The sequence below is a fragment of the Crocuta crocuta genome, unplaced genomic scaffold (assembly GCF_008692635.1).
Source record: "Crocuta crocuta isolate KB4526 unplaced genomic scaffold, BGI_CrCroc_1.0 scaffold94, whole genome shotgun sequence".
In the NCBI taxonomy this organism is placed as follows: domain Eukaryota; kingdom Metazoa; phylum Chordata; class Mammalia; order Carnivora; family Hyaenidae; genus Crocuta; species Crocuta crocuta.
In genome coordinates, this window is record NW_027530180.1 from 365,256 (window position 1) to 428,449 (window position 63,194).

Here is a 63,194-nt window from a genome sequence, read left to right on the forward strand (position 1 = left end):
GTACCTTTTCATATAGGACCACCGGATTCTCTCTTTTGTGAAATACGTTTTCAACTGCTCTTGCCCATTTTAACGCTAGCTCATCTTCTCTATTTTCTCGATTTGTTTTTCTTTATTCGTTATAGACTGGAGTGCTTTGTCAAATGAAAATTTCACTTTAAAATCAACTTTCTTAGGGTGCCTGGATGGCCCATTCGGCTAGGTGTCTGACTCTTGATTTCCGCTCAGGTCATGATCTCACACTGGTGAGATCAAACCCACCCCGTATTGGCCTCTGCTCTGACAGTGGAAAGCCTGCTTGGGACTCTCTCTCTCCCTGTCTCTGCCCCTCTCCCCTCTCAAAGTAAATAAATGAACACTAAAAATAAAAATAAAATCAGCTTTCTTAAGAAGGCAATATGGTACAATTTTAATTGGAAGTTAAATTTTCTCAGTCCATGCATGCACCAACATAAACAACCAAATGGGTAAGAAATCAAAATGTAGAAAATGAACAATACAAATACTAGAAGAAAGTGATGTAGATTCCTTTATAGCCTGGATCTAGCGACGACCTTTAAGCCAGGACTCAAAATCCAAAACCAACAACAAGAAGGATTCATAAAGTTCATTTCATGAAAAAATTTTAAACTCTCCTGTCACCACAACGACAGCCACAAAACTCCATGAAGAAACTCAAAGGACAAATGACAACCTGGAATAGAATATCTGCAGCCTCCATCACAGATAAAGAGCTCCCGTACCTGATTTACAAAGCACTTTATATATTGAGTGGGAGAAATTTAACAAGAACTTCATTGAAACAAAGACATAAGTAGCGGTTTGCAGAAAAAACAATAAGCAAATGGTAGTTCAACATGGGAAAAGATGCTCAACTTAATTTATAAGTAAAATGTACCCTGAGGCACCATGTCTAACCAATCAGAAGGCTAAAAATTCAAAAATTTGACACTACAACTCTCCTGATGAGCTTAGGGGAAGACGGGTCTGCTATTTTAAATTGACAGCAGGATGGCAAAATGGAACAAACCTTATGAAAAGGAATGTTGCCTTATCTGCAAAACTGTATATTCTTCAGTCAGTAATGCCACTTCTATAAATTCACCCTGAGAGATAGCAGCCCAAATATAAAACAAAAAATGCCAGAGGCTCCCATCGTGATGTTATTTTTAGTGCACAATATTAGATAAAAAAGTAAATGACCAGGGTGCCTGGGTGGTTCAGTCGCTTAAGTGTCCAACTCTTGGTTTCTGCTCAGGTCATGATCTCATGGTTCGTGGGTTCAAGCCCCGTGTCAGGCTCTGCGCTGACAGTGCAGAGTCTGCTTGGGATTCTCTCTCTCTCTCTCTCTCTCTCTCTCCCTTTCTCTCAAAATAGATAAATAAACTTTAAAAAAAGCTAAATGACCATCCTTAGAAGACTGGATGAAAATTATAGTGCAATCACATGATGACATTACACAGGCTAAAAGGAAATGTGGAAGACCTTTATGAACAAATATGGAACAATTTTGGGACACAATTCCAAGTGAAAAGGGTGTGGTATAAAAAAATGCAGGTAGGGGCGCCTGGGTGGCTCAGTAGGTTAAGCATCTGACTTGGCTCAGGTCATGATCTCATGATTCATGGGTATGAGCCCCTGGGAGGGCTCTGTGCTGACAGCTCAGAGCCTGGAGCCCACTTCAGATTTTGTGTCTCCCTCTCTCTCTTTCTGTCCCTCCCCTGCTCATGCTCTGTCTTTCTCTGTCTTTCAAAACTAAATAAATGTTAAAAAAAAAAATTTAATAAAAAAAATTCAGGGGCGCCTGGATGGCTCAGTCAGTCAAGTGTCCGACTTTGGCTCAGGTCATGATCTCACATCACAGTCCGTGAGTTCCAGCCCCGCATTGGGCTCTGTGCTGACAGCTCAGAGCCTGGAGCCTTCTTTGGATTCTGTGTCTCCCTCTCTCTCTGCCTCTCCTCCACTCACTCTCTGTCTCCCAAAATAAAATAAAGACATTAAAAAAACTTTTTTAATGCAGGTAATAAGATACATTTTTTACGAGAAAGAAAGGGAAATAAGACTACATAGAAACATAGGCTTATTTTCTTAAAACAGTAAAGATAAAGCAGAAATAAATATGAATATTTTTCTGTACTAAGCAGATAAGAGAGGACACCTGGCAATAGGGACAGAAGTGAGACTCTTCTGAATACATATTTTATATTTTAAAAAAATTTAAATTGCAAAAAGAGATTAACACAAAACCCTAAAATTAAATACAAATAAACACATCAATCAAGATGTGTATCAAATTGATCACACAATCACAGATAAAAGAATTAATTTAAATAACTTTCTATCACAATATTCTGTTTTTAAATTTTTTAATGTTTTATTTATTTTTGAGAGAGAGAACATAAGCAGGGGAAGGACAGAGAGAGAAGGGAACAGAAGATCCAAAGCAGGCTCTGCACTGACAGCAGCAAGCCCCATGCGGGGCTTGAACTCACAAACTGAGATCATGACCTGAGCGATCATGTTGGTCGCTCAACAAACTGAGCCACCCAGGTACCCCTCATTACATACTCTTAATGGAATATGTATATTCAGGACCAAAAAATTGCAAAAATTATACTGAACTTAACCTAGTAGATTTGTTGTTGGCCAGGGAGTAAGTGCTGTAATTCTGAAAGTATTCTCTACATGTCAAAGGGCAGAGCAAATGAATAAATACATGGTGTTTTGGGGAACCTAGGTTTTTACTGTGGGAGAGGAGAGATACCAATATTTAAAGAAGACTCTGTGATATTGGAGAAAACCAATAAATGGTTTGGGTGTATGCATGTGCGTGTGCGTGTGTGTGTGTGTGTGTATAATATTATATTATTATAATAATATATAATATATAATACATTATATTATATATATATGATATATAATATATATATATAATATTTCCTTTCTCTGTCCCTTGAAACAGCCAAAAAACAAGGATGCCTCTTGAGCAAGAAGTACACCCAATAACAATATCTTTGTTTCTATATACACTTACCCTCTAAAAGAAACCAGGGCTCCTTGATGAAATGGCTGAGAAAGCATGTGAGCCAGGAATATTAGGCAGTGTCAGACAGGAAAGAAAGGCTCAAAGATGAAAAGAATATTTCAACGGGCAGAAGATCGAGCTTAAAGGGGTATCTGAACATCAGAAAATAGTGAGCGTGATGGATTACAACACAATGAATTTAAGCCAAAAATCCCTAGACTGTAGGAATCATAGTGATACTCCAAAAGAAAGGAAGGGGAAAGAGAGAAAGCTAGCTCTTCTGTACAGAGACTCCTATTAATAAACATAGAGTAATGACGATAAGGACACCCCTATCTGCAGCCCTCATCATAATCAGTCAGACAATAATCCTTAATGGACGCACTAGGTAAATGTCATGGGGACATAGATGGTTCACAAAGGCTACCGGTGGCACCAGAGAGATCATCTTTGTGACAGGGGACTGGAAGTGACAATTTGAAGGGAACAAACTTAGCTTCAGCAGGAGAACTTGACATTGGGCACCTCCTGGTGTGACACACCTTTAAATTAGTGTGAACTAATGAGGGTAGCCATGAAGATGAAATTTTTAAAAATCCAGAATATGAGATATTCTACAAGACCACTAGTCTAGACTCTTCAAAAACAAAAAAAAAAGTCAACGTAATGAGAAATCAGGGGAGGGTAAACTATTCTAATAAAAAGATACTTGTCATGTGTGCATGTCACATTACTTGGGAACATCAGACTCTGTTACAGAGATGAGAAAGCAAATAAGGCAGGGAGAGAAATTAAGCATAGGGCCAAATGGTTTGAGATGTGGGCAGAATTCATAAGATGTCTTAAGTGTAGCCCAGCTAGATAAAATGCAGCTTAAATGTGCCGAACACAGAAAGAAAAAAATGACAAAATCCAGAAGGTACTAGATATTCATACTCTATAAAATATACAGAAGGTATATATTGGGCATTCCGTTTTCATGAAGTCTTATTTTTTTAATTATTTTTTTAAGCATTTATTCAGTTTTGAGAGACAGAGAATAAGTGGGAAAGGGGCAGAGAGAGAGGGAGACACAGAATCTGAAACAGGCTCTGAGCCGTCAGCACAGAGCCCGATGTGGGGCTCGAACCCACAAACCGTGAGATCATGACCTGAGCTGAAGTCGGATGCTTAACCGACTGAGCCACCCAGGCGCCCCTCCGTGTTCATGAAGTCTTAAAATTAACCACACGTTGGTGATGTCCATCAGGCAAGTTGTCGGCCTTAGCCTGGCACCCTGTGTCTCTCCCATACAGCAAGGGTGCATCTGGGTCCCCAAAATCTCCCACTCCTGGGCTCGTTGGCTCAAACCCCATCGCTGGCCCACAGAACCATAGCATCAGCTAGGAGAACAAAGCCACAGAGAGACAGGACCTACGTGTGGTCTGTGTTCCCTTGCCACCCGCTGTATGTTTTAACTGATTAAACCACGTGACTCGGGTATCTCCATTGGGCGGTGAGCTTTCCTGTTGTGAGATCAGGGAGAGCTTGGCGGATGCTGTCAGTGGTAAATCCTTTCACACTGAGTAAATGTCCCACATGATGTGACTTGAGAGCAAGTAGCAGCCAACTGTAACATGGGAATTGGAAAAATAACAGCTTTAAAAGACATGCGGGGGCAAGTGGAGCATTTGAAGTACGGACCATATATCAGATTGTATTATCGCATTCATGTTTCTTCCATACAATAATGATGCTGGGATTTGTAGGGAAATGCCCTATCCCTGATGGATGAATGCTAATGTATTTAGGAGTGTTGGAGAAAGGGACAGAAAGGAAATGTGACAAAATCTTAACTGGCAAATATGGGCAAAGGGTATATCCGTGCTGGTCTTTTCATGAAATGTTTGTGTAATTTACAATTTTCAAAATTAATTTTTTTAAACGGTCATGAATTAAGCTCAAGGTTTATTTAGATGGGCAGCACCCATTTCTCTGGCTTCCTCTTCTCCTGTCCCGTATGAAAAGTGAAAGTAAAGCAATGTTGGGGCGCCTGGATGGCTCAGTCGGTCAAGCGTCCGACATCTGTTCAGGTCATGATTTCACAGCTCATGAGTTCGAGCACTGCATGGAGCTCTCTGCTGACAGCTCAGGGCCTGGAGCCTGCTTCAGATTCTGTGTCTCTCTCTCTGCCCCTCCCCTGTGCTCTCGCTCTCTTTCTCTTTCTGTCTGTCTCTCTTTCTCAAAAATAAGCATTAAAAATTTTTTAAAAAGAAAGTAAGGCAATGTTTACATAGTTGAGATTAACTTAAATGTAATCTTTATGTATAAATTCATAGCTTTGATTTCTGACTCTTCACCAGTAATATCCCATGGTTTGGGATAATAATTTATGTCTTTGCCCAAGGTCAGCCTTATTATTTTCCTGTTATTTGGTCATGCTTGCGTCTACTGAAGAGATTGGTTTCTTTGCAAACATGTAAAATCTTGAAATCCTTCACTGAGTATGGCTGGCTTACTTTCAGTTAATAAATGTAAAGTGAAAAATGTACCAAAAGACTACATGAAGTAGACACCCAAAGGCCTAGAAATGGAAGTACTGTCCAAATCCTTTACTTTATCAAAATATTGTGGCATTGACTACAGTATCCGTAAGTTAAAATTTTTAAAAATTGAGAATTTAGTATGTGGTAAAGTGGGTTGTTTTGAGACTCTGGTGGCCCCTCGGTGGTCATTACACTTAGGGAGCACCTGGTAAGTGTCCTACTGTAAGATTTACCAGGCATTTCCAGGCAAGCCAAGCCAAAGGTCATGAAGCCCCACCAGGAAGGCATTGTATGAAAATGCAGTGCTAAGAGCCCAGCGCCCATTCTTTGTCCCACCCCAGCTGTACCTAAGAAACCAGCAGAGGAATCAGATAGCCATGGAAATGAGATCAAGCGCACAATAGCAGTGAAGATAAGAAAAGTTCACAAGAGTCCGACCTCAGAGAGGAGAGATGATTCTTCTCTTGGCTTTTTCTAGCTCTGGAGAGAAATGAGAGATGGCGAGAGAGAAGGCTGCTGATAGGCTCAAACAGAAATTCACTCTATATGGCTAAAATGAACAACACAGGAGACTGTAGATGTTGGCGAGGATGTGGAGAAACAGGCACCCTCCTACACTGTTGGTGGGAATGCAAACTGGTGCAGCCCCTCTGGAAAACTGGAGGTTCCTCAAAAAATTAAAAATAGCGCTGCTCAGAATTTACCCAAGGGATACAGGAGAGCTGATGAATAGGGGCACATGTACCCCAATGTTCATAGCAGCACTCTCAACAATAGCCAAAACATGGAAAGAGCCTAAGTGTCCATCAACTGACGAATGGATCAAGATGTGGTTTATCTATACAAAGGAATACTTCATGGCAATGAGAAAGAGTGAAATCTGGCCATGTGTAGCAACGTGGATGGAACTCGAGGGTGTTATGCTGAGTGAAATAAGTCAGGCAGAGAAGGACAGATACCATATGTTTTCACTCATATGTGGAACAGGAGAAACTTAACAGAGGACCATGTGGGAGGGGAAGGGGAAAAATAGTTAAGGAGAGGGAGGGAGGCAAACCATAAGAGACGCTTAAATACTGAGAACAAACTGAGGGTTGATGGGGGGGTGGGAGAGAGGGGAAATTGGGTGTAGGGCATGGAGGACAGCACTTGGGATGAGCACTGGGTGTTGTATGAAAGCCAGTTTGACAACAAATTATATTAAATTTAAGAATAAAAATCAAATTAAAAATGTAGTAATGAAATTACTAAATTAGTAATTCAGGAGACGCTAATGGTGGGATAGTTTTTCCAGTTTTCGTCTGTTTGGAATTTAATGACTTCCAGGTAATTATTTTTTCCGAGGTGCTACGTGCACATAGAACACAAGTTGAAAGGAAGAGCAACTGAGAAGTCAGTTTCTTTTCTTCTGCCACCTGCCTGACTCCACAGTTCAATATCTGTGTCTAAGTCCTAGAAAGGTGGAAGTATATATATTTTTTTGTGAGTCCTTTTCAAAGTTGAGGACACTGTCCATCTAAATCCTGTCCTTCTCCTTCTCCCTGAGCCTCCCTCCCCCTCTCTAAGATGCTCTCCTGAAGGCCACTTCTCTGTCCCCTCCCCTCCCCATCCCCCAACACCTGCCCCGGACAGTGAGTCTTACCTGAAGAGAAGTGCTCCTGGCTCGCCAGCGTACTGGACTTAAAAACAATGTTGAGGCCCACTGAGTTAAATTCGCCAAGGCACCACTGTTTGTTGAAGTAAGAAAGGGGTTATGGGTAAGGTGCACAACACATAATGACATATGCAATGACTGATTTCTTCACCGGTCATAAGGTTTAAGGCCAAATTTGCTTGCTCGTGGAAAGAGAATAAGAATGAAAATTGCAAACCCTATAAAAAGGCCTGGAAGAGTTGGGAACAGTTACTCTCTTGTGAAGAGACTCTTAAACCCCTAAAGCCATCAAAAAGCAAGTATTTGTGACATTTTCCTTATTCTTTATGAGGTATGCGTTTTCTATCACCGTTCCCCAATGTCAGTTGGGTATGGCTAGTCTGCACCTACCACCTTCATCCGCAGGCTGGGACTAGGTTCCCCTAGTGGCCACCGTCTACCAGTGCAAAACCCTGCCCGATTATTGGTTGCTCCCACTCAGGGGACATTTGACGACTCTAAGTTCCTCATGTAAGTAGCATCATGCTGTATTTACCTTCTTACAACCAGCTTAGTTCGCTTAGCATAATGTCCTTAAGTTTTATCCATGTTGGAGCACGTGACGGGACTTCCATCTTTTTTAAGGCTGAATAATATTCCACTGTGAGTCTGTAGCACATTTTGTTTATCCATTCATCTGCCAAAGGACATTTGAGTTGTTTCTATCTCTCTCAGCTGTTGTGAATAGCGCTGCTATGAATCTGGTATGCAAACATCTCTTCGAGACAGTACTTTCTGTCCTTTTGGATATATATCCAGAAATAAGATTGCTGGATCAGATGGGAGTTCCATTTTTAATCTTTTGAGGAACTGCCACCCTGTTTTCCATAGTGGTGGCACCACTTTACAATCTCACCAACACTGCATAAAGGTTCCAATTTATCCACATCCTCTCCAATGCTTGTTATTTTCTGGGTGTTTTGTTTTTGTTTTATTTTTTTCACGTTTATTTATTTTTGAGAGAGCAAGACAGAGCATGAGTGGGGGAGGGGCAGGCAGAAGGGGTACACAGAATCCGAAGCAGGCTCTAGACTCCGAGCTGTCAACACAGAGCCTGACGTGGGGCTCGAACCCATGGACCACCGTGGGATCATGACCCAAGCTGAAGTTGGACACTTAACCAACTGAGTCACCCAGGTGCCCCTATGTTTTTGAGTTTTTTGATAGAAGTCATCCTAATTGGTTTCAGGTGATATCTCATCATAGTTTTTATTTGCATTTCTCTAATGATTAATCATGTTGAATATCTTTTCATATTTTAACGGCCATTTGTGTATTCTTCTGAGAAATATCTATTTTAGTCCTTTGCCCATTTTGATTAAGTTATCCGATTTTTTTGGTTGCTGAGTTGTAAGAATTTTTTTTAATATTTTATTTATTTCTAGGAGAGAGAGAGAGAGACAGCGTGAGCAGGGGAGGGTCAGAGAGAGAGGGAGTCACAGACTGAAACAGGCTCCAGGCTCTGAGCTGACAGTCAGCACAGAGCCCGACGCGGGGCTCGAACCCACGAACCGCAAGATCATGACCTAAGTGAAAGTCGGACGCTTAACCGACTAAGCCACCCAGGAGCCCCAGATTTTTTTATATATTCTGGATATTAACCCCTTAGCAGATATATGATTTGCAAATTGTACTGTCAATTTTTCAACTCTGTAACTTTCTTGCTGCCTCAACAACCCCACAAACAGGCTGCGAACACTCTGCCTAGGGCACCGGTAGCACGAATGTGATGACGCTGGTCCCTGTCCCTTACTTTCTTGCCCTCCCCAGACTGTGACCTAATGACCTTCAAATGCACCAATGAAATCCCTTCATGCTTTTGGTTAGTGTGCTCCATCTTGACCGCCAAAGCACTAGGGTCCCTTCCCCCTACCTGCTAGGTTGAGCTGGCCTCCCTGACCCTTGCCTCCATGTGGCCTTGCATGGCTTGGCCTGCCTCCGGTCCCTAAGACTTGTGAATATATACATTTCATTTATTTTTCTGCACCTTTTCTGTGTCCCTTTTTGTGGTTGTACCTGGCTGACCACATCAGGAAAGGATACAAAACACAAACACTTCCTTCCATTCCATAGGCAGCCTTTCACTCTATTGATAAAAGTAAGTTTGGCATAGTCTTATTGGTCTATTTTTGCTTTCGCTGCCCACACTTTCATTGTCATATCCAAGAAATCATTGCCAAATCCAATGTCATGAAGATTTTCCTCTATGTTTTTTTCCAAGGAGTTTTATAGTTGTGGGTCTTCTGTTTAGGTCTCTAATCTATTTTGAGTTAATTTTTTAATATAATGTAAGAAAAGACCCAATTGCATTTTTCCCCATGATATCCAATTTTTCCAACACTATGTGTTGAAGACACTGTCCTTTCCCCACTGAACGATCTTCACACCCTTGTCAAAGATCATTGGACCATATCTGTCTATTGTGTTCCCTCAGTCTAGGTGTCTTTATGCCAGTACCATACTGTACTTAGACTTTGTACTCCATATTGAAATCAGAACATTTTAGTCTCCCAACTCTGTTCTTCTCTTTCAAATTTGTTTTGGGTACTCAGGGTCCCCTGAGATTTCATATGAATTTTAGAAGGGTTTGTTTCTATTTCTGAAAAAAAAATTTTTTTTAATGTCATCGGGATTTCAATAGTACAACTCCTTTTGTGCACACTGTTTTTGTGGTTTCTAAGTGCAGTACCAAGTACAGCAAGCAATTGATTTAGGACTCGAGAGGCACTGAAGATAGAATCGGTCATCTTGTTGCCTCTTATGTTGCATCCCTGCCTTTCCACGAAGCTTCAAATGATTGCTGCCTTCCTAAACAGCAGAAGGAAAAATAAATCTGAAAAGCAAAGAAGCATCTATATTGTTGACATTTTTCATGCTTTTCATCCACAGATTCTATACTCAGCATTTTATTTTATCATTATTCCATTCTATTATATTATATGTTATTTTATTTTATTTTAGAGAGAGAGCATGAGCAGGGGACAGGGTCAGAGAGAGAATCTCAAGCAGACTCCATGCTCAGCATGGAGCTGGACACAGGGCTCAATCCAACAACACTGGATTCATGACCTGCGCTGAAATCAACCAATTTCAACCAATTGGAATCAATCAGTTGAGCCACCCAGATACCCTATTCTCAGCATTTTAAAAGCAAGTTCATTTGACCTGATTCTCTTCAAAGAGAAAAGATAAAATTTTCCCAAATTTGAGGGAAACCACATTCTATGAGAAAGGGAGGAGGCTGAAATTCATTCTCCTCTGACAGCAACCCCACCTCCTGCTGGCCCCCCATTCTCAGGCCGAGTAACAGAGACTCGGAGCTAACCCATAAAGCTCTCCACATGAGATACATTCAGCTGGTATGCAAATTCCCAGGGCACACATCCTAGACTTGTTCCCAACATCTTCCAGGAGGATATTTTTTTTATAGGACATATTTCCAAACATTTCTAGACCATATACCAAAGGCTACAAAGAAATCATTTTGCCAGAGCTCTTTTCTTTTCTTTTCAAGCTGTATGTCTCTCTAGAATCCTGGATGTTGGAGTAAAAAGAGTTCAGGAGCTTCTTTTTCAGGGTCGGTATATTCATAAAGCTTAATTGCATTGGTAATTAATTAATCCTTATTTTTACTCCATTTTCCTTTTTTTAATGTTTATTTGTTTTTGATAGAGTGCAAACGGGGAAGAGGCAGAGAGAGAAAGAGGGAGACACAGAATCCAAAGCAGCCTCCAGGCTCTGAGCTGTCAGCACAGAGCCCGACACGGGGCTCGAATCCATGGACCACCGTGGGATCATGACCTGAGCTGAAGTTGATCGCCCAACCGACTGAGCCACCCAGGTACCCCTACTCCATTTTCTATCAGCATCCAGAGGTGGTTAAGTATTGGCTCAGAAGTCTTCATCTCCTCAAACACCAGCATCAGAATCAGCAAGAGTGCTTAAATTCTTGGGGACTCCTTCGTACCCACGAGGTCCAGGATATGGCCCAGGAAGCTGCATTATAAACAAACTTCCCAGGAGATTTTTATCCCTTTGAAAATTTGAGAAACATTGAGGTAGAGCAAATAAAAGTTTTACCCAAAGGAATACAACTAAGAAAGTTATTATCATAATCATGGAATAATAATGGCTCTTTTTTAAAGTTTATTTTTAATGTTTGTCTATTTTTGAGAGAGAAAGTGTGTGACAAAGTGCAAGCACGGGAGGAGCAGAGAGAGAGACACAGAATTGGAAGCAGCCTCCAGGCTCTGAACTGTCAGCATAGAGCCTGACACGGGGCTCAAACTCACGACTGTGAGATCATGATCTGATCCGAAGTCGGACTCTCAACCGAGTGAGTCACCCAGGTGCCCTAGAATAATAATGACTCTTGTATGGTTTCTGACATACGATCAAATATTCATTCACACAAAAGGGCATTTTACAAATTTAGGGTGTGCCGATTCTCCATCAGACCCTCGTATCCTATTCCTGTTTAAACCTTTTTAAATGTGAAGCTTATATTTTAAGAATTACTGTCATAAAGTACGCCTTGAGCCGTGTCACTTACTTTCTCTTTAAGATTGGATAACATTCCCAACCCTATTTTATATCACGATTCTCACACTTGGGAAATCCTTTACACTAGCTGTTAAAATCATTAAGCCAATGTCCTCGATTTAATCTTTAAGGTTGACCAGCCAGCATTGAGTCACTGCAATCTTCTAAGTCAGACAGGAAAAGAATTGACGTCGTTACCAAATACCACTGCGTAAGTGTCTTTGAGAAAATGGCAGCCAAGTGTACACAGTTGGGTAATGAGATGTGATGGGCAACGGTCCCTGAGCAGGTGAGATGGAAGGCCGGGCACCAGGCATCCCATCCCTAACGATGCCCTTGTGTGAGCTCTCAAGGATCCATGACACATTTACTCTGACATAACACATCTCAGGGAGTTGTCAAGATGTTTCCTCCTCCAGAAAATCAAGCAGCCTATTAGGAATGATAATTTGGCACATGCTATGCTCAAGGGACAGATGCAGTAAGGGATGTGTCGTACAAAGGGGCTTCCACCATGAGCCAGCAACGTTGATCTGTGGCTAAAAACAGAGATGCATAAAAATAAACCTTCAACCTCTCACCCTGAACAATGAAGATGTTTTCCAGAAAACCCCACAGAAGCTAAACAGCCTTGGAGGTTACAAGTTCCTTTCTCCAGCTTTTACTTTTTAAAAAAGGAAAAATTAAAAGGAGGATCAGCTGACCCAGTCGGTTTATCTCACTAATCTGTAACACTGACTGCCCAAGAAAGAAGTGTAATACAAACGTGACCAAACTGTCTCATTGGCTTGTTTCTGGCTTTCAGAAACAAATACATTAGAATTAGTGATAATTGAATATCCTAAGTTAATATGAACATTTCCGTATTAGAAGTTAATGTTAGTATTCAATGCAAGTTTAAAGAGAGACGCCAAGATAACTCAGTTCCAATCACACATTCATTCCCCCACGCACACTCCTTTCTCTCATCCTCCCCACCCCCCCCCCACAACTTAAGTCAAAGGGAGGGAAAACTCGAGATGTTTACCTGGGAACGAAGAGGGAGATGACCACAGCAATATAAATAACCCAGTTCTTGTGCTCATGCACACAAGCAAATCCAGGAACGAGCTGCAGCCCAGAAGGGTCAAACATTGAAGATGAGGCAAGTCTCAAGTTAATTCATGTCAAAATTTATTTTCTTTTTAAATATTTCACTCTTGGGGCACCTGGGTGGCCCAGCTGGTTGAGCATCCGCCTCTTGATTTCGGCTCAGGTCATGAGCTCACGGTTCATGAGTTCTACCCCCACATCCATACTACCAGAGTGAAGCCTGCTTGAAATTCTCTCTCTCCTCTCTCTGCTCCCCTGCCCCAAAAGAAATAAATAAACTTAAAAAAGAAAAAAGAAACCTGTTCACTCTTATCCCAGAGTTTTGATCAGTAAGACAAGGAGATATGAGTCCATGCCTATGCAGTGAATTCTTGTCCAGGGAGGGCTGTGGTCAAATATAGATCGTACAGCCCCAGAGCCCGCAAGGCCCCAGGTAGGAGAGGAAAGGCCAGAGGTTGGGGCACAGATTATCTAGAGCAGTGGGTCCATTTTCTGATCCATGTTTATGTGTAATATCCCTGTCACTATGATTTTCCTATCACTGTCCCCAAACCAACTCATTTTAATAAATGTCCCTCATTCCTCCCACCTTCCAACATTTTTATTTCAATGTCTGTAACAGAAGCTACATTCTACTTGGGTCTTTTTTTTTTTTTTTAAGACAGTTAATCCAGGCACATATCGTCAACATTCTGGTCAAGGGGATGTAGATATGAGGCTTGGTGGGGCCCTGCCTCTATTGGGCGTAGGAGTGGCTACTTTGGCCCACGTCTGCATGCCCCTTAGTCTTCCCAGCCTCAGTCTCTCCATCTGCCCACTGGGAGTGCCATCTGGATGGTTTTGAAGGCCTCTTCCAGCCACTGGTTCCTTAGGGTGGAAATCGAGGGGGTCCCTATTTCCCCTCTCCCAACCATAAACCCACACCCCATAGGCCCCCACAGTGTGAAAACACACACCCAATTTTCCCTCCCCTACTGTGGGCCTCTGACCAGATTTGGGAGAAGCAAATGGGAGGGACAGAGCACCCAGTCGGCACCATCTGAAATCCCACCAGAGCGCAAATCCTGGCAACTGTCAGCACAGGAGACCACAGGAAGTCCCCCACATTTTTACTCAGGAGAGTACTCCATTGGCCTCCCCTGGGCAGCTCTAACGGCAATCTGAGCATGCCCAGGTCCAGGAAGCTGGGGTAGGAAGGAGACATGGATGGGGACTCGACTTGTGAAGGCTAGAAAAGCAGGACTTTGGGATCCCCCCTTGACAATGTCCAGTTCAAAACAACTGTTCTCATTAGCGTTGGGAGAATGATTAACACCACCACGGTCCCGAAAGAGAACCACAACACGGAAGCGTCAGATTCCCAAGAATGTGGCCAAAGAAAGCCAGTGAACATCTGGAGGACAATTTCTCCACCATTGCATTCAGAGCAGATCCGTCCTTTCTTTCCCTTAGTCTGTCCCCAGGAAGTATTCACAGAGTGCCTGCGAGGCTTTCAGGACCAAGCCGCATGCTGTAGGGATTTACTTTCAACTACTTCCATATTATCAGTGTGTAAGTGTGCACACTCCTGTGGGTTTGGGCTTGAACGCACCCGTGTGCTGTCAAGCATATATGCTCAGGGGGTGCCTGGCTGGCTGTGCATCGGAGACACTTCACAGACACAGCGGCCTCTGCCACACGGATTCCCCTTGACAGAAAGGATGTGCTCCTTAGCAGGCTCTCAAAAATGGATGGTCCCTACTGACACCGTGACTGGCTCTTTAACTATTAAGATGAACGTGAGAGATGGGCTCTGACCACCAAAAGCATCAAGACAGGAGAACCAGTGTGAAAGGTTTAGACATCCCGTTTGAGTGGACACCAAGTTCTGGAGATGGTGACAGCGCTGATTGCCCAGGAACGTGAATGGGTTTAATGCTACTGAACTGTACACTTAAAAATGGTGACAGTGGTACATATTATGTATATTTTGTAGCAGTATTTAAAAAGTTTGTTTAAGGTTATTTATTTTGAGAAAGAGCAAGAGAGAGAGCATGCATACCGGAGGGGCAGAGAGAGAGAATCCCAAGGAGCTCCAGGTTGTCAGTGCAGATCCACCTCGGGGCTCGAACTTCCAAACTGTGAGATCATGACTTGAGCCGAACAAGAGGGGGACACTCAACCGATTGAGCCACACAGACACCCCTAAAAAAAAATGTTTATGGTGGCGCACCTGGCTGGCTCCGTCAGTAGAGCACACAACTCTTGATCTCAGGGTTGTGAGTTCAAGCCCCATCTTGGGCATGGAGCCTACTTAATTTTTTTTATTTAATAAAAATAAAATAATAGGGGCGCCTGGGTGGCTTAGTCGGTTAAGCGTCCGACTTTCGCTTGGGTCATGATCTCGCGGTTCGAGGGTTCGAGCCCCGCGTCGGGCTCTGTGCTGACTGCCAGCTCAGAGCCTGGAGCCTGTTTCAGTCTGTGCCTCCCTCTCTCTCTGACCCTCCCCTGCTCACGCTGTCTCTCTCTCTCTCTCCTAGAAATAAATAAAAACATTAAAAAAAAATAAAAAATAAAAAAATAAAATAAAATAATAAAAATATTTTTAAAAAATTTTAAGATGTAGACACTGCCCATCCCTGCATGAGCAGGGACAGTGAGGCTTGTCACCGGGATCCTGCTGAATGGTCCCCACGGTGCGGTCCCTGCTGGGGCTGTGCCTCACCATTGCCGCAGGAGGGTTTCTGATTACTCGGTGCCAACTAGGGAGTTCCAAGTTAGGCCTCTAGAGTAGAAGTCTGCAAACTCTTGCTGTAAAGGGCCGGAGAGTAAATATTCTAGACCTTGTGGGCCACTCACCGGCTGCGGCGACTGCCCTCCTCTGCCATTCTCCCCAGGAAGCAACCCCAGGCTACACCGAACTACATGAGCGCGACTGCGTTCCAGTGAAGTTCCATTTACAGAAATGGGGTCCAGAGCTGAACTCATCGGAATATAGTGTGTCTATGTGAGTGGTCCGCTCCCGCGAGGTGAGAATACTCCTCCTTGCCTTCCCGAGCCGGGGGTGCTTACTGTCTGTGGGGACACCCGCGGGGTGCGGCCTGAATGTGGGGCAGAGCTGGGTTGTCAGCGCCCACACCCCACACCCCCCGGGCAGTGTCCTCAGCTGCCTCAGAGCAGCCTGGGGTTCACTGTACATGAACTGGGCTGCATGAACCAGCCACGTGGGCCAGAGCCCAGAGCATAGGCTCTGCCCGGAGGGTGGGGGATAGATAACAGGATACAAACATTAAGATTAAAAATTGCTCAAGGGGCACCTGGGTGGTTCCGTTGCTTAAACATCCAACTCTTGGTTTCGGCTTGGATCATGATACCACGGTTTGTGAGGTCGATCCCCACCTCGGGCTCTGAGATGATAGCAGGGGACCTGCTTGAGTTTCTCTCCCTAACATCTCTCTGCCTAACCCCCCCAAATAAACAAATAACAGTTAAAAAAATCTTTTTTTTTTAATTTTAAAGGCTTATTTTTGAGAGGGGGAGCGAGAAAGAGAGAGAGAGAGCTCAATCAGGGGAGGGGCAGAGAGAGAGGAAGACAGAGTCCAAAGGAGGCTCCAGGTGGGGGCTCAAACTTACACACTACAGGAGATCATGACCTGAGCTGAAGTCAGACTTTTAACCAACTGAGTCACCCAGGCGTCCTTCTAATTAATTCATTTTTAAAAAGTTTTTTTTCGGTGTTTATTTATTTTTGAGAGACAGAGCACAAGCTGGGGAGGAGCAGAGAGAGAGAAGGAGACCCAGAATCTGAAGCAGGCTCCAGGCTCTGAGCTGTCAGCATACAGGCCCGTGGGGGGGCTCCAACCCGCAAACGGTGAAATCATGACCTGAGCGGAAGTCAGACACTTAACGTACTGAGCTATCCAGCGGCCCCAAATTTATTTTTAATTGAACGATATATTAGTTTTAGGTATACAGCACAGTGACTCAATAATTCTATTCCTTACTCAATGCCTGCCATGATAATTGTGGTCACCATCTGTCACCACACAAAGTTATTACAATACTATTGACTGTATTCCCTAGGCTGTCACTTATTTATTTAATAGCTGGAAGTTTGTACCTCTTGTTTTCATGTATTTGCCCTTTCAAATCACAACTCTACATGATAGCCTTCTGATGTCCATATACAGACAAGAAAACTGAGGCTTAAGAGAGTTTCATGGAAATAAAATTGTAAGGCATTTGGCACATAGTAGGCATTTAATAGTTGTCAGCTACTGTTGCTTCCAGAAAAAGCCTAATTTCAAACGTGTTCTTTCATCATAAAGAGATGATATGTTGAAGGTGGTGGAAGGAATTGCTTCAGACCAGATCTGTGTCATGGGTGTTTCTCTCCATATATTTAAATCTTTTTCTTCTACCATGAAAGCTGTTTATTAATTTTTCACATAAGCTTAGGCACCTGCTAGCTTTATTCTTAGCTATTTGATGAATGTGCGGCTATTATCCATGGAACTTTGCAACGATGCTTTCTAATCGGTCATTGCTGCTCTGAAGATGCAAAATGGACCTGGGGCCCACCTGTCTTACGGAACTCTTATTAGTTCTATTAGTCTCCCGATGGAGATCTTTCAAAAAAGAAACTTGCTTTTTCTTTCTTTTCCTCATCTTATTATATTATCTGGAAGCTCCAGAACAAATACTGAATTAAAGCTGTGACAGTGGGCCTCTTTTTAGTCTTCCTGTCTCTACCTTAATAATTCTTCAGTAGATGTCCTTTGTCCGGGTGCCTCAGGTCTCCTGACTTTTCGCTGTTTGCTGACTTGTTTGCATCAGGACTGCATGTTGAATTTTATCAAACGCTCTTTTGGCCCCTGTTGACAAGATCGGGACTTTTGTTTCAACCCCATGACTACATTTCTTCGTGTTGTCTCAGCCGGGTGCACTGAGCTTAGCCACAGCTTATTATTTTATTAACCCATTACTTGGTTGGATTATCGGTATTTTTTTTTTTTTAGAAACTCCCTACTTATGTGTACAAATAAGATATTTCTGGGGTGCTGGGTGACTCAGTCAGTTAAGCGTCTGACTTCAGCTCAGGTCATGATCTCGTGGTTTGTGATTTCATCCCCATGTCGGGCTCTGTGCTGACAGCTCGGAGCCTGGAGCCTGCTTCGGATTCTGTGTCTCCCTCTCTCTCTGCCCCTCCCCCTATTTGCTCTGTCTCTCTCTGTGTCTCAAAAATAAATAAATGTTAAAAACAAACAAAACAAAGAATTATCTCATAGATGGATCTAGAAAATATAATTCTAAGTGAAATTAAGTCAGAGAAAGACAAATATCACATGATTTCACTCACATGTGGAATATAAAAAAAAACAAAACAAATAAATAAAGGAAAAAGAACAGAAACAAACCAAAAAACAAACTCTGAACTATAGAGAATAAACTGATGGTTACGGGGCAGGGAGGGGGCGGGGAGGGAGAGAAAGATGAGTGAAATAGGTGAAGGTGATTAAAAGTACACTTATGATGAGCACTGAGTAATGTATAGAAGTGTTGAATCACTATATTGCACACTTGAAACTAATATAACACTGTATGTTAACTACACTGGAATTAAAATAATAAACAAATAAGTAGCAGTTGAATACAGTAACAATAATCCCCCCAAATATAAAAGAACACAAGATTTCATTAAAAATAGCATCAAAACCTATAGATGTTAGGATTCTACTTAACAAAATATGGCTGAGGGGGCTCAAGTATATGAAGTTTCAATTCCCCCCCAAAATTCATCTATAAATTCAGTGTGATTACAGCCAAAACTGTAACACATTTTTAAAGGATTTGATGTAGTTATAAAATTTATTGGGAAAATTAAAGGACCAGGAAAAGCTAAGACAGTTCTGAAGATGAGCATCAAACAGAGACATCCTATTAGACAGAATTCTCTAAATAAATAAAAGAAGGAAAGAAAAGAAGGAAGGAAAGAAGGGAGAGAGGGAGGGAGGAAAAGAAATATGTTGGTCTCTCACAATAATTAGGGTTTTGTCCACTTTCTTCATATTCTTAGTTATTTTAGCTTTCTATTTCCAAATTTATGTGACTAGGCACATAAAGATCCATGACATTAAACATATTCATGACCTGGGGACCCAAATGGCTCAGTTCAGTTAAGCACTGGACTCTGTTTAGGCTCAGGTCATGATCTCAGGGTTGTGAGATTATGCCCTGCACTAAGCTCCATGCTGGATGGAGCCTGCTTGGGTTTTTCTCTCTCTCTCCCTCTGCCCCTCTCCTACCCACATGTGCTATCTCTCTCACACACACACAAAAGAAAAAAAAAAAGCATATTCATGCCTTTCATCAATATTATATGAGGCCTGAAAGACCACTGGACAAGAGCACTGTGTGTAGGTCATGTTCAGCTCTGTCACCAACGCTGTGCTGGGGTCAGTTCCTTCACCTCTCTGGGCATCGGCATCTCCTTTAAGAAATGGACATTGTGGGCATTATCACCACCTGGGATGATCTGGCAGCCAGGTTCCAGTTTCCTGGTCGGTTCTCAAAGAAACACTTTCTAATATGATGACAATGACAGTGATGAACCACAAGCTAAGAAAGACCCATACAATGGGCATAGAGGAGGACACTTATGGGGATGAGCACTGAGTGTTATGTGGAAATTAATTTGACAATACACTATTTGTAAAAAAAAAAAAAAAAAAGAAAGACCCATACATTTTCTAATGGTCGAAAACGATAAAGAGTCATATTTTGTGATACATGAAAATTATATGAAATCAAAATTTCGGTGTCTGTAAACAAAGTTGTATCAAACAGCCACTCACCCCCCCTACGCATTGCCCATGGCTGCTTTCACACTCCCATGCAGAATGGAGTAGACACAAGACAGACTACTTGACCCCAGAGCCTACAATATTCACTGTCTGGTCCTTCACGGAAGACCCCTGTGAACCTCTGCCTCAGGCCATTCATCCTACCCCACGAACTTTCCAGACTTTAAGATCATATTACTCTTCTGCTTACTAGTGAATAAGAATCCACTTCTTAGCCTGCTGATCTCATGCTACTAATTTGCCCTCTTTTTTCCCCTTCTTTTCAATTCTCTAAGTCATGTGATATGACAACACAAAAGTTCTCATCATGACTAGAAAAAAGCGTCCATCACATTTATCAGTCTTCGTTCAATAGTTCCTTCCACCTGGAATTCTCTTCCCCTCTTCTGAATATGAAAATCTCTACTCATGCTCAAAAACCCAATTTACTTTTATTTTACATGCAATAATATGAACAGATTTTAACCATACAGTTTGATGAGTTTTGCCAATATACACACTGTGTAACCCACACCCAAATCAGGATAAGGATCATTTTTCCCTCAATGCAGAAAGTTCCCTCTGCAGCCACTATTCTGATTTCAATCTCTTTTGATTAGTCTTTTATCTCTTCTTGAACTTTATATAAATGAAATCAGACAATATGTACTATTTTTGTATCTGTCTTTTTTTTATGTTTATTTATTTTTTTAGAGAGACATAGACAGAGCACAAGTTGGGGAGTGGTAGAGAGAGAGGGAGACATCGAATCTGAAGCAGGCCCCAGGCTTCCAAGCTGTCAGCACAGAGCCTGATACAAGGCTCAAACTCACACACCGTGAGATCATGACCTGAGTTGAAGTCAGACGCTTAACCGGGTGAGCCCCCCAGGCACCCCCAATGCTGTTTTAGTTCAAAGTATGCAGTCTAGAGTATAATTTAATTGTATTGTTTTACTTTTGTTGTTGTTAGTATATAGAAATGCATTTTTATATTGACCTGCATCCTACAACTTTAAATTGACTTCTTGGTTCTAACAGGTATTTTGTAGTCTTTTGAATTTTCTGCACAATCATGTCAAAGTTTTAATGTCACTTTTTTAAAAGCCTTCCTATGACTCTCCCAGACAGAATTTGCTACCTCCCGCATGAAATCCCACAGCACCATGGTGGTGCCATACCTCTATCATTGTGATTATTATCTATATTATAATCACCTGTTTACCTACTGTGCTCTCAATAAGAAAATGTGTCATTTTTTCATTTAATGTTTCCACAAAGCAGATTTGTGTGATGAATAGATGAATAAATGAATGAATGAATGAATATATATAGAGAAAGCGAGAGAGAGAGTTTTCTGGAATTACTTATTCCAAATAAATACTCCAAACATTCTGTTTATTCTGAATACTCTGTTTCTTGCCCTATAGGCATGCAGTCTATGTGTTTCATTTTAAAATCAACCAGTGGACCACAGACCTTGATGTTCTGCCCAGGAATAGCACAAAAGTAAAGATGGCTGACTCTGCCTGGAAGGTATATTGTTAAGTTGACTTAACACTGTTATAAGTATGTGCCTCTTACTCAAATTCCACACATCTCCTTTTCTTCCTTTCTCAAAACTAACTAGAACAATGTAACCATATCTTCTAAACAGAAGTTGGGAATTATCATTTGACAATGTTGTGCTCTTCAAAGGATAAAGTGCAGAATCAGGAGAGGTAGAAAATCCAGAAAGAATACACAACACTGGTTAAGGGAAAGAGTCCCCCATTTTCCCACTATGGGACCTTGGAGAGCTTACTCCCTGAACTTGGGCTTCTTCATATCTACCACAGCTTTGGGACCAGGTGATCTTAAGGACCTTCCAGCTCTGAAATTCTCCATATGCCTATGGCTTAGGCAGAAAAGTCTTACAGTTTGCTACCCAGTGTTGCTCATTTGGTACTATTTGCATTCTTATGTGCACGGTCAACAAATCAATCTGCTCTCTACTGACAAGGCAAATGAGGGACAACCTGTACCCTTGTGGGATGGAGAAGCACTAGTGGATATAATAAATGCTTCCCATTTCCATCCCAGGAAATAGAAAGGCCTCAGAGGAGTGAGTGTGCAGCTCGTATCACGTGTGGGCTCATGTTTTCACATGCTCTCCTGACTCCCCATGTCCCTGACCATAGCGTTTGCATCTTCCAACAGCAGAAAGATTCACGGGGATCCTGACACCCTGTAGTTAGCATCCTCAAAGACCAGCTGTTTTTCATCATGCATTTGCTGGAGAGAAAACAGAAAGGAAAAAAGGAAACCTCGGCCATGGTAGAAGCTTCTAAGCCAGCCACAGTTTTCAAACCTGATTGCAAACATGTAAGTTATGTGAAACATGGCCGAGTTGGGTCCACCTTGGCCAACTGGATTAATAGCCAGGAGACCGGAAAGTGTGGAGGACATTCTGGAGCTCATGCTCGACGGCACAGTTTCAAGATTCTCTGGGAGAGCCTGAGAGCTCCTGCCCAGAGTTTTCCAACCTACGGTCCTGCAGTCAATTTATAGAGTTGTAATTGAAATTCCTTCAATCAAACACATATCGGAGTGGGTAGGAATAAATTATGTTTCATGAAACTGCTTCAGGGGTGTGTGTGTGTGTGTGTGTGTGTGTGTGTGTTTTACATACTGGCTCACAAATCAAATGTATTCCAAATGTAGGTTCCAGGCCAAACACGTACCATCTCCACCACACACATCTTTGTTAACATACTCTTTAAACACTTTGTTTAAAAGTAAAACAAAGAATTAAAAGGCATAAGATCCTCATAAGGATAGAAATAAAGGAATTGGTTAAGAGGTGGGGGAGGGTTAACCTTGCATTTCTAGTAGTAGTTACTAGGAGAGCTGGGGGTAGGTAAACTTCAATCACCGGGAAAGCCACAATTAGCTTATCTCCCTGATAAGCCAGGCGCTTCCCTCAGAGAATCCGCCCTTTAACACCTTCTTTGGTGACCCAGAGCCAGAAGACAAGGAAGACTTTTTTTCTTTATGTTTCTTGATTATATCTTTCTCTTCTGATTTGCCTTAGATCCACAAATAGCAGAAAATGTATTTTGCAGGTATTTGTCTTAGTGCTTATGCTAGTCTAGAGCCAGACATTCAAATCTTGGCTTTACCACTTACAAGGTATGTCACCCGGCACAAGCTGCTAACTTCTCTCTGCCTCAGTTTCCACTGTAAATGAAGATACCTATGTTATGCAGATCAAATAAGAATATATGAAATATATTTAAGTATATGAAAAAAGCATAGATGAGAAGCACTTTTGATTATTACCCATTCTGGCACTACCCTACTGGCCACGGAACATGCTGGCAAAATATTCCTCTCTGGTCTAACGGAGTTGTGTTCCAATTGGGTAAGAGGAAGGTGTGCATTCAGCAAACATAATCTGGGCAGCACGATCATATAAGAAGAATACGGCCTCTGGAGCCTAGTCTTGAGCTCCAATTCTTAGCCTACTTATTTCCTCACCAAGCGACCTTGAGGAATTCAATTAACATCTGAAACTCTCTCTTAAATGAATATTGAATACTCACCAGGTGGGAGATAATGCTTGTAAGGCATTATCTGGAATGGACCGGCTCTTGTTAATTTTCTCCTTTCCCCTTTATAACAACTTCACAGGAAGAAGAAAAGCAATCCTAGTTCCGGGGCCCTTCACTGTGCTTTCCAGAAGTCCTTGGCGATGACTTTGAAGTCAGGGTGTGACCCATAGTTCTGGTCCTCGCTAAGAATATGCCATAGGCAAGTGTTAACTTGCAATAGCAAGGCAAAGGATGCCTGTCCGATGACTATATTCCAGATCCATAGAACAAATTGTCATTCCCACCGGAATCGTCTATTCTCACGGAATGATTTAAAATAATTAATGAAATAATAGTTAATAAAACTATTTACAAAGCTAAAAACAAAGATTTTAAAGAATCATAATTTTCTTTAAGAAACAAAACAGGGGCAGCGGGGTGACTCAGTCAGTTGAGCATCCAGCTTCAGTTCAGGTCATGATCTCACGATCGAGCCGTGCATCCGGCTCTGTGCTGACAGCTCAGAGCCTAGAACCTGCTTCGGAATCTGTCTCCCTCTCTCTGTGTTCCTCCCCCACGGGCACTCTGTCTCTCTCTCTCTCAAAATAAAGATTACAAATAATAATAATAATAATAATTTTAAAAGCAAAGTTGGGGAAAAGAAACAGACACTTAAAACTATAGACAGCAAACTGATGGTTACCAGAAGGGAAGGGGGGGGCAGGGGAATGGGTGAAACATGTGATGGGGATTAAGTAGGGCACTTGTCATGGTGAGCACTGGGTGATGTATGGAATTGCCGAAACACTATATCACACCTGAAACTATTATTGCGCTGTATTTTAACTAGCGGGAATTTAAATAAAAACTTAAGCGGCGTCATGATGGCTCAGTGGGTTAAGCATCCGACTTCAGCTCAGGTCATGATCTCTCAGTTTGTGAGTTTGAGCCCCGCGTTGATCTCTGAACTGACAGCTCAGAACCTGGAGCCTGCTTCAGATTCTATGTCTCCCTTTCTCTCTCTCCCAACCCCACTCTCTCTCACTCTCTCGCTTGCTTGCTCTCTCAAAAATAAATATTACAAATTTTTAAACTTAATTTTAAAAAGGGTCATAATTCTTCTTACTACAACTATTTTTTGGTTTTGGCGATTACCTTGCAGTCTTTGCCCACATACAGTTAGATATAGTTTCTCATAGTTTCCATCTTGGAATAAACTATTTGTACTGTACTTTTGCCCGTGGCGATTTCATTTACCAGCACAGTTCTCACAATCCCCCCATAGAGAAATGACCACCTTAGGAAAGTTTTATAATATTATATTCAGGTTTATGCTACAATAAGCCTCTTTATGAGCACAGTTTTATTCCTTTTCGTTTTTCTCTTTAGTAGATTATATTCTTTGGAAAATTTATGACGACTCTGGCGTTTAATATTTGTAACGCATTCCCACACAAAAGTGAGAATAACCCAGGGCGCCTGGGTGGCTCAGTCAGTTAAGCCTCCAACTTCAGCTCAGGTTATGATCTCACGGTTCATGGGTTCGAGCCCTGTGTCTGGCTCTGTGCTGACAGCTAGCTCAGAGCTTGAAGCCTGTTTCAGATTCTGTGTCTCCCTCTCTCTCTGACCCTCTCCTGCTCATGCTGTCTCTCTCTCTCTTAGAAATAAATAAAAATATTAAAAAACATTTTTTTTAAAAGTGAGAATAACCCTGTGTTAACAAATGGTAGATCTTCATCTAATGCAGCCACGAATCTGGGGGCTGAATTCATACTTGAAGAAATTGGGGTATAAACACATTCAGACAGACCAGCCCTTAGAATCCATTCATGCAAGGCCCNCCCCACATCCATCAGTCCTCAGTCTTTGTCAGCATTCAAGAGTCTCTCATAGTTTGCCTCTCCCCTTTTCCCCCACTATTTCCCCCCTTGTTCTCCCCCATTGTCCTCCGTTAAGTTCCTCCTAATCCTCCTATACGTGCAAACATATATTTGTNGGCCCCCATCTCATTTAAATGGCCAGGGAAAGCTGTGTGTTTCAGCACTGGAGTCTTGTGAAAAATCACCCAATGCTTCAAGAGATGAAAACCACCACGGACTGACTGGAAGTCCAGTAGAGAAGGAAAGATATGGGGGAGGGAGAACAGGAGGAGAGTTAGGACAAATAATCTGTTACACATACATTGTGTGCAGCAAAGCAAATTGAAAGGGAGCTCTGCGTGCCTGAGGAGGTAGGATGTAAACCTGTCCTAAATAGGTATTATGTCCTATCGAAGTCTATTGTTCCACGGAGCCCAGACCTAACAATGTCCCATTGTGGCAAATGCAAAGACAAGCTGCTTAAATCCCAGTTTTCCCTTCATTTTCTGTCTCCGGGACTGTCCTCCTGAGGATGGGTCTGCTCTCTGCCTAGCCTGTCACCCCACTGGCCGCGTAAGTAAGGGTGGCTTACAGCCTCCTTGATCTGGTTTGAGGACGAGAAAAATCTTTCGACCTGGCTCTGCTTGTTATTAAGTGTAAAGACTGTAGCACCTATTTCCAGAGAAATGACATGGGGAAAACTATGTCTGGCATTGCCAACCTGGGGCCCGCTGCTTATCTGCAAAGTCGCCTTTGGAATTATTGAGAATGTTCTCAATACAGGTGGGAGACGTTCTTAAGGGTTTTATGCAGGTCTGTGGATGATTTGGTATTTTTCATTTTAAAAGGAATTTAAAGACCAACTTCAATTGCAAGAAGCGGTTTTTGCTTTAAATGAGCCTGGAATGGCAGGAACAGTGGGTGGATTCTAAAATCCGGGGACTAAAACTACAGCTGAGCAGCTACCAAAGGTTCTAGCTGCGCACACATTTCCGGGTCACGTGACATCTTTGTAGTGCCACCGACCGCGCAAGGACTGGAGAGCCAGCCACCTGGAAATAGTTTATCAGACGCTGGGGTCACAGCAAGTTGCCTGGAAATCGTCTACGTCATATCTCACCACCTAGACGGACGCTGACTTCTTATGGGAGGTTTTACATCGCTTGTTGACGGTTTTCACGAGAAGCAAAGAAATGAAAACCCAAATATTTCAGAGAAGGGAAACGTTGTCACGGCCAATGTGCTCTCTGGTGGTGCCTTTTTGCTCTTTCCTCTCTATCTGAATCAGAGGATCTTGGTACAGACTGACCTTGATACAAGACCCGAGAGAAGAATGCCTGCTGGACTTTGACCTTCCCAGAAAGAAGAGGCTGGGTCTCCGGGGCTGATTCCTTGGAAAAGGGATGAGTTGCAGAAATGTATTTCTAGACCTGGTCAGGGAGCCGGTGGAGTATAATTGGAAGAAAGGCAACCCGGCCCTAACGCTTCCCTTTCTTGGGTGACCATGGGCTGACTGCTCAACCTCTCTGTTGTACCCCCTTCCTCCATTTATAAAATGAGGATATAGCTATGCTGTCTTTTCATTAGGGGATTGTTGAGCAGCAAAGAGACAGGTGCAAGTGCTATATAAAAGTGAGTCCTTTGTATTTTGTGTTGATAACAAACATTTGGGGAAGGACGGTACTTGGCATGCTTCTTTCAGGATCCGCTAGTAACAGGTGTACCTCTTCTTAGCAACCCCTCCTTGTATACACTGACTGGTTGAGAGTCGAGAACCATTTTCCCCGTTTGCTGAAGTTGTATTTCTTCCTTTCCCCCAGGGGGGGTTGGGGTGATGGGAGGCCAACCGATACCTACTCAGATCTTGTGGGGCCCTATTAGGACTCAGCTCTGTGGAAAAGGTGGAAATAGACAAAGGGAGAGGAGTACAAGCCCAAATATATATCTCTCCTGTTAGGACCATCTGATCAAATTTAATGTGTGTGTGTGTGTGTGTGTGTGTGAAAAATTTAGATTTAAATTTAGCTGGCTGGACTCAGTTTAGGTGATCCAAATATTTTGGCAATATCCAAAGTATCATAGTCAGAGGTCAGTCGAATACATGCCTCCTTCTCTCTATTGGGCCTGATCAGGGTGTTGATCTTGGCCACATCAATGTCATAGAGCTTCTTCACAGCCTGTTTGATTTGGTGCCTGTTGGCCTTGATATCCACAATGAACACAACATGTTATTGTCTTCTGTTTTATTCATGGCAGACTCGGAACCTGTTTTATTCATGACTGAGGGGGAACCTGATGATGTCATAGTGGTCAAGCTAGTTTCTCCTGGGGGCGCCCTTTCAGGGATATTCGGGCTGCCTTTGGAGAGGAGATGCGGTGTCTTGGGTCTTTTGGAAGGTAGGTGATGAGCAGATCTTTTTTTGTGATTGTGGATGCCTTTCAGCAACACTTTCTCGGCCTTCAAAGCCTTTGTTTTATTTTCAGCTTTGGGAAGGGCAGGGGTTTCCTTGTTCACCTTTGGCACCAAATTTGTGAAAAAGGTTTCTCTTAAATTATTTTTGTTTTTATTTTAGAGAGAGCATGATTTCTGATGGGTGCCCCCATCAGAAAAGGATTTCTGATCAAACTCAATTTGGATGAACAAGACTTGAGTGACATTTTCTAAATTGTATTATGATCCTCTTAACTTAAAATGCCTCTTTTTTGTGTCTAGCATATTATGTATTTTTAAGGTCCAGTTCTTTAGATCTAGCCCAAATCCCCTGATTCATTAAGACGCTATCCTTTTTCCTTTATGGCTATAAGCAAATAGAAATAAGTGTGCTCTCTAGGTAAGCACTGCATTCCCTTCACAGCCCCAGGGACTACTTAGGTGGCATGGGTGACTGAATGTCACATGGAACATTCGTCACGATATAGTAGAAAAATAGTAAGTTAAGCTATAATCCTTCTATATGACTCAGTGGAGCTGTTTCCCCATCTGTGAAATGAGGAGTTTGGATTCGAATATCCCATCCCATTAAAAAATGGAGTAAACAATATCCTTTCATTGTAAGGATTTGCTCTTCTGCTTCTGCCCCCACCCACCCTTTCCTCTTCCTCCCCCCAGAGCTTAGGAAATAGTCAGCCCATCCATAGGGGCAGTGGGTGGGGGGAGGGAGAAGTCCTCATGGATTCCTCTGGTCCGCCCAACCCTCACCCACCTCTCAAATATTCACCAACGGGAAAACCCAAGATTTCTCCAAGCACGTCTGATTCAGGCCTACGATCATGTGGGGGTTGACTCATTACACAAAATCTGTGCTGGGCTCTGGGAATCCAAAATAAGGCGGCGTGTGTCTTTTAAGGGTCTTTCTATCTCACAGCACTGGAACATAATGAAGTCAGGGCTCTGCAAGCATGTGCTCAGGTAGGGAGGGGCACAGAGGGGCACCCGCAAAACTAGAGCCAGTCTCCTGGATCTGATGTCCTCAGACAGACCTCGCAGCAATGTGGGTTCAGATTTGTGCGATTCCATGGCTAGCTGTACTACATGGAGTGACCTGTAAAGTGTCGGAACCCTCACGACTGCTGAGCTACTTTCTCAACCTTCTAATATAATCAGATTCTTTTCTGTTGGAGGTGAGAGACCACTAGGTCTCCATTAACCTTCGCACAATAGGGCTGATAAAGCCCCCTCTTCAAACAATGTCTTGGCAATCACTTTATCAGATGTAATTACATTTTCTAATCTTACAGTGACTTCCTTGCAGGTACTGAGGGACTCAGGTTAAGGATCTTCCCAAAGGTTATCTGTTTAGGTTCTGTCCAGTTTCGGGCTGCGGGTCTTAAGCTGGATGAAGCATTGTCCTGGCTCTACAGGTGGTGTCCCAGCAGGGCCATCCTGTAAACCCGGCCAGCACTGGGGGGCATCTAATCAAGGTCTATCTCTTGAACAATGTCATCTAGGCACCACCCATGCCCCTCCCTTGTGCTTGTGGGAGACTGTGACTAATTCACCTCAAAGGCATTTAGTAAAATTCAGACTGAGGTCCCTGGTTTTTCAGTGTGATCACCTAAGCTATTTTCGCCTCACAGGTGAGGTCTGGATTACACAGGAGGCTCATGGTTGCTAGACCCAGAGATTTCACATTCAAGGAAGCTGCCATTATGATGATGTGATTACAGACAAGTCGCATTAAGACCTGCCCTGGTGTGAAATTGTGTTAAATCACACACACACACACACACACGTAGATGAGTGGCCCTATTTGGTTATATGCTTGGTCAACATCCAGCACTTCCTAGTTGTGAGTTAATTAAAGAGAAGAAGAGCTGGGAGTGGGAGACAGAGGTGGAAATAACTTTAAACATCTTAACGTTACCCAATTCTTTATCTTGGTGAATTCTTTTCCTTTGGTGGAAATGCTTTCCTGACAGTTTTAGATGTTATCCAGCTCTCCCTGTACTGCTTGCTTAGGGCTGATTTCGTTACAAGCCCCTTGATCCTCTCTGTCAACAATAAAGAGAGGCATACCATATCCACCACACCTATACCTACAAGCTCACTCTTTTCTCTTTTTAGGTGAGAATCTGGGGTATCTGTTTGGTTAAGTCCTACAAACTTACAGGTCCAGACTTTGGAAATAACTGTGCACTACCTTCATCCCTAACACATTGATTCCTCTCCTGAGATTCTCAGACCTCATGCTTTACCTTTGCAAGTGACATCCAAGTTCAGAGGCAGCTATTAAGATGCAGAATAGCAGGGGAGCCTGGGTGGCTTGCATGCAACCTCAGCTCAGGTCATGATCTCACAGTTTGTGGGTTCAACCCCTGTGTCAGGCTCTGTGCTGACAGCTCAGTTTCTGTGTCTAGTTCTCTCTCCCCCTCCCGCACTCACACTCTGTCCCTCTCTTCCTCAAAAATAAATAAACATTAAAAAATTATTTTTTAAGGGGCGCCTGGGTGCNCAGAACAGAGAAAGTGTCCTGATGAAAAAGTTCTCCTATAATTTTGGCACAGATTTGTCCTTTCAGAGGTGATCCGTGCTTCTGACATCCAGTTAATATAAGTACTGTGAGACAGAAATGATGAGATAGAATAAATTACCACTGCTCTCATGTAATCAGGAAGGTCATGCCCAATGCAGTCTGGAAGCCTGGTGTCCCGTGAAAACCTGAAAAGCTCATCACAGCTCTGCCGCTAAGCCACCTCTGCGCCAGAGTCCCTGGAAGCTCTGTAACCTGAAATTAACTTTTAATGAGGAATGGGACTTGTGATGTCACTTCTAGGTCAAAAATGAATGTTCTGAAGGTTGTATCGGTCAAACACAGATAGTCTGTAGTGACATTGGGATGCCGTCTTTGATTACAGGAACTGTTTAGTCTAACTAACTAACTAACTAACTAACTTACTTACTTACTTATTTATTTAAATATTTATTTTTGATGGGGTGGAGGTAGCCAGGGACAGAGAGAGAGGGAGAGAGAGCAGGGGAGGGACAGAGAAAGGGGGACAGAGGATCTGAAGCAGGCTCTGCACTAACAGCAGAGAGCCCATCATGGGGCTTGAACCCACAAGTCCCAAGATCCTGACCCCAGCCAACGTTAGACACTCAACCGACTGAGCCACCCAGGCACCCCTAGTTTAACCTATTTAAAGAGAGTGGTACCATTAATGCCAAGAGGAAAACAATTGGAAAAAAGTTAAATCCTAACCACTCTTTTAAAGTTACATTTATTAAACTAACCTTTATTACCACGTACCGGGTAAGCTCTTCACAAAGCACCACTGTGTTAAACCTCACACCGACCTCTGGATATTTTCACATCCACATTTGCGATGAGGAAATTGGGAGTAAAGAGAGGTTGGGAATGTGGTCGGGGTTACACACTCATGAAGAGTGGAGCTGGGATTGGAATGAATCCAGGCTTCATTTTCTTTGTTAGTATTCATGGTATGTAAAATTCACAGCAATTTGGGGGTGCCTGGTGGTACAATTGGGTAAGCTTTGCACTGTTGATTTTCACTCGGGTCATGATCTCACAGCTGGTGAGTTCGAGCCCCATATCAGGCTCTGTGTTGGTGATGTGGAGCCTGCTTTGGATTCTGTCTCTCCTTCTCTCTGCCTCTCCCCCAGTTGTGTGTGTGTGTGTGTGTGTGTGTGTGTGTGTGTGCACGTGCGCACTCCCTCTCCCCCCACCTCAAAATAAATAAACTTTAACAATTTCCAAAAACATTCACAGCAACTTGAATGGTGTGTATCCTTTATGAACACCAAGGACTGCATATAGCAATCAGTTTGTTATAGGGATTGGGGCTAGGACTGACCTACAAGTTTCCTTTATTGACATGCACTCAGGTTTTTGTTTAAATGTCCTTTAGAGTCCTCTAAAGTAGGATCTGTAAGTTCTTGCACAAATCAGAAGAAGACAATGTCAAAGATGCTTGTGGGGGAAGGGAGAATATGAAATATAATTAGATGGTTGAGGGCAATGATTAGTTTCAAGCTCCTTCAATCCACTGACTGTTATTTGTTGCACAAGTAGAATGGGAAGATCAAAGCCGATCTGTGTTCCTGCCTTTGTGGGGTGATCCTCGTGATCGGTCAGTTCCTGAAAATGTGTTGACAACCTCTGGCTGTCTCCACACTTCCCACCCTGACTAGCACCTCAGATCTGGAGGCCTGAGCTCCCTGGCTCTCTGTACTCCGTGGAGCTGGGAGACCACTGAGTGTAAGCACGCAAGCAGTGCAAAGAATTCATAGAGAACGCAGAAGTTGAAGGAATGGAGCCTCCAGGCTCTCCAAAGTATCTCGTTTCCAACCTTACTTGGTATTAGAGAACATGGTCTGGAACCACAGTCAGCCAGAATTAAAAGACAAAGGCCATTTTCCACAAGGGAGGGCCCTTCTCCACTTAACGCCTTTCCTCTCATATTCTTACAAAATGATGACTTGCTGGCCCTCTAAGTGTGGACTCTCCCTTGAATTTCCCGTCGCTGCCTTGCCCTGAAGCTAACACTGAACTCTCTGATAGCCTCAACTTGTGAATAACAACTTCTATGGATAAATTTCCAAAAGAAGTGGGTGGGAGAGGACAGTCAGGCCAGGGAAGCAAGGGCCAGGAGAAGGGCCGACATGCAAGTAGCTGACAAACACTGAGCGAGGTTCTCCAACATGGCTGTCACTTAGGATCAGCTGGGGGGATCAGGGAGGACCCCATGCTCACGTTGCACCACAGATTAATGAATAGGACCTCTGGGGCTAAAATGCAGACGTCTATGACCTTGCGTGGATCCACATTTAAGAACCCGTATCCTGGAGTGCAGAGAGAGACGCCAAAGAAAGGCCAGGGGTGAGCCTGAGGGCTGGCACTGAAAAGTAGGTAGAGGAGGGAGTGAGGCCTCTCATGAATTTTCTGTTTTATAATGATGAGAGGACCATGACCAGATGCTGCAGACAGCGAATAAGGAATGGGAAGACAACATGGGGACCGGAAGACCGTGAAGAGGCTGCTGCCATAGGCCGAGGAGATGGGAGTGTCCGGCCAGGCCTGATCCCACATACGGTAAGTCTCTGGAGCACAGAGAAGGTGGGGTTGAGATAGTAGAAGAAGTGATATGGGAAGACTCAGGGATGGAGACAGCTACACAAACAAAGGGGATGAAGAATGAAGAGTGGCTCATGATGATCCAGAGCAGCCCCATGGGCTTCTCCCATTATTGTTTTTAAGATTGGCTAACTAGGACACCTGGGTGGCTCAGCAGATTGGGTGTCAGACTTCAGCTCGGGTCGTGAACTTGTGGTCTGTGGGTTCGAGCACCGCATTGGGCACTGTGCTAACAGCTTGGAGCCTGGAGCCTGCTTCAGATTCTGTGTCTCCCTCTCTCTCTGTTCCTCTCCCACTTGCACTGTCTCTTTCTCTCTCAAAAACAAATAAAGATTAAAAATATTTAAATAAAAATTTTTAAAAAATGATGTGCTAACTGGGACATGCACAGGAGAGCAGATATGGGGCCTCTGCACTGTGCTGTCATACTGGCCACAGGAGTCACTTGCCCCCCACAGGTGAGGAGACAGATCCGAAGAGCAGAGGTTATAATCTTCAGGCCAGCAGTGACCCACACCTACGTCATAGGGCCCTGAACAGGTTCCATCAGCATCAGGGAAGAAGCTGTAAAGTGACCATCTTCAGGGTACCTGGGTGGCTCAGTTGGTTAAGTGTCTGGCTTTGGCTCAGGTCATGATCTCATGGTTTGTGGGCTCTGTGCTGACAGCTCAGAGCCTGGAGTCTGCTTCTGATTCTGTGTCTCCATCTTTCTCTGACCCCGCCCTGCTCGTACTCTGTCTCTCTCTGTCTCAAAAATAAATAAGACAAAAAAAATTAAAAGTAAAGTGACCATCCTCTCCAAACCAAAGTTGGAACACTTGAGCTGACCATGATTTTGTATAGTCTGAGAGACACCATTTGGATGTCAAAATATTGAAATTCCTAGGCCCTTTTTACCTTCTATATGAATGTAAAGAGAGGATATTTAAAATTTACAACTTGCGGGGCGCCTGGGTGGCTGAGTCCGTTAAGCGTCCGACTTTCGCTTAGGTCATGATCTCACGGTTCGTGGGTTCGAGCCCCGCGTCGGGCTCTGTGCTAACTGCCATCTGAGAGCCTGGAGGCTGTTTCAGTCTGTGACTCCCTCTCTCTCTGACCCTCCCCTGCTCACGCTGTCTCTCTCTCTCTCTCTCTCCTAGAAATAAATAAAACATTAAAAAAAATTTTTTTTAATAAAATAAAATAAAATTTACAACTTGAGAGACTATCCCCCAAAATCCTGGAGGTATCATTTCCATGATCATACATAGGTATATATTATATGCTTGGTAGAAAATCCTGAAAATGTTCACCAAAAATGAGGATATTAGCACAGGAAGAGTAACAAGCTTTCTTATTCTTACAAATAAAATCAGAAGTAATACTCAATGCGACCACCAAGCCTAATTCAGTTCTTCTCTGTGCTGCCTCTGCCATGTTATTTTTAATTATTGATTCAACTTTACAAAGTGAATATGGAGCATAAGCCTTCTAAAATCTTTTGTAACTCAAACCTGTACAAAGTTAGTTTGAGAGAGGAAGGTGGAACCAAAAAATAAAGGAATTTCCAGAAAAGACAAAATAATAATCCTTTGATTATGTCTATAGAATAAAGGTAATTTTTGAATTATAAAATAAAGCTATGAGCAAGATACTCACCCCCACAATGGCAACTGTATATAAGTATTTAGCATTCAATCCATCCATAGATTTATTTCTGGGTACCAATAAATTTTAAATTTCTCTTTTTTCAATGTGTATTTAAAACATTAAATAAAGAGAGACAGAGTGTGAGAGAGAGACAGAGTGTTAGCGGGGGAGGGGCCGTGAGAGAGGGAGACACAGAGTCTGAAGCAGGCCCCCGGCTCTGAGCTGTCAGCACAAAGCCCGTTGTGGGGCTCAAACCCAGGAACTGCGAGATCATGACTGAGCCGAAGTCGGATGCTTAACTGACTGAGCCACCCAGGTGCCCCAGGGTACCAATAAATTTTAATGTCAAATAAAGACTGCTGACCGGAGCACTTGATCTCGACCTGGCAATGTCCTCACACTTTCTATGAGACCCTAGTGGCTCTCAGATACCTCTTCTATATAATGAGTCATTAGAATAAATAAATGCTTTTTCTACACTGCTACCTATTGGATTCACCTATGGAGATTTTTAAACGTATCAGTGCCCCTAGAAATTTCCAAAATTGTGAAATTGGACTCTGGTAAATGGGTCCTTGGCATCAATAATTTTTAACACCCCCCCGCCCAACTGATTCTCACGCATTGCCAGAGTTGAGAATTACTGGGTAAGCCAGCTGATTTCTACATTCTTCGTTCAAAACTGGGTTTCTATTTCATGGGGGCACTTCTCTCTCCGATTCTCATTCCAGAAAGAAAACAGCGCAAGCTTCCTCTTGTCAGCTGTGAGATACACCCATGCAAAGAAACACACCACACATGGAGGTCAAGACCAATCATTTAAAAGGGGAAATGCTTTCAGACGTTGCACACGACCCTTGCCATCATTGTGGCGTGGTCTGTCTAAAGGAGAAATTCTAAATTACTTCTCAAAGGTATCTGGTGCTTTTGGGTACACTGTATGGTGCTCGAATGTGCAAGAAGAAAACGAAGACTGGACGGAGCCCTTGGCCAGGGGCGAGGGCTCTGCCTCGAGGCCAGCGCTCACGTGGGAAACTGGCTGGTGGAGGTGGCGGTTCTGCTTCTAACCTTTATGCCAGTGGAGTGAGCAGTTTCTCTAAATACAATAGAACCTCTGTCACTTTGAAGATAAGCTCACACAGGCTGCTTGAAACAATAATTCTGTACTTTCTTTCCTGTTTCTAGATTTATTTTAAGTATTAGTATAAAATGTCAGAGCAGCTGATAGCAGCCAGATCAGTTTGTATAAAACTCGGCTGCCTGTTTGTAGTATATTACAGCTATATTTGACACAGGAAAGCACTTAATCATGCATGCTATCAGCACACCACACCCACCTTTGTGAGGACCCTTGGAGGCTATGAGATTTATCACTGTGAACTTGAACTGGATGGACAGGCCCTAATGGATAATGCAGGCTGCTTCTGAGAAGTGCGGGCTAAAAGGGTACCATCCACAACCCAACGGCCAAGAGGAAGCTCAGGAATGCAAAGCTGCCTCCCAGGAATGGCCTGAACGCAGTCCACCTATGCCCTGACTTTTATCTCAAGCTGTTGAAATTTTATGAGTGGAAGCCTGATGACGTTGTGAGAGCTTCCCGATGCCCCATTTTGCCTTCAGAATTGCCTTTTCTGGGGGCCCCTTAACCACATTTTTCTCGTCTTACGAATTAGTAAACAATACTCCTAAATAGAAGAGGCTAGCATTTGCTACACTGGTAGGCTAGCAATGGGGGCTAAGGCTGGACAATGGTCATTCTCTGCATTTTACATTTTGGACATCTGAGGCCGTAAGCGAGCCACACAAGAGGGGACTGTCCATGGGGAACCCTGGTCCAGAAATCCCAGCCCTGCATCTTTCCTTTTAAGTGTGAAGGGTGTGGGCCATGGCAGCTGGTGTCTGCATCTGACTAGAAGTCAAGAAATCTGGATGTCACTCTTGGTCTGAACATTCTCTAGTGAGTAGGTGACATTAATGAATCACCTCTGACTTTTGCTTCCCCCTCTGTAATGGGGATGACTGTACCCATGTACCCAGGGAGGATGCCCCCCCACCCCAGCTGGGGATGCAAATCTCAGAGCATTGGAAGAGAATGACTAGGAAGAGATCATCACTTTTCCATTCAACACTAATAATATTACATATCTGTTTGGAATTACACTCTGTAACCAGACTGACTGGTCACAGCTCCGCACTTCCGAGGCATTTACTAAACTTCTCCTAGCCTTGGTGTCTTCATTTATAAAATTACAATAGAAAGATCAATACATTTTTTTCTTTTTTTTTTATTATGGACATTTTCAAACATATTTTTTAAAGTTAGAGGGAATCGTAGAATGAACCACTGTGGATACATCACCTGCCCTAAACATTTGTTCCTGAATTCCATTACACAAATGCCTTCATGCCATTTTCACCCATCTCTCACTCATCGGGGTATGCATTTTCTAAGATCGCCACCAGGCCATTGCCACCCCGAGCAAAATTAACAAGAACTGTTTGTCATCTAATAGCTGATCCATTGCCAATTTCCCCAATTGTCTCAAACATTATTTGCTCAGCTGATTTATACACTCAGAATGCCCATAAGACCCAAATGTTGAATGTGGTTACTATATATTATAAGCCACTTGTATTCTATAACAGATCGATCTCTCTCACTCACTCTCTCTCTCTCTCTCTTTAAACCACGTCATTGTTTTGTTGGAGTGGCCCTATCATTCATCTTGTGGAATGTTCCACATTCTGGATTAGGTGGACTTCTTCCTTCTGGTGGTATTTAACCTCTTTTCTCTCCAGTTCCCATATCTCATAAGTCTGATGGTAAGGATGACGTGAGTTAATATTTGCAAAACGCTCAGTGCGTGTATTAGTTTGCCAGGGCTGCTGTAACAAAGTGTCACACACTGGGTATATGAAACAAGAGAAATTTGTTATAGCCTATCCCAGTTCTGGAGGTCAGAAGTCCATAATCAAGGTGTGGGCAGGGCCGGCTCCTTCTGAGGAGGGAAGGACCTTCTCCCCTCCTCTCTCCTTGTCGCAGAGAGGGCCATCTTCCCCCTGTGTTTCCACACTGCCTTCCGTAGATTTCTGTCTGCCTCTGTGTCCAAATTCTCCACTCTGTAAAGACACCTAATTAGGATCTAACCTAAGGGCTTCATCTTTACTAATCATATCAGCAATTACCTTATTTCCAAGTAAGGTCACATTCTGAGGTGTTGAGAGTTACCAGCTCAAGATAAAAATTTTGTGGGGACACAATTCAACCTAGAATAGCACACTACTGGGCACATTATAAAATCTCTATAAATGTTAGCTAGGTTGTCAATAACTCCAGCATTAACATGTTGTATTGTTACTCATTTAAGGATTAAGTGAGTTCATACATGTAAAATATTGAATGTAATACTTACCACATAGTAATGCTCTATAAATACTAGCTATGAAGACATATTACTATGTTGAATATTTAGCAATTTTTAAATACTAATTGATATTCACATTAGAATGTTACTTGCTTAGTAGTTTGTTGATACCAGTTTAATTTTTTTCCTGTTTATTTATTTTCAAAGGAGAGAGAGACAGAGTGTGAGGGGAGTCAGAGAGAGAGGGAGATACAGAATCTGAACTGGGCCTCAGGCCAGAAAAAATTATTTTAGTAAAAGTAGTCAAGTTGATATTTGTCAATCTTTTATTCCTTTATTTTCTTCACTTTGGTTCCTCCCTAGTTGGTTTTTTTTCCTTCTTTCTATTTCACGAACCATCTTTATTTGAATTTTTTGGCTAACAGTGTTGTTTGTGGTTATTTCTTTCCTGTTTTTTAAGCCTCTAACCAATTATTTTCTTTGCCTTCCTTTTCCAGTTTTTCACCACTAAGCTCTCTTTCCTGACTTTTCTATTCGCTTCCTTAGTACACATTTTTCTGTCTTCCTCATTTCTTTCTTCTCTCATCTGAATGAAGGAGCCAAAGTTCTTTTGGTATAAGGATAGAATTCCTTATAGCACGCCAGTGGGATTTCATGCTGAAAAATCTCTGCTTACCTTTTTCAGACAAAAGCAGTAACACAGGAAGTTGCACAGCTGGGAAGGAAGACACAAGAGCTCAGCGCAGAATGACAGCTTTTCAGACCTTTACATGTGTGCAAATCCCCTGCTTCACATCCAACAGAAAGTCTTTCATCTCCTGCTGTGATAGTTCTCCTCTTCGCCTCCTCCGGGGGCCACTCTACTAGGAAACTCGGCTAACAGATGCATTAATAGCCCAGTAGCCCATTGGGAAGACTGCTGGATGGACGTGATGCATCAGGAGGAGGTCCTGCCGTGGAGGCCAGGAGAAACACGGCCTTTCATGATGTTGAGCATTTTCAGAAGAGTGATAATACCCTTTCAGATCACTAGAAATGCTTACTAATTAAGAAGAAAGTCTAGACTCTACTGAGGACTCTTACCATCTTTACATTGTCATAGCCATGATGAAAAGGGCCAAGTGGACAGCTACCGGGGGCTGTAGGGAAAGGAGGGACAGTGAGTCTCCAGCAGGGGAAAGCATGGGGCCGCCCATGCCAGGAGGCCCACGTGGGGCACGGGGGGGTATCCAGCCACTGTAGTAGCACCTTTGTCTTCTATTCCCATCCATCCATCCATCCATCCATCCATCCATCCATCAGGAACCCTTTTGATCTTGATTTAGCTTCCCACGTAGGCTTCTCTCCTGAAAAGACACGGCTCTCATTAGAAAAAAACCACATGGGGGCGCCTGGGTGGCTTAGTCGGTTAAGCGTCCGACTTTCGCTTAGGTCATGATCTCGCGGTTCGTGGGTTCGAGCCCCGCGTCGGGCTCTGTGCTGACTGCCAGCTCAGAGCCTGGAGCCTGCTTCAGTCTGTGACTCCCTCTCTCTCTGACCCTCCCCTGCTCACGCTGTCTCTCTCTCTCTCTCTCCTAGAAATAAATAAAACATTAAAAAAAAAAAAAAGAAAAAAACCACATGGCCTTTCTGTCTCAAGCCAATTTCATTTGCTTGGATAGTATCCGCCAGTGTCTCCCTAAAACCTGTTTACCCTGGGTAAGCTGAAAAGCCAAGAAGATACGACCAGAGTTTGGCAACTCTCCAGATATGAGGGATAAATGATGAAGAAAGAGTCAAAGACAATATCAGATTTCTTTCTTTTTTTTTTAAGTTTATTTATTTTGGGAGAGAGAAAGAACGAGAGCAAGCATGAGCAGGGGACGGGCAGAGAGAGAGAGAGAGAGAGAGAGAGAACCCCAAGCAGGCCCCCTGCTGTCAGCACAGAGCCTGATGCAGGGCTCGATCTCACAAACCAGGAGAGCATGACATGAGCTGAAATCAAGAGTCAGACACTTCATCCACTGAGCCACCCAGGCTCTCCAACAATATCAAATTTCTAAGTCAGAGTTCCTAGAAGTATGATACACCACATGTGGACTAGGAAAAAGTAGAACCCATCAAAATGTTAATAATCCCAGGCTTCCCCTCACCATCAACCCTCTATTTTAATTTTTCGTGGTAGAAGGTCTATATTTCACTTCCATATTCCTTTAGAAAGATGGAAAGAACAGAGTCCAATGTTTCCATTTGTTTTTCTTTCATATTTAAGGGCAGAAAAATCTTTCTTATATCTGCCCCGCACACTTTCCTTTATGTCCCACTGATCAGAATTATATCACATGACCTTTCCTATACCAGTCACTGTCGAAACAAGTATTAACCTGAACGCTTGAACCAATCAAGCTTCAACACTCTGGAGCTGGAGAGGGAGCCCTGGACACCACACATGGAAACAAAATCTGGATTCTACTCTCAAGGGGGAAAGTAGGGGTAGGGAGGGCTGTTAGGTGGACAGTTAACAGGGTTTCGAGCGACATGCCTATTGTCGTGGGCACTTTTACTTGAAGCTGTTTAGGCCCAACCCACAAATGTTTAGACAGATCTAGATCTGGATAATGAAATAGCTGAGATTCTTCCATTTCTTTGCAGGAGAAAGAAAAAGCACCACTTCTCCCCCCCCCGCCCCCCCCAAGGCTGAGGATACATCTCACATAAATTCATCTACTGCACATCATAGCATCCTTTAAGGGCCAAGGACTATGTGCCGGGCACTATTGCCACAGTTCTGCCTTGTCCCCATTTACACAAATTTAAAAAAAAAAAACAATAAAACTCTGCGTCAGGGTAGGTAACTTACTTGCCAAAGTCATAGAGTTAACCAGTGACAGAGGTGAGAGCCAGCCCAGTCCTATCTCAAGTATATGCTCCCTACTTCTCTACCATATAATTCATACCATATAAGCCCTTGGAAGCAGGCTTCTAGGGTCTCTCATGACCGTGGAGTGGGGGGAGGGTAGTTTTATGCCCTCCCGCAGTACCGTGCTGCTTCAGAATATGAGGCTGAGGGCAGGGGTACCGAAGTCCTAGAGCTAGTGCAGGGGGAGGGAACTTCTAATTGAGGACCATCTGAGAAACCAAGAGCTAGAGTGGAACAGGCTTATGTCTCTTTCTGCTCAGCAATATGAATACTCAACACTGCTGGTTATAAAGGGAGAAACAGGGCAGATTGTAAAACTATCAGACACATACACTAGGGAGTCAGATTATCTACATCACTTTGCTTTAGGAAATCTAGAATCCACCCTGCGTCCATCCAAATTACAAGTCAAGGTCAATGGCACAGTTTGAATTGCACTTCACAGAGTACAATGTGTTTCCACGCGCACTATCTCATCTGGTACCTGTGCTGCTACCCCCTCCCAGATGATGAAACTGAACTTGTAGGCCAGAGCTGTTCCAGAGAACTTTCTAAAACAATGGAAATGTTCTGTACCTATCTGCCCAACACAGTAGCTACAAACCACGTGTCGCCACTAAGCACATGAAATGTGACTAGTGTGACTGAGGAAGGGAATTTTTAGTATAAACTAATTGTAGTTTAAGTGTAAAGAGCCACGTGCGGCTAGTGGCTACCACAGTGAGCAGTGTAGCGATAGCTGCTGGGTGACTTTCGCAAGTCTATTGCTTTAGTGAGCTCGGCAACTCTATTTGTGGTAACACATTGCGACAGGAATTTCTCCTCAGTTCCTTGAGTTAACCATCAACCCGATTTAAGTGTTGGAAATTAAAATCTGTTGTGAAAACTTCTCAGGTATGAATTTGATAAAGGGAAGAAAACAAAAATAGTTGAACTGAACTTTCCCTGATGTCAGTCAGGTCTGATTTTGTTAGGTAATGGGTGCCTAACATATATTCCATCACCTGAGTTAAGTTTTCCAGTCAGTCTGCTCCCAATAACGCAGGTAATTGCATAAGATAGCCTATTCACTGAGGGGCATGGCCATAACTGTCCTTCGCCTTCTGTGAGGAAAAAAATAGAATCAGAGTCTCTCTTGTGATTCACTCTGATACCATAACTTCTGGAAGTTTCTAGGCCCCAAACAAATTATTATCTGACACCTTTCCTGCTTATCAAAACTGGTAAAGCCCGTTGGGGGGATGTAGGGAAAGCAGGAGAAGGAATACAGGAAAGAATGGGCTTCCATATGTGAAATCTCATGCTTTACCAAAAAAGGAGAGGAGAGGAATAAAGAATTNATTCTGGAAGTTTCTAGGCCCCAAACAAATTATCTGACACCTTTCCTGCTTATCAAAACTGGTAAAGCCCGTTGGGGGGATGTAGGGAAAGCAGGAGAAGGAATACAGGAAAGAATGGGCTTCCATATGTGAAATCTCATGCTTTACCAAAAAAGGAGAGGAGAGGAATAAAGAATTAGAGCAAGTCTCCCAGAGAAAAATGTTTCATCCATTTTGAGAGTGCAAGTATAGTCCTCTATTGTTGAAATAAATACTTCATCCTGCAATATGGCAAGTACTATCATCCCACTCTTTGTAAGGCCTTAGGTTCTGTGTCTTTATCTGGACTCTTTGCCTACTAAGGGATTTTGGAAATGGCTGAGAAAATCTGCCAATGACAACATCCATATCTCCCGCCCAACCATGACCTTCAGGAGGTTCGCGTTGCCCTGTTGCGTGAAGTAGAGGGTTCTCAGAATGGACATTCCTATCTTCACAGCGTGCCTTCAGATAGGTCCCTTCCTTCCTGGAGAGATAGAAGTGTAGTTTAGCCAGGCAGGTGACCCTTACCTCCACCCCAGATCTAGTCAGAAAATTCATTTCGTCACCATTATTAATAGCTGGGTGTGCTAATGTTTCCTGAACGTGATAAGAACCACACAGACCCAGAAGGAAACAAACCCATGACTCGGCACTTTTCCCTCCCGTTCGGCAGCCTTAGAAAGTTTCCTACTGTGGGGCCCTGGACTTCTGGCTGATGTCTGCTTGAAGATCTAACATTGTGTGATAGGGTGTGCAGCCGCTAAATTTCAGAAAAATAGTAGATAGTCTCTGTTTAATACCACTCTCTCACTCTCTGGCTACCAAAAGGGGATGAGTTCTGTTCTGTACTTCATTAATTAAATGTTCTTAACTTAATTACAGTGCCAGTTTCTACTTCCTAAATTCCAATTAGTTTGCCAAAGGGATGGAACCTAATGCCCTAATATTTACTGCAAATTGTGTACAAGTTGTGTGTGTGTGTGTGTGTGTGTATCAGATTAACCTCTTCATCTCCCCATGAGATAAGAAATATTCAAATATTCACCTCTTTTAAAGATGGGGATGCTGAGTTTCAGAGAGGTAAATGATCAGCCCAAGATCAAACAGCTAATTAGAGAGAGATCCAAAATTCAGCCCCTGGTCCATTGGTCTTCTAGTGCGAAGACGCCACCTCAGGCAGCATAATGTGGATGGAAGTGGAACTGAACTGTGTCCTCCAAGACTTACATGTTGAAACCCTAACCTCTTAAAGTGAGTGCATTTGGAGATATGACCTTTAGAGAGGTAGCAAAGGTTATGTGAAGTCATAAGGGTGGGACCCCCATCAGATAGGACGGATGTTCTTCTAAGAAGAGGAAGAGACATTAGAGATCTCTCTTTCCATGCACACAGAGAAGAAGCCATGAAAACAGAGAGAAGAGAGTTGTCTATGAGACAGGAAGAGGACCTCACCAGAATCTAACCCTGGGGGCACCCGATCCCAGACCTCCCGTTCCAGAACTGTGAGAAAATAAATGGCTGTTGTTTGAGTTCCCTAGTCTGTGCCTCATCAGTATGGCCACCCTAGCAAACTCAGAAGCTCAGCTTGGGGCCTTTAAAGACTTTCTCTTCAAAACCCCTCATGGAACACTCAAGAAAGATGTCTTGCCCTAAACTCACATTCCCCAATGCCATCCTTATCACCACCCTGCCTCTCCAGCAAAGTCAGGGCTAAGTGAGGTGGGTGAGGCATTTTCCCAGGACAAAAAAAAACAACAACAGTAATTTCCTAGGGACACCAAAAAATCAGTAAGTCAAATAACATTTTAATTAAATTTGTTATAAATCAATATTAATGCCAAAAAATCTCTGATGCTTTGGCTACTTTGCACTTTTGCCCACAGCTAGCTATGGTTGAGAGATATTTGTCCTTGGCTTTTCAGTGTAAGTGGAACCCTGTGAGTGAACCTCAAACTCCATTCTTGAGATAAAGGAACCGCCCATTTTTCGCCACGATGGATGATTATTAAGCAATAATCAATAAGTTTGGGCTGAGTGTTGACCATGTTGCAGACTCTGTCCTGGGTGCAGTGTGTTCAATAATGAATAAGGAAGATGAAGCTGCCACATAGGAAGGGCCATCTGTAGTGGGGGCAGGAATCAGAGGTGGTGTCAGGCTATAGTACCCGGGCTACTGTATTCAAAGGAGCCATATTCAAAGGGGAGCAGGTGATGGAAGCCCATAGAAGACACCAAAGACTGGTCAAGGACATNCCAGAGGTGGTGTCAGGCTATAGTACCCGGGCTACTGTATTCAAAAGGAGGCATATTCAAAGGGGAGCAGGTGATGGAAGCCCATAGAAGACACCAAAGACTGGTCAAGGACATCAGGAAAGAAGTCCCAAGGAAAGTGACATCTCCATTTACCAAATGACCAGGGCAAGGAAACATGGAGCCAGCCACAGGAGAAGCATGTGTAAATCCTCAGAGAGGTTGTTATCACCAAGTCTCATGGCATTGAGAGCTCATGACCTCCTGTAATACAGGTGTGCTTCTTTCCCCCATATGTCCATCTGGTCCATCAACAAATTCTGTGGGTTCCACTTCCAAACAGATAGTCCAACTACCTTAGACAAGGCCATGCCTACCCCCAGCCTGAGACTCCTACGTGGTCAGGAGTCACTCAATGCTCAATGCTGATGTGAGAACCATCCTGCTAAAGTATAGGTCTGATCATGTTACTTCTCATGCCCAAACCTTCCAACTTCTCATTCTACCCAGGGTAAAGTCAAATAAGTCAAATGATCTCCCTTGTAGGGCCCCCTTTCCTTTAGCTCTCTCACTTTATCTCTTTATAACAACTCTATAATTGATTCTTTGTTGTTTCTGTCCCCTACTGACTGCCCAAACAACCACCAGAAAAAACCTGTTGGTCAAGTCAAGTCAAGTTTATTAGACTTAATGCAGTAAGGGACAGAATCTTGACAGAATTTTAGTAGTATTTAAAAATAAAAAGTTAGGGGCGCCTGGGTGGCTCAGTCAGTTGAACGTTGAACATCCAGCTCCTGACTTCAGTTCAGGTCATGATCCTAGGGTTGTGAGATCAAGCTTCCACGTCGAACTCTGTGCTGAGTGTGGAGCCTGCTTGAGATTCTCTCTCTCTCTCTCTCTCTTTCTCTTTCTCTCTCTCTCTGTCTCAAATAAAAGAAAAAGAAAAATTAGAGCAGAGTACTTATAAGGGCTTAAGGCCTGGGCTAAGTGATGTCAAATATGATCTTGCAAGGAGGTGAACTGGCTAAAAGTGGAAAATTTTATGACAATTAGCTATGACCAAATAGCTGAGGACCAGACGACTCTGCTGTAAAGCAAAACAGGGGTCTCATAGGACTTGGCAAATGAACTGTTAGTCTTGATAAGTGAGCACCATTTCCTAGTATTGTTTAACACATGAATTGAAAATTATTTGTTTCACTTCTCAGACCACAGAATGTAAGCTCCATGAGGGCATAGATTTATATTTCTGTTTGTTCATTTCTATCCCATCTTATAGAATAATGCCTGGTGCTGAGTAGGTCTCAATAAGTATTTATTGTCTGAAAGAATGAATGTTATTATTCTGATTTTTAAAATAAGGAAACAGAAACTCAACCTCCCTAAGTCATATAACTACATAGCAAGACGTCTGAGATTTGAACACAGGATTGATTCTAAAGACAGCTCTTTTTCGTGCCACCCTGCTGAAGGTAATTAATGTTTAGTGATGCCCCACATTAAGTGCTTTAAAAACCGTTTATCATTGGGGCGCCTGGGAGGCTCAGTCGGTTGTGTCTGACTTCAGCTCAGGTCATGATCTCACGGTTTGTGGGTTCGAGCCCCACGTCGGGCTCTGTGTTGACAGCTCAGCCTGGAGCCTGTTTCAGATTCTGTGTCCCCCTCTCTCTGACCCTCCCCTGCTCACACTGTCTCTCTCTCAGAAATTAAAAAAAAACTTTTATCATTTAATTCAATAACTGTACAGTGGAGGTACCATCATTATGCTCTTATACAGATGAGACTTAAAGAAAGTAAATCACCCAAGATCAAAAACTCCCAAGTGCAGAGATAGCTCTCAAAGTTAGGTTATGGCGACTCAAAACATATGCTATAGCCAAAAGTTGGAAGCAACCCAAGTGTCCCTCAATGGATGAGTGGATAAACAAAATGTGATATATAGATACAATGGAATATTATTTGGCTTTACATAGCAAGAAAATTCTGATTTTGCTACAGCATGAATGAACCTTGATGACATTATACTAAGTGAATAGGCCAATCACAAAAACCCAGCCCCACATGATTCTATTTATATGAGGCATTTACATTAATCAAAACCATAGAGACAGAAAATATGGTGGTTGCCAGGGGCTGGGGAAAGAAGGGATGGGAGATTATTGTTTAGTGGTTACAGAGCTTCAACTTTGCAAAGCTATGCTAAAACAGTTGTACGCTCAAAAAACTATATAACCTAGATGAAATGGACACACAAAAACTACCAAAATTAACCCCCGAAGAAATAGAAAATCTGAATAGACCTATAACTAGTAAGCAAATTGAATCAGTAATCAAAAGCCTCCCAACAATAAAAGCTGAGGATGACTTTACTAGTGAATTCTACCAAACACTTAAAGAAGAATTAACATTAATCCTTGTCAAACTTTTCCAAAAACTTAAAGAGAAGGAAATACTTCTCAAGTCATTTCATAAGGCCAGTATTACTCTGACACTAAATCCAAAGAAACTACAAAAATGAAAACTTCAAAACAATATCCCTTATGAATACTGATGCAAAAATCATCAACAAACTATCAGCAAACCAAATTCAGTAGCATATTAAAAGAATTATAAGCTTTGCGCAGTGGCAGTATCGTAGCCAATGAGGTTTATCCGAGGCGCGATTATTGCTAATTAAAAGAATTATACACCATGACCAAGTGAAACCTATTCCCATATGGAAAGAATCGTTCAACATCTGAAAATCAGTGTAATGCACTACATTAACAGAATGGAGGGGGAAAGCCACACAATCAAATTCAACTGACACATACAAAAAATTTCAAAAATTCAACAACCTTTCATGATAAAAGCACTCAGTAAACTAGGACTATAAGGAAATTTGTCAATATGATAAAGGCCATATATTTTTTTAAAGGACACCCAGCTAGGGGTGACTGGGTGGCTGAATTGGTTGAATGTCCAATTCTTTATTTCGGCTCAGGTCATGACCCCAGGGTCACGGAATCGAGCCCTGCATCAGGCTCTACACTGAGTATGGAGCCTGCTTAAGATTTTCTCTCCCTCCCTATTCCCCACTCCCCTACTCATGCTCTCTCTTTCTCTCTCTAAAATTTAAAAAAGAAATTAAAAGAAAAAGACACAGCTAATATATTCAAAAAACTCTTCCACATATGGTCAACTGATTTTCAATAAGAGTGCTAAGACCATTCAAGGGGGGGGAAAGACAGTATGAAAAATAAGCTAAAAAGAGAGAGGGAGGCAAAGCATAAGAGACTCTTAAATACAGAGAACAAACTGAGGGTTGCTGAAGGGGAGGTGCCTGGGGAAGGACGGGCTAAATGGGTGATGGGCAATAAAGTCAGCACTTCTTGGGATGAACACTGAGTGTGATACATAAGTGATGAATCACTAAATTCTATTCCTGAACTCATAACTACGCTGTGTGTTAACTAACTTGGATTTAAAAATTAAATTAAGAAAAAAGAACTCTGAGGTATCTGAGAGCTTACTCTACTTAGAAGCTAGTAAGTTGGTCTGCTAGTATTTCGTGGATGGTGGCAAAAGACACACAACTCCTAAGTCACAGACACACACACAAAAAATATATTGCTCCCTACATAGCAAACAGTATGAGCAACAGCATATTGTCATGAGTTCTTGCCCCCAAGTTCCATGGGGGGATTCCAGATGAACCCAGATGGGCACCTGCAGACACAGCACGTTGTGTTATAATACAGAAGACAACCTTGAGCTTAGGGTAGCTTTTATACTGAGCAGTAGGCCTGCCTGCCCTTTGCCCCACAGGGAGACATTATCTCCATCAACCATTGATATTTACTATATAAGTATTCTTGAAAAGACATAGAGCAGTCAATACTTATGCAGGCTAGGTTTGCAGGAACTCAAGGGAGCTATGGAAGAACTGTTTCCCCCTACATGCACCCGTCATTTCTGCACCATCTTGGTTTCTGGTCAGTTTCCCCATAAGTATGCCACTCAGTCATCCTCTACAGTTTATCTGACCAACAGAGGCTGGGGCCAAACCCATTCAATTTTTCTCTAATGGCATTTAGTTAAGGTGAATGCCTACAGGACTCCAAGCAGCAGGACGTGGCCAGTACTGACCTCAGTCATGCTCCTCGGGGTCCTGGATCCAATGGGGCTGAACAAATCCCATATATCATCAAGATCTTCTTTAGAAATCCAAGTGGCTTTCTCTTGTACTATATTCATCTTTTAATTTGGCCCAATGCATTAATCCAGGAAGGAGGAAGTCTAGGGTAATTGTATCCATCATAACAATCTTGGCCAATATATTTACACTGGCTTTCAAAGACAAGGTCATTATCAGTATTCACTCCAGCTGAAATCAGGGGCAGATTCCATGCCACCTCTTCTAACTGGATGCTTCCCATCACAGGAAAACCTGAAGGTGGGGTGCATATCAATAACAAGCCAATTATCCCTCTAGAACACTCCCTTGAGAACCAAGGTATAACTGTTTAGGGAGAGATCTCCACAGTTGTGTGAGGGCTACATGATCCCCTAACGGTATTTCATTAACTATTGGAAAGTCTTCTATGGCCACCCTTAGAGGTGCAGTCCCCATGTTATCATGAGAAAGGCGAACTAACACGTGAGTTCCAAGCTAGATGTACAACACTGAGAGTGCGCAACTGTTGGGGCCATTCAAATGAGCCCTACAACATTGGGGTAATGTGAAAAGTTTGACAATGTCAAGGACACGGCCTCCTGGGCAGCTCCTATGGGTCTCAGTTCAGTTTAAATAATTGAGTCCCATCCTTATTTTTAGAACGAGACCTGTCCTGTTTGTACGTGACACAGAAGAGCAGTATGCATTCCCCCCACAGAATGATGGAATAATGCCTCCAGGAATTGGGGGTGGGAAAGCAGTCCAGTGGTGCCAACAAGGGGTTTGCATGGCAAGGTCCTCCTCTGTGGCTCTCAATAAATTTCTCTGTAAGGTTAAGGTCATGATCAATCATGGTCAGAGAGTCATCTGGAGGAAGGTGGCTGAGCAAACAGTCTTAAATTTAAGTAACTTGCAACAGTACAAAGAGGGTGCACCAGGACATTTTCCATTTTCCTCGGAGAGGTTCCAGAGGACAATCATTAATGTCACTCATTCCCCCTCGGGAGGTCTAAGGTGTTCCCTTCCCAGGTGCCAGGATCTTTGCTCTCCCTCTATCACCCCAAAATTGGTGTGGGTCATTTTAGTACCTATAACTTCACCTGTTGTTCAGATATTTCCCTATTCACACCACGACCATTCTTTGGAAAGGTCAAGTGCACAAGGGACAAGGACACTTTTATAACATGTGTAAGAGCATTTGTGTTAGTCTGCTAGGGCTGCTGTAACAAAACGCCACAGACTGCGATGCTTCTACAACAGACATTTATTTTCTCCTGGTTCTGGAAGCTGGGAAGTCCAAGCTTCAGGTGCCAAGGATGTATTCCGGTGAGACCTCTCTGATTTCCAAAAGCTGCCAATTCAACGTGCCTCTACATGGCCTTTCCTCTGTGCTGGTGCAGAGACAGACCTCTGGGTCACTTCTTCTTCTTCCCACTACAGACATGAGGACTATTGGATTAGGGCTCACCTTTACGCCTCATTTAACATTAATTACTTCTGTACAGGCCATATCTACAAATATAGTCACATTGAGGGTGAGCGCTTCATCATATGAACTGGGATGTAGGGGGACAAGACTCAGTCCATAACAACAGTTACCCATCTCCCCACCTCAGCAGGTGTGGGCCGCTGTAGGAAGAATTGGTAAGTGGTGTATACTCAACCAGGTGATCATTATCTTTATCATGTAGGGCCATGCTAATCCAACAAGAGAATTTAGGTGGCTGAAGCAGAATAGTATATATGAGTACGGGCTTCCTTTTGGCTGGGTAGTCCCCAGAGAGTGTACCACCAGGCCAGCCTAGAACTGCCAATAGGTGAAAGAAAGAAGCGTAATGGTCAATTATCATAAGGGAGGCATCCAAACTTTTTATTTACTTTAAGTTTATTTATTTATTTTGAGAGTACACATGCGAGCAGGAGAGGGGCAGAGAGAGGAGGGGAGAGAGAATCCCAGCACAGAGCCCAATGCAGGGCTCTATCCCCCAACTATGAGATCATGACCCAAGGCAAAATCGAAGAGTCAGATGCTTAAGTTGCAGGGTACAAAAATCAACGTACAGAAATTGTTTGCGTCTTTATACACCAACAATGAAGCAACAGAAAGAGAAATCAAGAAACTGATCCCATTCACAATTGCNAAGGGGAGAGAGGGAGGGAGGAAAACCATGAGAGGCTCTTGAATGTTGAGAACAAACTGAGGACTGATGGGTGTGGGGGGGAGGGGAAGGGGAGAGATGGGCATGGAGGAGGGCACTTGTGGGTTGAGCACTGGGTGGTACATGGAAACCAACTTGACAATAACTATTTATAAAAAATAAAAATAAAAAGTCAGTTGCTTAACAGACTAAGCCACCCAGGCGCCCCTTGGGAAGCACCCCAAAATTTTCAAGTAGGTTTATGTCACTATTGGGAGATAATTTCCCAGGGTGTCTCTCTGAACACTTGGAGCAAAGGCACTGGCCCTCTTCATCCTGGACTCTTTTTCCCAGAATGTTTGTCTAGCACACAGCCTCAGAGGACGAAGATAACGTCTCCCTCCGGAGCAAAGGACAGCTATGTTAACTTTCCAGTATAATAGTGTCTCTCTCTAGGGCAAGCATCAGGCAGTCTCATTGCCCATTGTTACAGATTTGGGCTCCTTGAACTTGGGGTTCTTTCACGTACGCAGCCCATTGCACGTGCAGGTTTCACCTGTCCCTCATCATATTACTCTGTGGAATCGGGCCCAGGAATCCTGACAAACACTATTTCCATGAGTACCAAAGTCCTCCGTCTCTGGGACCCGCGAGTCTCATGTCCTCTGCTGGCGTCACTCAAATGATAGCAGGCTAAGTCTTCAGTTTGCGAGTCGGATAAACCCTCCACAGTTCTTGATGGTCGGCCCCCACGTCTTTTGTCCCGATCATTACCCAGGAAGCAGCTGAGGAGACAATTCCTATCTCGGGACTCCGCCAAATTCAGCCACCAAACTGTCTCATTCAGGTGCGTTGACCAGGAAAGGGGGAGAGGGTAGAGTCAAAATTTTTTCTGTAAATTCATTTCTCTGTCAAGTTTCAAGGAAGCTGTTTCAACACTCAGCAACACAGGATGCCTGAGCGTACCAGATAACACAGACGCTCCGTAAGATACTGGACTAGCAGCACTGTGTTGAGCACCTTTTGCAATAAAACACTCACCATCGTCCAAATGCAAATGGTCCAGAAAGCCAAGCACAGGGCGCGCATCGGTTTCACGCGCCACAACTAGAACAACAACAGCAGAACCTTAAAAGTATCAACAGCAGGGGCGCCTGGGTGGCTTAGTCGGTTAAGCGTCCGACTTTCACTTAGGTCATGATCTCGCGGTTCGTGGGTTCAAGCCCCGCGTCGGGCTCTGTGCTGACTGCCAGCTCAGAGCCTGGAGCCTGTTTCAGTCTGTGACTCCCTCTCTCTCTGACCCTCCCCTGCTCACGGTGTCTCTCTCTCTCTCTCTCTCCTAGAAATAAATAAAAATATTTTAAAAAAAAAAAGTATCAACAGCAGCGAGGTCCTACCAAGAGCCCTGACCAGGCCCCAGGGGTCTAGGGGGCCGTTGGGTCTATCTGCCTGGCTTCCAGGAGCAGTCAAGGGCAAATTCCCACAGGATGTGGTCTCCCCCTTTGTGCAGGGAGGAAGGTGCGGTGATTGAAGGGTGAAAGGCTCAAGTGTGGCTCTGGAGAAGTTTCCACAAGACTGACAGAGAGTCCTGGAGACAGAGGCATCTGTCAGTGGCATCCCAGGAACGGAATCCCTGGTGTGCTCAGCTGTCGGCTGAAAGCAGTCATGGCCGTGTGCCTTCGGTGTGAACGTAGACACGGATGATATCTCAGAGCTGGGCAAATTCGGCTGTGTCCAAATGCATGCCCTGCAAGCAGAAGACCTCAGGGTGGGGGTATCGCTTCTTGGCCTTTTGGCTAAGATCAAGTGAAAACCTCAAGGGTACATTTTTAGAGCCACCACAACCAGTTACACTTAACAAAAAAAGATTCTGGGGCGCCTGGGTGGCTCAGTCGGTTAAGCGTCCAACTTCGGCTCAGGTCATGATCTCACGGTTTGTGGGTTCGAGCCCCACGTCGGGCTCTGTGCTGACAGCTAGCTCACAGCCTGGAGGTTGTTTCAGATTCTGTGTCTCCCTCTCTCTCTGACCCTACCCTGCTCACGCTGTCTCGTTCTCTCTCTCAGAAATAAATAAAACATTTTTTAAAAAGATTCCATAATAAACCATGTTATAAGGGGAAAGGGAAGGAAATAAGACTCTGAAACAGTAATATGTAAGAGCAAAACTACCAATGTATGTCCATGTAATACGATCGATCATTGTGAACAGGCAATAGGAAAAGAACTAGACAAAGGGTCATATATAGTGTCAATCTGTACTACATAAATACTTGTACTTGAAGTAGATTCCACGAGGAACTAAAAACCATCTTTAAAGCTCCAGAGAGAAAGGCATATGAATATGTATACAAGTTTTTTCATTGTGATAGAACATATTTCTCTTTTCTTGGTAACCACAAATAGCCTGAAGGATCTCTCTCTCTCTTTTTTTTTCTTCAGTTTATTTATTATTCATTTTGAGAGAGTGAGAAAGTGCATGGGCACGTGAGCAGGGAAGGGCAGAGAGAGGGGAGAGAGAGAATCCCATGCAGGCTGTGTGCTATCAGCACGAAGCCCGGAGCCACACTCCGGGCTCAATCTCATAAGCCAATGAGATCATGACCTGAGCCAAAATCGAGTTGGAAGCTTAACCAACTGAGCCACCCGGGCATCTCTGCCTGAACAATTTCTTTCGGTCTTTTCTATTTATGGGACTCGGACCAGTAGGAGGAAGGAGCAGGGAAACGCAGCCTCTCTCTTCTCACAGCGCAGCTGGAAAAGGTCTTCCTTGAGCGGCCTGGGAGCAGGATGTGGTGGAGGGAGGAAAGGGGGAGCCTGGGGTGCGGCATGCCCAGAGAGTGCAGGCACATCAGAGAATCCTATCACCTACCCACCTACATGTCAGCCCTTTTAAAGATCTATTGAGATATAACTCACATATCCTAAAATTCACCTGTGTGAAGTACACAAAACAATGATTTTCTGTACACTCACAGAGCCGTACAACTACCACCGTGATCTGAGCTTAAGATAATCACATCACTCCAAATATTGAAACGCATTAGCAGTCATTCCTCCACCTGTCCCCACAACCCCCAACCCTAGAAAACCACTAATGTACTTTCTGTCCTATAGATGTGTCTATTCTCAACATTCCACATAAACAGAGTCATGGAATAGTGGTCTTTTGTGCCTGACTTCTTTCATTTGCCACGATGTGTTCATGGTTCACCCACGGTGTGGCCTACATCAATATGTTGTTCTGCTACAGCCCACTACCGTTCCGCTGTTGACTATATTTGGATACACCACATTTTGTTTGTCCATTCATTAATTAGTGGACATTTGGGTTTCATGTTTTGGCTATTATGAATAATGAGGCTAGGAACTTTATGTTCCTGTTTATACGTGTACATATGCTTTGAATTTTCTTGGGCATATACTTTGGAGCGGAATTGTTGGCTCATATGACAATTGTGTGTTTAACGTTTTGAGGAACCACCAACTAATGTAGTTTCCACACCACCTGCACCTGTTTAAATACCCACCAGCAGTATACGAGGGTTCCAATTTCTCCATATCTTTGCTAACACTGGGTTTTGTTGTCTTTTTGATGATAGGTGTCCTTCTGGGTATGAAGTGGTATTCCTTTGGGGTTTTCATTTGCATCTTCTTAATGGTTAATGATGTTGAGCATATTGTCACCTGCCTATTGGCCAGTTACATATCTTCTTTGGAGAAATCTCTATTCAAATCCTTTCTCCGTTTTTTCTCCTGTCACCTTTCTTTTTGTTGTTGACCTATAAGCGTTCTTTATATATTTTGGATACCAGTTTCTTATCAGACACGTGATCTCTGTATAATTTTCTCCCATTCTGTGAGTTATCTTCTCACTTTCCTGATATATCATTTATAGCACAAAAGGTTTAAATTTTGATATGGTCAAATTTACTTTTCCTTCAGTTCCTTCTGGCTTTGGTGTCATATCTACACAACGAATTCAAGATCACAAAAATATATTCACGTTTTCTTTGAAAAATGTCATCATTTTAACTCTTACACTTGGGACTGTGATCTGTCTTGAATTAATTTTGTGTGTGCTAAAAGGAAGGGATTTGATTTCATTCTTTTGCATGTGGGTATCCACTTCTTCAGCACCACTTATGGAAAAGATTATTTTTACCCCATTAAACTATATGGCAATTTTAAGCAAAAAAAAAAAGGTTCACTTTCTGTGTGACCACAGTCTGAGGGGAGGACAGTCAGGCTCGTTAATTCAGTCTCCTCACATTCCAGAATTCCTAGTACTTGGTACCTTGTGGGACAAGCCTCCTCCAAACACACTTGTTAACCAAGCAAATACAAGAACCGTACTTAACCTTGCTGAACTACCTAAGAACTGGAACCACTTCTGTTTGCTATAAATATGCAGCGCTGTGAAGAAGGCTGCTGGCTTCTATTGAAACTCGATCCCAGAGTATTTGTCTGGGAAGCTGGGGGACTGATTTTCCTGTTTCACCCATGACCTCTCCCAATAAATGCATTTATTAATTTCCATGAATTGTTGTGGCCTGTGGGAGGTGTGTAACTGCCGACAGTTGTGTGGCTAGAAAATGCCGGCTGCCAACAGAAGGCCACAAAGGCTATGGAATCGCTCCTCCCAGCTTCATCGATGCCGTGGCTCCTGCGACTTTGTGGCACTTCCTGGCCTTCTGTCTTACCCCGGAGAGAAGAATGGAGACCTCTAAGTATCCCTGGCCAGTCCTACTGCAGCAGAGTGAGAACATCAAATGCGATTTTTGCCTTCAAGGTGAACCAACTCAAGCAAGCTACTTGGCACAATGAAGCCACTCAAAACGTATTGGTAAAGGACATTAAAGAGGTGATGCAAAGCCCACATCCATTCCATGGGGCTCCAGAAAAATAAGCCGTGGAAGACATCTTGAAAGAGACTCAACCTCAAATGAAGGGTCGTAATTATTTTAGGGAAGTCAGTCTCTAATTCAATCTGCACTGTTCTTTCAGGCTCCTGCTGCTGATTCTAATTCTCATACCACAGTTGGAGCCAAGATCTTCCAGGGAAATAACACTTGCCCTGATCCTGAGCAGAACCGAGAGAAACATGGTTTGGATTCCCCAGGCAGTCAGCACAGGGCCGCTGCCCTCTCCTCCCCCGGGAAGGGACAGGGAAAGGCTTACATCACAGGATCCTAACTCTGGAAGAGCCCTTACAGACTCACGACACTCTCTTAGTTCCAGATGAGACCACTAAAGCCCAGAGGATGAAGGGGTTTGGCCTTTGGGAATTGAGGTTGATGGAGATCTAGCTGTGTGGGGCATGTTAACATTCTGAGTCAAAATCGCTCAGGTAACATAGTTTTTCGTTCAAAATCTGATGCTCCAAACATGCCACTGTTTCACCCAAATTTTCAAGCTAAGGTTTTGATTGTTAACATCAGGCATTAGGTAAGGGTGGCGGGCAGTTACTACAGTCTCACAGAACCCGAATCTAAATACAATTCCCCCATGGCCTTGTCGGGATACAAAAGACATCCTCTATCTAGTATCTTTTTCTCTGCATTAAGTGATTACAATGAGAGGTCAGTTGACCTTTGGTTCCTTGGATTATGCTGACATTGTTCAGAGACCCTCCAGTGAGCCCTTCACGGAGCCCAGGTGCCGGGCCACCCTTGAACACGGGTCCCCAGATCTCACTGTCACATTGGGCAATTATTTGTGCTCCCTCTGCAGCTGTGTTCCGAAGACTGCTTTTTGTGGACCACCAGGAATTTCCTGTGATACAATATCAGAAAGCCGCTGGTGACTCGGAGGAGGTGACTTCACAGGGCAAAAGTTCCCTTTCTACAATAAACATTCTCAGTGTGGCCATGTAGGAGACTTCCTACACAGACCCCACACCTACGGGCCACTTGTCATCTTGACACCAAATAGGCTGAGAAAGAAATGGAACCGTTCGTATGTAAGAGACTCTCTTTTTTTGAAAAGTGAACTTGACTGTAGGCTCCTAGTATATTAGTGTCATCATCAAAACCGATGAAGAAAAAGCTCCCCAATAAAGGATTTCAAGAGAACATAGGAGTTTTATAGAGCAAACAGGCAAGCCAGTTGACATTTCCTAGGCGAGGGATGGAGGCTTGTCAAATGACTCAAAGGTCGTTTTGCATCTTGAGGGGGAAGGAGCAGGCCACCTGGCTGGCTCGCTGACCGGCTTTGTGCCCCACGGGAGACCTAGGAGCATCAGGGGACAACCGTGCCACATTCCCAGAAGCTTTACCTCTCCAGTGGCCATTGCAAAAGCTGCCATTGCAAAACCCATAAAAAGAAAGTTACTGGGGCGCCTGGCTGGCTCAGTTGGTTAAACGTCCGACTTGGACTCAGGTCATGACCTCACGGTCTGTGGGTTTGAGCCCTGCATCGGGCTCTGTGCTGACAGCTCAGAACCTGGAGCCTGCTTCGGATTCTGTGTCTCCCTCTCTCTCTGCCCCTCCCCCACTTGCTCTCTGTCTCTGTCTCTCAAAATAAAGACATAAAAAAATTTTTTTTAAACTGCTCTATGGCCAGCAGCCAGAGTTGGTGCACACCTAAAACCTGTCTGATCATCTACGTATCCAGGGAGAGAGTGGTCCAAGAGGAGGGGGCCGCCGGGCATCTACTGCCAATGGGAGGCAGCCCTGCAAGCCAAACTTCCTTCACATCTTCTCTTCTATCTCTCAAATACTGCACTGTACTAGGATGACGGGTTCTCACCCACAAAATCTTATTCTTAGAAGCCATCAGTGTCATCCTTGTAGATGAGAAAAACTGTCTTCCTGGCGTGGGAGAGGATGAATCCATCAAAGGCTGAAGGCGAGATGGAGCGCCTGGGTGGCTCAGTGGGTTAAGCGTCTGACTTCAGTTCAGGTCATGATCTCGCTGTTCTTGAGTTCGAGCCCCATGTCGGGCTCTGTGCTGACAGCTGGGAGGCTGAAGCCTGCTTCCGATTCTCGGTTAATCCGTATTCTCAGCCAGGACTCTGGCCCACACCCTCGGCTGCTTCCACCTCCTTTACAGGGTGGACTTCCCACTTTCACTCCTTTCCATTGGTGACTATTACCTGTTCATATGATTAGTCTCCACAGAGAGCTCGTACAAGCTCCTCTCCTCGTTGTGAAAGAGGAACTCACGGTGGGATGAGGCCGGTGTTTTCCTCAGCATGCACACAGGACACCATGGGGGCCGGGGCCTCACTGGGCTTTCTGGAAAAAGGTGGTAGCAGCCGGCTGATTGCTGGCAGAGCAGACAGACAGCCTCCCTCACACATCTCCTCCAATTCCTGTCCCGGACTTCCATCCTCAAGGCCCTGTCTCCCCCAAGGGTCCAATAGAAGGCCATCCAACCCCTTTATCTTCGTGGGGCGGGATTAATCCGTTCTCCTAAAGGTTTCCAAGTGGAAGAGATGAGCTTCTCCCTCTTCTTTCTTTTTTCCCTCTTTCTGTATGAATTGGAATCATGGGCAGGACTTCATACACCTTTTGCACCTTTTCTGAGGCAAAACACAGTTTGCCTTTGGTATCACTTCCACCGCCTCCCTGTGAGGATATGACAGCGGCCGGCCTTCTAGACCACAGGTGTGTCTGACCTCGGCTCCCCGTCCCCTGGCTACCATGCCTGTGCTTCCTGGTCAAAGCCATCATCGTGTGCAGGGGGCACATCTACCTAGAGATGGTGATTCTGGGAACGTGGTTTAGGAAGAGGGACCATGTGTGACAGGACTTGACTCCAGCTGTATCCAAAGGTCAGCTTAAGTCTTCTGAGGTGTCACCCTGAGCCATCCCTCCCTTCAGTAACCAGCTCACTGTCTCTGGCAAGGGAATAAAGCCTGTGTTGTAAGATTTGGGGCACAGCGTGGAGAGGCACACCAGTCTCCCCGCTTCTCAGAAGCTCCTGAAGCCACTCCTGGTGGCCACTTCGTCCTGAAACACAGGCCACCGCCCGGGTGCACAGAGGCTCCGCTCCAGAGCCGCCCTCCTGTTTCTTACTGCTGTATCTCCTTTCCCAGGATGCCTGGGTTCAGCCTTGACTTTCATCCATTGTTTAGCTTCCTCCTAGCCCATCTCCTAACCCATGGCTGAACCGCTGCAAATTAACATTTACAAACACATTTGTTTAGGTATAATACGCTGGCATGACTTCTCCTCTATAGAATATTCCGGAAGGATATATACAATAGGACCTGGACAGAGACCCAGGCCTGGAGAACTGGATGAGGAACTAGGAGTGATGTAATCTAGATCCAGCACAGACAGCCCTTTCCCTTCTGTAACAGAGAAGCAGAGCATCACCTCCCCAGACCTCAGCTGGCCCCCTCATTTATACAGTAATAGTATCTAAGCAGAGGGCCTCTGAGGCCTCAGGCTCTCAAATTTTAGTTTTCTGAGATGGTTTCTGAGCACTTACCTAGTACCAGGTATAAAACAGCCCAGATCTGGGGCACCTGGGTGGCTCAATCGATTAGGCATCCGACTTCGGCTCAAGTCATGATCTCGCGGTCCGTGGGTTCGAGCCCCCCCCATCGGCCTCTGTGCTGACAGCTCAGAGCCTGGAGCCTGCTTCGGATTCTGTGTCTCCCAGTCTCTCTCTACCCTTCCCCTGCTTGTGCTCTGTCTCTCTCTGCCTCTCAAAAATAAATAAACATTTAATAAAAATAACTAACTAACTAAATAAATAAATAAAAATAAAACAGCCCAGACCCTCACCCCATGAAATTCACATAATGGAAAACTTTGATACTAAGCAAATAATTATAAAAAATAAACTGACAAGTGTCTAAATCACTACAGACGAAAACTGGAAGTCTGGGATTGTGATGGCATAAATGCTTGCATCTCCCCCATAGCTGTCACTTGATTAAGGAAATAGCATCCATGAACATGTGAAGGAAGTGTACAGAAAATCACCAGTTTCAGTGGGAAACATGGAGGGCCTAATGATAGCACCGGGCCCCCAGACCGGCAAGAACAAAAGATAAAAGCCAAGGAGCTCATTTAGGTTCTTACTTCCCACGCCTGCAGGGCCCATTTATTCTCAACAAACCGAAGGTCCCAACAGGCATGTCACTTTACGGTGAAATCTATAGCTGATGTCTCTTAAAGGCCCGAGTTGTCAGCAAAAAGAAACTGACCATGGCCAACGCAAACCAAAAGATGTGCACTGAATTGTTCAGAGTCTCTGTGGAGGCTGACAAAGGGGGTTCAGAAAATGGACGGGAACAAAGGCAAGGCGGGTGGAGGAGGCCGGCAAAACCACAGCACAGAACCAGACCAAGGGGGATTATGGGCGCATAGCCTGGGGATTCCGAGTACACACCCTGAGGGCAGACTTCTGGGTTCACAATCCTATCACCAACTAGCTGTGCAACCTTGAGCAAACAGTTTAACCTCTCTGTGCCTCGATTCCTCATCTGCAAAATTAAACTAAAAAAAATACCATGTTTTAACTAGTCTAAAATGTTGTCAGTTGCAGAACGCACTGCTCTTTTATGAGCCACTCAGAGAAAACACTGCCAATTAAACTATGACACAGGGATTTCACATCACGTGTAATGTTTTATATTTCATTAAAAATCCTTATTAGATCTATTTAGACATAGGTTGTTATCATGTTGATCTTATACATATGTAGAAAGAAAATACAATAAAAATAAATCAGGATACTTCTAGATCCTTCTCAAGTCGAGCCCAGCTCCCCTGAATGGCTTGCTGGCCTGGTCATTGCTTGTCCACGTGCGTCCACACATTGGCTGCTGCTCTCTGGGCCATCACGGTCAGTGGGCAGGACCTCCTCACAAGAGAGTTCCACCATTTTCTCCAGGACAACGGAAAACCTCGGACACCCTTCTCCAAGGTTCGGGGCTGCGGCTTTCTTGACCTCAGCAAAGGTGTCTGGTGGCTTTCAGAGCACACACATAGTCCTTTCCAAATGGTGCCCCAGGAGTGTGTTTCCGGGATCTACGGGTGTCCTGAAGACGAGGACAATGACCGCCAACAGGCACGCACTGGACCCCGCGCCCAGGTGCCCCAGAAGCCGTGAGAGACAGCCATCCTGTCGGCCCCCAACAGACCGTCTGAGGCTGTGTTCATTTACAGTAAGAACTCACACCTCGGCCCAGACACTGTCAGCACTCCACAAATATAGTTCATTTTCTACGTTTAAGAAATACTTACAGCAGGAGCGCGTGGGGGGCTCAGTCAGTTAGTTGAGCATCCGACTTCGACTCAGGTCATGATTTTATGGTTTTTGAGTTCAAGCCCCGCATTGGGCTCTCTGCTGTCAATGCAAAGTATGCTCCAGATCCTTTGTCTCCCTTTCTCTGCCCCCCCCAACTCTCGCTCCCCTCCCTTCAAAAACAAACATTAAAACAATAAAAATATTTTAATAAAAAATACTTATAGCAAATTAGGAGTGTGTTATAAAGGTACACCTTTTTTTTAAAAAAATGTTTATTTATTTTGAGAGAGAGAGAAAGAGAGAGAGAGGGGGGCAGAGAGAGAGAATCTCAAGGAGGCTCTGCACGGTCAGCACAGAGCCCGATGTAGGGCTCGATCTCATGAACTGTGAGATCATGAGCTGAGCCAAAATCAGAAGTTGGATGCTTATTGGACTGAGCCCCCCGGGCACCCCAAAGCTGCACCTTTTTATCTTAGTTTCGTAGATTGGGCAGAGTACCCGGAAGACCGGGTTAAAGGAGCTAAACTACTCTCCGACTGGCAAACTTTCAGAAGAAATCTGTCCGGGGTGGTGACGATCGGGACGGGGATGGATAAGTGAAATGGATTTTCTTTCCTTCTGCCAGGTAGCCTGAGATCTGCTCTCCTCTCCACAATTCAATGTGTAGGAGCACTTAGCTGGGGGTCAGCCCAGCTCAAAGCGCTGCTCCCAGCAGGGGAGGGGCATTCCTTAGGGTCCAGTGCAGGTGCCTAGGTAAGTTTTCCATTATCTCTATTTAAACTTAGTTCATTAGTATGTAGTGTACTTGGGAACCCAAAACAGCCTCATTGGCTTTCTTTTGTGTTAGAAGACTCAGAACATTGAATTCTATTTCTGGCCGTGACACNGGAAGATGGGAAAGGTCCTGGCTGTGGAGCAGCTGTCAGAGGAGGGTGTGGAACAAAGCCCAGGACACCCCCTCCCCCGTTCTGACCACATGCTTAATCACAGAGCAGGCAAGAGACTTGGGGGGGGGGAGGGTGCTGATGGCCAACAGGGAAAGAAAGCCTTTATTCCACAATTCATTTTTTGAAATATAAGACATTTTAACCCTCAGAAACCCTCAGCCCCATTCCCCTGTATCTGCTTTTGGTACAATTTGGTATTTCTAAGGGAAATATCTGAAGAATATTTTGATATCATGATGTGACAGGTCATTGGCTCCAGGGACCAGAGTTCTGCTCTCTTTGGTTTTATCTTTATAATGAGAATAAACAGCAGAGGTCTAGGTGGTAGGCATACAGGAAAACAAACATAATTTAGGGGCACTTGCCTTCTCTCTGCACTTGAGGGCCGGTGAGTCAGGCTTCTAGTGTTAGGACACCATTTCTAGCTTAGAATAGTATGGCTGTGAGTGAAAAAGCATATATTCTATGTTGGCAAATACTGTCAAGTTGCCGTCTTGAAAGGCTGTGCCAAAATACAGGCCCAGCGACGGCGACAGAGAGAACCTAGCTCCACACATTATCACCAACACTGGATTCTTTGATGATTCTTTCATCATCGATAAGGTCATGGAGATTCCATACTGAGGAAGTTCTCTGAACTCCTCAGGTCTCTATCACACTGTTTCATCTACCCAAGGTCATGTGCATCTTACCATAGTGGCTTAAGGGATGAACAGCCATGCCAAGTGAAGGACACAAGCCATCGGGCACGGTTCCCCTGGTTCTCCCAGTGCACTGAGGCCCAACGTGAGCTGGGAACCTCCCTCCAAAAAGCCTGTTCCTAAAATCTAGAGGCAGAGAACACAGACGTGCCTCAAGGAGAGCTACTCGGGTGTTCCAGCCCCCCTAAAAAGATGGGGCAGCCATCGCTGTGTGAAGGCTGTGCGGCCGGGGCTGTGGGGCAAGCAGTCATCACAAGTTCTGTTGGTCACTCAGCCTCGCCTTCCAGTTCCCTGGAGCTGGTAAGGCTGAAGTCTCAATTTATAGATTTCTTTGTTTATTCTAAAGGAAAGGAGCAGGAAGTTCATTTTTACCGGTGATGAAGTTTGATGGGTTAAAGGTTCATCGTAGTTTATTTATGTCATTATAAAATGACGCCATCCTCGTTTTTATGTTTTTTCACGTTTGATGATTGTACTTCTTGTCATAAATTATACCAAACGCACACACGTACATACACACACGCGCGCAATTTAAAACAAAAGTTTTCCAGTTTACCTTACTCATTTTTAGTGTAGCCCCAACAAAACCTATAGTACAAATAATGTCGCATCATTTTCAAAGATTTGCCTGGACGTTTAGAACAATAATTGGTTTTAGTCTTTCTAAAAGGTCTTAGACTTTAATAGAGAAGTTTTAAAATGGTCCTCTCCACTGTCATTCAACAAATATAACTTGTATGTCATACCTAAGATTTTTTTTTTGTATCATCCTTGTTTTCTCTTTGTTTAAAGAGCAAACGTTATTCCAATGCGGAGTTTGGG

At 43.7% G+C, this 63,194-nt stretch overlaps 1 protein-coding gene and 1 non-coding gene across 3 annotated transcripts; both read left to right on the plus strand.

Moving 5' to 3' along the window:
* The first annotated feature begins 27,468 nt into the window (after positions 1–27,468).
* LOC144232235 (uncharacterized) lies at positions 27,469–39,254 on the plus strand. Of its 2 annotated transcripts, XM_077765015.1 has the most exons (4): positions 27,472–27,525; positions 32,549–32,678; positions 35,081–35,263; positions 38,400–39,254. In XM_077765015.1, exons 1-4 carry the CDS (start codon positions 27,500–27,502, stop codon positions 38,463–38,465), a joined length of 405 nt encoding a protein of 134 aa, XP_077621141.1. In that variant the 5' UTR covers positions 27,472–27,499; the 3' UTR covers positions 38,466–39,254. The 2 variants fall into 2 exon arrangements, 1 of the variants encoding a protein (XP_077621141.1); XR_013335345.1 differs by lacking the exon at positions 35,081–35,263 and having other exon boundaries at positions 27,469–27,525; positions 32,547–32,678.
* A 7,582-nt stretch (positions 39,255–46,836) lies between these two features.
* Positions 46,837–46,980, plus strand: LOC144232247 (U4 spliceosomal RNA). The gene has a single exon (XR_013335348.1). It is a non-coding gene; the product is annotated as a U4 spliceosomal RNA (small nuclear RNA).
* Positions 46,981–63,194: the final 16,214 nt, after the last annotated feature.

What these genes read in the sequence shown, in the direction of transcription:
- LOC144232235 (XM_077765015.1), top strand. Translation starts at nt 27,500, where the DNA reads ATGCGGTGTCTTGGGTCTTTTGGAAG. An exon ending in CAGGCCTGATCCCACATACG is followed by an intron (nt 32,679 to 35,080) that starts GTAAGTCTCTGG and finishes TTCTCATTCCAG; the next exon opens with AAAGAAAACAGCGCAAGCTT. An exon ending in TTCTAAATTACTTCTCAAAG is followed by an intron (nt 35,264 to 38,399) that starts GTATCTGGTGCT and finishes TACCTTTTTCAG; the next exon opens with ACAAAAGCAGTAACACAGGA.